At 45.4% G+C, this 71,771-nt stretch overlaps 2 protein-coding genes and 3 pseudogenes across 2 annotated transcripts; 1 reads left to right on the forward strand and 4 right to left on the reverse strand.

Moving 5' to 3' along the window:
- Positions 1-2,424, reverse strand: part of LOC144274041 (olfactory receptor 10A7-like) — a 10,250-nt pseudogene extending 7,826 nt beyond the window's left edge.
- Positions 2,425-5,621: 3,197 nt separating this feature from the next.
- On the reverse strand, positions 5,622-6,581 carry LOC144275187 (olfactory receptor 14A16-like). Its single transcript, XM_077834344.1, has one exon. It carries the CDS (start codon positions 6,579-6,581, stop codon positions 5,622-5,624), a length of 960 nt encoding a protein of 319 aa, XP_077690470.1.
- A 12,587-nt stretch (positions 6,582-19,168) lies between these two features.
- LOC144274043 (olfactory receptor 11A1-like) lies at positions 19,169-29,330 on the forward strand. The gene is made up of 2 exons (XM_077832742.1): positions 19,169-19,579; positions 28,374-29,330. Exons 1-2 carry the CDS (start codon positions 19,169-19,171, stop codon positions 29,328-29,330), a joined length of 1,368 nt encoding a protein of 455 aa, XP_077688868.1.
- Positions 29,331-35,720: 6,390 nt separating this feature from the next.
- LOC144274044 (olfactory receptor 10A7-like) lies at positions 35,721-43,548 on the reverse strand (annotated as a pseudogene).
- A 16,496-nt stretch (positions 43,549-60,044) lies between these two features.
- On the reverse strand, positions 60,045-60,763 carry LOC144274045 (olfactory receptor 14C36-like; annotated as a pseudogene).
- Positions 60,764-71,771: the final 11,008 nt, after the last annotated feature.

A 71,771-nucleotide genomic window follows, 5' to 3' on the forward strand; every position in this document is an offset into this window, starting at 1 on the left:
TACCAGAAGGGACAACCTCAGACCACACCCTACTACTGGAGGCAGCCCAAGGCCCCAACTACACACCAAGGAATACTCCAGACACCTTATCATCCTGCCACACCGCTCTCCAGCAACCCACCTCGCCCCAGTGACCCGTCAGCTGGACGATGTTTTAAATGTAACGAGCCAGGGCATGTAAAGGCCAACTGCCCCAAGAACCCCAACAGATTACAGTTCATTGCACCGGAATAACACCAGAGGTCCTCAGGCCCAGATACCTCCCAGATAACCTTGGAGGGGAGGGAAACTGTGAGTGTGGGCGGGAAGAAGGTCACCGCGTGGAGGGACACCGGAGCACAAGTGTCGGCTATCCATGCTTCCTTAGTGGACCCCAATTTAATTGACCCAGAGATCCAACTGACAATTCAACCCTTCAAGTCAAACTCATTTAATGTGCCTAAAATCAAGTTGCCTGTCCAGTACAAGGGCAGGTCAGGAACCTGGACTTTTGCAGTCTATGATGATTATCCCATCCCCGCGCTGTTGGGGGAAGACTTGGCCAATCATGTGAAACTAGCCAAGAGGGTGGGAATGGTCACCCGCAGCCAGGCTAAGCAAGCCGTCCCGCCTAGCTCTGTTACGGAAACTTCTACCAGGACCCGGTCAGAGGTGATGGACCCAGACTGCATGCCAACGTCTGCAACAGCAGTAGTGGATCCAGTCCCAGATACCCAGACAGAGCCAGTCCCAGAACCGGAACCGGCAGCACCCCATAACCCTGCACAAAAGGCTCAGCCGGAGCCTGAACCCCAACATAGTGCACCAGCGGAGAGCGGTTCACAGTCAACGGAAACAGCCCCATCCCATACATTGCTTCGAGAGGGACCAAGCCTAGGTCCACAATCCAATGAGGAACTTATGTTTCCAGCATCAAGGGAACAGTTCCAGATCGAACAGGAAGCAGATGAAAGCCTCCAGAGAGCTTGGACAGCAGCACTGAGTAACCCACCGCCTCTCAGCTCTTCTAATCGATCCAGGTTTGTTGTAGAAAGAGGACTTCTATGCAAGGAAACTCTTTCTGGTGGACACCAGGAAGACTGGCATCCTCAGAGACAGTTGGTAGTTCCAACTAAGTACTGGGTCAGGCTCTTGAGCTTGGCCCACGATCATCCTAGTCGCCATGCTGGGGTGAACAGGACCAAAGACTATTTCGGGAGGTCATTCCACTGGGAGGGAATGGGCAAGGATGTTTCTACCTATGTCCGGTCTTGTGAGGTATGCCAAAGAGTGGGAAAACCCCAAGACCAGGTCAAAGCCCCTCTCCAGCCACTCCCCATCATTGAAGTTCCATTTCAGCAAGTAGCGGTGGATATTCTGGATCCTTTTCCAAAAAAGACACCCACAGGAAAGCAGTACACACTGACTTTCAAGGATTTTGCCATCCGATGGCCGGAAGCACTAGCTGTAAGCAACACCAAGGCTAAAAGTGTGTGCCAGGCACTAGCAGACATTTTTGCCAGGGTAGGTTGGCACCCTGACGTCCTCACAGATGCAGGGACTAATTTCCTGGCAGGAACTATGATAAACCTTTGGAAAGCTCATGGGGTAAATCACTTGGTTGCCACTCCTTACCACCATCAAACAAATGGCCTAATGGAAAAATTTAATGGGACTTTGGGGGCCATGATACATAAATTCGGAAATGAGCACTCCAGTGATTGGGACCTAGTGTTGCACCAGTTGCTCTTTGCCTACAGAGCTGTACCACATCCTAGTTTAGGGTTTTCACCATTTGAACTTGTATATGACCATGGGGTGATGGACCCGGACCCCAGGCCAACATCTGCAACAACAGTAGTGGATCCAGTCCCAGAGACCCAGACAGAGCCAGTCCCAGAACCTGACTGATTTTCAGTGTCCTAAAGACAAAGGGTTTGGTCTGTGCTCACATTGCTAACCAATTGGTTGGTATATTATTCTCAAGCCTCCCCCGGAAAGGGGGGTGAAGGAGTTTGGGGGGATATTTTCTGGGAATCGGGATTCCAAGTGACCGTTCCCTGAATTTTCGTATACATGACTTGGTGGTGGCAGCAATACCGTCCAAGAACAAGGGAAGGAATTTGTGCCTTGGGGAAGTTTTAACATAAGCTGGTAGAATATAAGCTTAGGGGGTCTTTCATGTGCGTCCCCAAATCTCTACCACAGAGTTCAGAGTGGGTGGGGAAGGGAACCCTGACAAGGGTCATACTCCATGGTGGCCAGAAGGAAACACTCAGAGGCCCCAAGGAAGAGCAGGAAATCCATTTGTACAACACAGCCCATGTAGGAAATGTTCTTGTCCTCTGAGAGGAAGTTCACCAGCATCTTGGGGACAGTGACCGAGGTGTAGCAGGATAAGACCCGGAGAAAGAAATACGTGGGGGTGTGAAAGGCTGGGTCCATGGTGATGGTGATGAGAAGGATGTTCCCAGTCAGGGTAATGCTGTAAAATAACAGATAGATGGAGAACAGAGGTACCCCCAGCTCGCGGTGGTTGGACAATCCCAGTAGAGTGAATTCAGTCACCACAGTGAGGTTCCTCCTTCTTGATTCTTCTGCATATTTCCTCTGTGGGGGGACAATAAATATCTAGATAACATGTGAAGGAATGACCCATTTCAGGAACTAAGGAGGAGATGTTCAAAGGCACACATGGAAGTTATGGACTCAGTGCCCAAGGACATTCAATAGGAGTTGTGGCCCACATCCCCAAAGGTATGTGAGTGGCTAACTCCCATTGATTTCTAGGGGAGTTAGGCACCTAAATACTTTAAAGTGTCTGGGAGCCTGAATGCCACATGTGCCTTTGAAAATCTTCCCCAAAAGTCATAGGAGCAAATTCTCTCTTCATGTCACCAAGTTCAAATCTCATGGAGGGTCCTTCCAAAATCCCTGTGTGGGTTGACTGGCATTTCCATATTCTTGATGTGGCCAGAAAATGGGAATAAATGTCTCAAGAGAAAGAATCACCCCCAAAAGTTCATCATTTCTGTGTGAGCAGTCAGGACTGCCTGGAAAGGGCCCTTCAGTTAGACAGATAGACTCACAGATAGACCAACAGAAAGACAGACAGACACATAGGCAGACCAGTAAAAATACAGATACACCAATAGATAGATAGACCAGTAAACCAATGGATAGATTTCACTTGGACCCAAGTTACTTGGTTAAATTCTATCCTCTTTCACATTCCTTTAACCATCCCACCTTCCCACCCTCTCCAAGAAGGATGCACAGTTTCTGACTTGTAATTCATAAGGAACAGATTGACTACACTATATTCTAACTGACACACTATGCAGGTCCCCAAGTGGTGCAGATCAGCAAAGCTGCTTTGAAGTCAATGGAGCTATGCTGATTTACCCCTAGAATTCCATCTAATCAGCACAGAGTTTTCTGCCCTGCTCGGTGAATCTAAAGCAGGGGTGGGCAAACTTTTTTGGCCTGAGGGCCACATCTGGGTGGGGAACTTGCATGCGTGGCCATGAATGTAGGGCTGGGGCAAGGGGTTGGGGTGTGGGAGCGAGTGCGGGGTATGGGAGGGGGTGTGGTGTGAAGGAAGGGGTCTTTGTACAGAATATTCAAAGGGAGTGAGTTTTAAATTCATACTCATGATGTTTGGAACAGATCCTCAGCTGGTAAAAATTCTCAGAGATCTATTGACTTCAATGGAGCTATGACAATTTAAACCATCTGAGGATTGGCTCTTTGATTTTTAAGAAAAAAGAAAAGGAGTACTTGTGGCACCTTAGAGACTATCCAATTTATTTGAGCATGAGCTTTTGTGAGCTACAGCTCACTTCATGCTCAAATAAATTGGTTAGTCTCTAAGGTGCCACAAGTACTCCTTTTCTTTTTGCGAATATAGACTAACACGGCTGTTACTCTGAAACTTGATTTTTAAGGATTCCCAGTGTGATACTTTCATTTGTTCACAGAAGCAAAAGAGAGCATGTTAAAAATGTATCCTGTCAAAACAGCTCAAAGGTCAAACACTGAGTATTTTACGATGAACTGTTTGTAAATGACAGCTAGAGTAAGAGATAGCCATAAAAATCTTTGTTAAATAATGTTTAATAAGGAGTCCTTATGAGAAAATCATGATCTGGACATAGACAATTGTTAACAGGAAAAGAAGCACAATAATTTGCACAATAATTTCCATAGATTATTCATTATCTAGCTAGCTAACATAATTCACAATCAAATAGAAATCTATCATTATGACGAAATGAGGTTGTCTGTTCGGACAAGGAATGGTCCTGTCTGTCTGTCTCTCTATCTAATCACATACTCTGCTTTTCTCTGTCATATATGCAGTGTACACAACCATGCACAAAGATGATATCCTAATACTAATCACTGGCCAGCTTCTGAGATCCTTTCTCAGTTTGGATGTGAGCAGATCGACACGGGAAGGCGTATGGAACACCAGATCAGTGTAAGTGATGGCACTTTTCCACTTACATTAAGATTAGAACAAAATGACCCCAGACAAGAAGCTTACACCAGTGTTCATGTCATTACTGAGTGCTGCCCAGTGACTTTGGGACAGAACCTCATCAGTAGTAAACGTGTGATGTTATTGGGTCTACTCTGCATTGGTGCTGGTCTAGCTGAGTTGGGAAATCAGACCCTGACCTCTCTGTCACACTCACTTTCTTCAGGGTGCTGTCAGACAAATCTGAATCCTTGTGAATATAGGTTATTGGCCAAATCCTGATCTCCTTGAAGTGATGGGCTAAACCCTAGTGGCTTCCATGGAATACAAATCTGACCTCATTATCCTGTGTCAGGTTTTCTTTAGGAAACTCTGGAAAAAGTTTCTCTTCAAAACACCCTTTTCACCATAGCAAGAATGACACCGTTTTTACATATTCAATAGGTAAAAATAATAGAAAAGATGCCTACCTGAGATTATTATTTCTCTAACATCATTAATAATACAATAATACCCCAACAGTCGATACATAATCATTTCATGAAGAACTCAGCCAAGCAGAAACCTCTTTTGTACCCTTTTATCATTGTGGGGAGCAAACCTTCAGCTCGCTCAGAAAACCCCATCAAAGAGATGACATAGTGGCACTTCCAAGAGAGGACAAACATTGAAAATCCTGTCAAACCAAACACTCACCATCTCCCCAGGCTTTCCCACCTCCACAACTTCCTGGAACAAAGAAACAAAACAAACCACCAACCAACCAGTTAAGCCAAAAAAAAATGCTAAAAATCAGACAAACAAACAAACAAACAAACAAAAAGCACAAAGAACAAATGCATTGATACCTTAATCAGAGATTTTATTCCCACAAACAAGAAGAGCGAGAGATCTCACTATGGACTTTGCTTTGGCTACTGATTTTATGGGCAGGGCGCTCAGATAGTATGGTGATGCGTAGCAGTGTATGATAGATAGATTCTGATCTTATTTACATTGGCCTAAACCTATAGTAACTCCATTTTTCGGAGTCATGTTTGTCTGGATTTTTCCTAGTGTAAATACCCAATTCTGCATAAACAGAGTGCACAGTATTTTCTCATGCAAGCGATAATGTCATCAGTTGATTATATTTATAAAGAAACAGAGAATGAAATTGTTACTGAAGGAGAAATAAGGACATTTTATTCTTAGAGAATAACCTCCAAACTATCAGTTTACTCAAGGCACCTTTGAGCACCTTGTTCCTCATGCCGTACATGATCGGATTCATCATTGGTGGCAACACAGAATAGAGAACAGCCACCACGAGATCCAGACCTGAGGTAGAGCTGGAGGTGGGTTTCAAGTAGGCAAAGGTCGCCGTGCAAATAAACAAGGAGACCAGAATGAGGTGAGGGAGGCAGGTGGAGAAGGCTTTATGCCTACCCTGCTCAGAGGGGATTCTCAGCACTGTGGTGAAGATCTGAACATACGACACAATTATGAAAATAAAGCAGCTTGAGGCTAAGCACATACTAAAGATGAGAAACCCAACTTCACTGAGGTCTGAATCAGAGCAAGCGAGCTTGAGTAGCTGGGGGACTTCACAGAAGAATTGCTCCACCATGTTGCCTCCACAGAAGGATATTGCAAAGGTGTTTCCAGTGTGCACTGCAGAGTAGAGAAGAACACTGATCCAGGCACTGGCTGCCATTTGGACACAAGCTCTTCTGTTCATCACTGTCTCATAGTGCAGTGGTTGGCAGATGGCAGTGTATCGGTCGTACGCCATGATGGTCAGTATGGCAAAATCTGCTGAAGCGAAGAAGACGACGAGAAAGACTTGGGCAACACATCCAGCATAAGAAATCGATCTTGTGTTCATGAGGGAGTTAGCCATGGATTTGGGGATGGTGGCAGAGATGGAGCCAAGGTCTAGGATGGACAGATTCATCAGGAAGAAGTACATGGGGGTGTGAAGGTGGCGGTCAAGGGCTATTGCTGTGATGATGAGAAGGTTCCACAGTAGGCATAACAGGTAAAGCACTAGAAACACCACAAAGTGTAAAATCTGCAGTTCTGGAACATCAGAGAATCCCAGGAGAAGGAATTCGGTCATGGTTGTTTGGTTGGACATTTTCTTCCTCAGTACACTGGCTGGAATGAGTGATGGCTGCAGGGGGAATGAGAAGGACAATGGTCAGGATGAGAGCAACAGAGGGAATTGCCCTGATTCCCCTTTCTCTAATATCTCATTATATGAATGCCAAAGGTGCACAGAACTCATCACTTACAATGAGTAGGTGTTGGCAGTGCTCCTCACCTCTGACAATCAGTCAGTCATGTTATCACGCTATTGTAAATTGGGTCAGATCCTTTAAAGTCAATGAAGCTTCGTTACTTTACCCCATCTGACGATTTGGCCCAAGATGTGGCTTGTTAAACGCAGCCTGATTCCCACGTACACTCACCCAGCATCAATAGTAGCAGCTCAGCTCTGATTTTTCTACCCCAAGCTCTGTGCCTAGACGGCCAGCTGCCTGCTTCCAAATTGATTTATGGCACCAACTCCCAGCTGCACTTTGGCCTGCGTGTTACAATGGACTAGCAGCATCCCTCCATTATCACTATGTTGTATTGTTTACTCTGTGCTGTGCGGTGCAGGGGTTGCCAGGACACTTGGGCTCTACTCTTGTCTCTGCCAGCAACCTGCTGTGTGACCTTGGGCCAGTCATTTCCCCTCTTTCTGCCATGTCTACTAGGACTGTAAGGGCCTTCAGAGAGGGGCTGTGGGGCAGATTTTTAAAGGTATTGATGCACCTAGTGGGATTCTCAAAAGCATCAGGGCCCTCAACACCCCTTGAAATCAACGAGTTATAAGCTCCTAGGTGCTTCTGAAAGTCCCACTAGGTGCCGAAATACCTTTGGAAACATAGCCCCATGTCTTGTTATGTGTAAGTTCTGCACACCCATTGACACCGACTATACTCAGCCAGCAGCAGTGTGAAGCTAGGACAGGAGCTCTGACTTCTATTCGCAGTGAGCTCCCGTCTGTCCTTGAACGGGTCAGGATAGACAGGGGTTGTCTGCTTGGATCAGCTCTAACCCAGGGTTGAAAGGGGCTAGTCTGTATAAAACAGAGTCTGTGAGCTGTCAGCTTTACCGGTTATTCAGTTGTTACCTCCTCTCAGCTATCCCTTTGAAAGAGTAATCACACAGATGCAATAGAATAAATGGTTTGAAATTAAGGGTTTATCAGGCAATATTAATGTTCTCCAATTTATTTGAAGTTTAAGGCTGGTTGGAAATTTTCAGCTGTGTTCTTTTAATCAAGACTGGGTTTTTAGCTAAACAACAACAAATCTCAGAATCTGTCTGCTTTTCTCTAAACATTTTTGGATTGTTCACTAAAGAAACTGAAAACTCAAAACCCAAACATTTTTGGTTTTTTCGATTAAAAAAATCCACTTTTCAGCAGAAAGTTTTCATTTGCCAAAAACTGAGAGGGGAAAAAATGGATTTTGGGTTTTCAGTGAAAAGTCAAAATTTTCCTGAAAGGTGGAAAAATTCCAATCAGCAGTAGGCATCTGATTAATTTGAGAGTAAAAGTCTTAACGAGTTCAGATTGTAATTCATATTTATCCTCTTAATTTTACCTCTATGTTCATCCCCAAACCCAGTTAATTAAAAAAGCAAACTTACTGTGCTGATCTTTGTGGATTTTTTCCCCAATGTATGATCCAATCAGTCATCCAGCACTACGATTCTTTGGTCAATATCTATCTATGTACAAGAATCTAGAAGCGAAAAGCACATGCATCTGAGAATTCTTTCCCCCTTCATTTTGAGACTGCACTGCCAGAACTAGACTCAAACCTGTTGCTCTCTGCAGATGAGCTGTGTGTAGCTGGCATTGAGCATCACTGGCATTAAAGGACTGATGCTGCAGGAAGGTAATTTATTCATGTCTATTTCCTAAGGGCGGGTGGGACTCACTCCCTGGAGCCCTGCACAGCTCAGCAGCAGAGGCCCAGAGGCAAGTGCAGAGATGCCTAGCTGATGAAGGCAAAAGAGCCATTCTGTCCCTCCAGTCTGACCCTCACATAGCATGGGGCCTATAATCTCCCCCAGCATTCCCTGATTCCAGCCCAGCTTCTGTGTTATCTGTGGGCCAGGATCACAAAGATGGAGACAAGCACCTATGGGGATTTATCAATGCTCCGAAATGAGCTCAGTGCCTAAGTCCCATGGTCATTAAGTGGGAGTGAGGAGCGTAACCTGCTTAGATGCTATTGTAAATCCCAATAGGCAGCTATCTCCTTCTTTAGGTACCTAAACCCCTTTGTAATCCTGGCCCTGTCTCTCTCATTAACTTCCAAGGCCTGGGCTTCTCTTGAATTTCAGAAAATCATTCCTGGGATTGGCAAAGGAGCAGTGTCATGGAAAAATTAACCGCGCGGTGTGTTTGGATCAGAACAAAGTCTGAGGTCCGTTTATTTAAGCGTGCGCATACAGGGAGAGTCAGCCGGAGCTCCTCTGCCGCAAATGGAAAATACAGGAGCTGATAAAGCTGAAAACCACAATCTGTTAAGCACACTTCCTTCAACAGCATTTTTCCTTATTTGGCCTACAGTGCAAGCTTCAACGGTAGCTTTACCTGATTTGGAATATAGCAAAACAAGCTTTACCTGTTATTGACAGGTGCTTCCTTTGCGGTTAACGGTCTTTTCTAACTTCTAGTGGTTGTGGTTACATTTTTAAGCTGAGCTGTTGCTATTTGCCTCTTAATGGAATTTTCCTCACCCTTTTCTTATGCTTCATACACACAGTTAGCTTGACCAAAGTTTTAGGCCTATAAGTTTAGGCCTACTAGATTTTTCCTCCACAGCAGTAAGGCATGTATATCTTGGGCTCCTAACTCCCTTAGAGGCCCTTGAGAATCCCAGCATGTAATGATAACTAGTACAGCCAGCAGGGGTGAAACTAACTTACAGGACTTACCGGTACGCCAGAGTCCTGAGCAGGGGGGTGGGGCCTGAACCGGAAGAGGTGGGGCCTTGAAATCCCTAAGAACTTTAAATCGAGATTTAAAGGGCCCAGGGCTCCGGCTGTGGCAGCAGCATCTGGAAGTACTGGGCCCTTTAAATCACGGCCAGAGCTACCAGATACGGAGGCACCTGGGAGCCCCCGGGCTTGGGGTGATTTAAAGGGCCCGGGGCTCCCCGCAGGGGCAGGAGCCCCAGGCCCTTTAAATCACCACCCTAGCCCTGCTGCTGGAATCCCCGGGGTAGCGGTGGTGGCCGGGAGCTCGGGCGGTGATTTAAAGGGCCCGGTGCTCCCAGCCGCTGCTACCACAGAGGCGCCCCGTGCCCTTTAAATCGCCACCCGACCCCAGGGGTTCCCAGCCACCTCCACTACCAGGGGGCTCCAGCAGCAGGGCTCTGGCAGCAATTTAAAGGGCCTGGGGTTTTTTGTTCCATTCAGCACAGCTTATTTGATCATCCATTTAAACAAAAAAGAATCTAACGCATATCTAGCTAGATTCCTTACTAAGTTCTAAGACTCCATTCCTTTTCTGTTCCCGGCAAAAGCATCACACAGACAGAGAGAATCTTTATTTCTCCCCCCCTCCAGCTTTGAAAGTATCTTGTCTCCTCATTGGTCATTTTGGTCAGGTGCCAGCGAGGTTATCCTAGCTTCTTAACCCTTTGCAGGTGAAAGGGTTTTTCCTCTGGCCAGGAGGGATTTTATAGGTGTTTACCCTTTCCTTTATATTTATGACACACACCCCCAAATCACAGATAGGGTGAAATGCTCGCTGTGATTTCTTCCTGGAGCTCTAGGAGAAAACAGAGTTAATAAGACACATGCACCTCTAAATATACTAACAAGTATATAAAGACTAACAATATTTTCCACATCTCAAGGACGATTTTAACCAGTTGATTCTGGGAAACTTTCACGGGACAGTGCATCAGCCACTTTGTTAGAAGCTCCTGAGATGTGTTGGATGTCGAAATCAAAATCTTGGAGAGCTAAACTCCACCAAAGAAGTTTTTTGTTATTTCCCGTGGCGGTATGAAGCCACCGTAGCGCAGCATGGTCGGTTTGCAGGTGGAAACGCCTATCCCCAAACATATGGGCGTAGCTTTCCCAGAGCTTAGACAATGGCGTAACATTCTTTTACACTGACTGACCAGTTGCTTTCCCTCTCAGACAACTTCTTGCTGAGAAACACGACAGGGTGGAATTCTTGATCCAGTCCTTCCTGCAATAAACTGCTCCCACACCACTCTCGGACGCATCTGTGGTTACTAGGAATGGTTTGTCAAAGTCTGGGGCCTTTAGTACAGGGTCAGACATGAGTGTCGCTTTAAGCTGGTTAAAGGCCTTCTGGCACTCTTCGGTCCACTGAACAGCATTTGGCTGTTTCTCTTTGGTTAGGTCTGTCAGGGGGGGCGGCGATTTGGCTGTATTGCGGTACAAATCACCTGTAATAACCGGCCAAGCCTAAGAAGGATTGAACCTCTTTCTTTGACTTTGGGACAGGCCACTTTTGGATAGCATCCACTTTGGCCTGTAGGGGGTTGATAGTTCCTTGACCCACCTGATGTCCAAGGTAAGTCACTCTGTTTAGGCCTATTTGACACTTCTTAGCCTTAACAGTTAGTCCTGCCTCCCTTATGCGCTCAAAGACTTTTTGTAGATGTTCCAGGTGTTCTGCCCAGAAATCCGAAAATATGGCCACATTGTCAGGGTAGGTGACTGCATATTCTCCTAATCCCTCTAGGAGACCATCTACAAGTCTTTGGAAGGTGGCGGGTGTATTCCGCAGCCCGAAAGGGAGTACATTAAATTCATACAGCCCGACATGAGTGGTGAAGGCTGACCTTTCCTTGGCGGATTCATCTGGCGGTACCTGCCAGTACCCCTTGGTTAAGTCTAAGGTAGAGATGAACTGGGCCCGTCCCAGTTTCTCTAATAGTTCATCTGTGCGTGGCATTGGACAGTTATCTGGGCGAGTTACAGCATTTAGCTTACGGTAGTCCACGCAAAAACATATCTCCCCATCTGGTTTGGGAACTAGAACCACTGGAGATGCCTATGCACTGCCAGAGGGGCGGATTACACCCATCTGTAACATATCCTGAATCTCCCGTTCTATAGCAGTTTTAGCTTGAGGAGACACCCGGTAAGGTTGGACTCTAATTGGGTGAGCATTACCTGTATCAATGGAGTGGTATGCCCGTTCAGTCAGTCCTGGGGTGGCTGAGAATGTTGGCGCGTAGCTAGTGCACAGCTCCTGGATCTGCTGTCGCTGCATACGCCCAAGGGTCATGGAGAGGTTCACATCTTACACACCACCAGCACTTTTCCCTTCGTAGTGGACACCTTCAGGCCACACAGGGTCATCTCCTCCCTGGGCTGTAAACTGACAAACCTTTAATTCTCTGGAATAAAAGGGCTTTAGAGAATTAATATGGTACACCTTAGGCTTTCGGTTGGAGGTGGGGAATGCTATGAGATAATTAACAGCTCCCAGGTGATCCTGGACCGTGAATGGCCCTTCCCATGATGATTCCATTTTATGGGCCTGGAGTGCCTTTAAGACCAGGACCTGGTCCCCTACTTTGAAGGAACGCTCTCTGGCATGTGTATCATACCAAGCTTTTTGCTCTTTTTGAGCATCCTTTAGGTTTTCTTTAGCAAAGGCTAGAGATGTTTGGAGGGTGTTTTGTAGGTTGGTTACAAAGTCCAGAATGTTAGTTCCTGGAGAAGGTGTAAATCCCTCCCATTGCTGCTTCACCAACTGTAATGGCCCCTTAACCTCGCGGCCATATACAAGTTCAAATGGGGAAACCTTAAACCGGGATGTGGTACAGCTCTGTAGGCAAAGAGCAACTGCTTCAACACTAGGTCCCAATCATTGGAGTGCTCATTTACGAATTTATATATCATGGCCCCCAAAGTTCCATTAAATTTCTCCACCAGGCCATTTGTTTGATGATGGTAAGGGGTGGCAACCAAGTGATTCACCCTATGAGCTTCCCAAAGGCTTTCCATAGTTCCTGCCAGGAAATTCATTCCTGCATCTGTGAGGATGTTGGAGGGCTAACCTCCCCTGGCAAAAATGTCTGCTAGTGCCTTGCACACACTTTTAGCCCTGGTGTTGCTTAGAGCTACTGCTTCTGGCCATCGAGTTGCAAAATCCATGAAAGTCAGTATGTACTGCTTTCCTCTGGGTGTCTTTTTTGGAAAAGGACCAGAATATCCATAGCTACTCGCTGAAATGGAACTTCAATGATGGGGAGTGGCTGGAGAGGGGCTTTGACCTGGTCTTGGGGTTTTCCCACTCTTTGGCATACCTCACAAGACCGGACATAGGTAGAAGCATCTTTGCCCATCCCCTCCCAGTGGAATGACCTCCCCAAATGGTCTCTGGTCCTGTTCACCCTAGCATGGCCACTAGGATGATTGTGGGCTAAGCTCAAGAGTTTGACCCAGTACTTAGTTGGAACTACCAACTGTCTCTGAAGATGCCAATCTTCCTGGTGTCCACCAGAAAGAGTTTCCTTGTATAAAAGTCCTCTTTCTACAACAAACCTGGATTGATTAGAAGAGCTGAGAGGTGGTGGGTTGCTCCATGCCGCTGTCCAAGCTCTCTGGAGGCTTCCATCTGCTTCCTGTTCAGTCTGGAACTGTTCCCTTCATGCTGGAGACATCAGTTCCTCATTGGATTGTGAACCTAGGCTTGGTCCCTCTGGAAGCGATGTAGGGGATGGGGCTGTTTCTGTTGACTGTGAACCGCTCTCAGCTGGTGCACTATGTTGGGGTTCAGGATCCGGCTGAGCCTCTGGTGTAGGGTTATCGGCTGCTGCCAGTTCAGGTTTGCTAGGTCCCTCTGGTCTTGGGGTTGCAAGTACTGGATTCAGTGCTGGCAATGGGTCTGGTGCTGGTTGTTCCTCTGGTTCTGGTTCTGGGACTGGCTCTGTCTGGGTCTCTGGGACTGGATCCACTACTGCTATTGGAGACATTGGCCTGGGGTCCGGGTCCATCACCTCTGACCAGCTCCTTGTAGAAGTTTCTGGAACAGAGCTAGGTGGGATGGCTTCCTTAGCCTGGCTGCAGTTGACCATTCCCACCCTCTTGGCTTGCTTAACAGGATTGGCCAAGACTTCCCCCAACAGCATGGGGATGGGATAATCATCATAGACTGCAAAAGTCCACGTTCCTGACCAGACCTTGTACTGGACAGGCAACTTGGCTGTAGGCAAATTGAAAGAGTTGGACTTGAAGGGTTGAATTGTCACTTGGATCTCTGGGTCGATTAAATTGGGGTCCACTAAGGAAACATGGATAGCCGACACTTGTGCTCCGGTGTCCCTCCATGCAGTGACCTTCTTCCCGCCCACACTCACAGTTTCCCTCCGCTCCAAGGTTATCTGGGAGGTATCTGGGCCTGAGGACCTCTGGTGTTATTCTGGTGCAATGAACTGTAATCTGTTGGGGTTCTTGGGGCAGTTGGCCTTTACATGCCCCTGCTCATTACATTTAAAACATCGTCCAGCTGATGGGTCACTGGGGCAAGGTGGGTTGCTGGAGAATGGTGTGGCGGGACAATAAGGTGTCTGGAGGGTTCCTTGGGGGCTAGTTGGGGCCTTGGGCTGCCCCCGGTAGTAGGGTGTGGTCTGAGGTTGTCCCTTCTGGTATCCGCTCCAACTACAACCACTTTTGTTCTTTTCTGCCACCTCCATCCATTTGGCTCCAATCTCCCCAACCTCGATTACAGTTATGGGCTTCCCATCTAGGATGTATCTTTTTATTTCCTCAGGAACACCCTCTAAGAACTGCTCCATTTGCATTAGGAAGGGCAAATCTTCTGGAGATTCAACACTTGCTCCCGATATCCAGGCATCCCAATGTTTCACAATGTGGTAGGCATGTCAGGTAAATGACACATCTGGTTTCCACCTTAGGGCTCTGAACCACCGACGGGAATGCTCGGGTTCATACTTGTTCATGTGTTCCTTAGGTATTTCAGCTGCCACCTCAGCTAAGGGTCCACTGAGCTGCGGCCTGAGCTCTACCATGTACTGGCCTGTAAAGATGCTGTACCCAAGGCAGGCCCTTGCGAAGTTTTCTAAGAAGGCCTCGGTATCATCGCCTGCCTTGTAGGTGGGGAACTTTCTGGGATGGGAAATGGTACCTGGAGAAGGATTGCTAGGGTTTGTTGGTTTATTCTGCTGAGCCTTTGCCTTCTCCATCTCCAGTGCATGCTTCCTCTCTTTTTCCTTTTCCTCCTCTTCATGCTTCCTCTCTTTTTCCTTCTCCTCCAGTTCTTTGTCCCTTGCCTCGATAGCTCTCCTGTGGGTAGCCTCCCTTTCCTCCTCAGCATGCTTCCATTCTTTTTCCTTTGTCTCCATAGCTCTCCTGTGGGCAGCCTCTTTGGCTGTTTCTGTTTTGGGCTCTGTCATGTTTGCCTCTCTGTTTTTAACTAACTTTACACCCGAGAGTTAGAAATAAAACAAACAAAAAGACTTGGCTTGTAAAATTTTGCTGTGCTGTCCAGATACCCATGTTCTCTGATAGTGATTGTCAGCCTACAGAAAAATCCTTTAAAAAAACCCTAACATCTTTGTCTCCAGGCAAATAGGCAGAAAACCCCTCTAATTGCTCTTAGGTAAAAAAAAAACTTCTTCAGGTCTGTGAAGACTTGTGAATTTCCCTGCAGGAGGTTAACTACCCTGCTTTTAGGTAGAGAAAACTCCAGCTCACAAAAGACAATTCCCTTTTGCCTCTGCTCTGGCTCCAAAGCAGAGGGGAAAAAAACTCTAACTGCTTTCAGCCAAAAACCTGCTTTTCAGCAGCCCAAAGGAAAAAAAAATATTTCCTTTTAAAATTTGTGCTTCTGGTTCAAAAAATCTCAAATTGATCTTGAAATAATTTCAAGTTAATCCCACTGCTCTGTCACCATGTCAAGGTTCCTTCCCCACTCTGAACTCTAGGGTACAGATCTCCTCAGCTTACTTTTACCATCTTAGGTGAAATCTTCCCCAAGGTACAAACTATTTTACCTTTTGCCATTGGACTTTTTTGCTGCCACCACCAAGCGTCTAACAAATATATAATTGGGAAAGAGCCCACTTGGAAATGTCTTTCCCTCCAAAATCCTCCCCAAACCCTACACCCCGTTTCCTGGGGAAGGCTTGATAAAAATCCTCACCAATGTGCATAGGTGAACACAGACCCAAACCCTTGGATCTTAAGAACAATGAAAAAAGCAATCAGGTTCTTCAAAGGAGAATTTTAATAGAAGAAAAAGTAAAAGAATCACCTCTGTAAAATCAGGATGGTAAATACCTTACAGGGTAATCAGATTCAAAACACAGAGAATCCCTCTAGGCAAAAACCTTAAGTTCCAAAAAGACACAAAAACAGGAATATACATTCCATTCAGCACAGCTTATTTTCTCAGCCATTTAAACAAAACAGACTCTAATGCATATCTAGCTAGATTCCTTACTAAGTTCTAAGATTCCATTCCTTTTCTGTTCCTGTCAAAAGCATCACACACATAGAGAGAACCTTTGCTTCTCTGCAACCCCTCCAGCTTTGAAAGTAGCTTGTCTCCTCATTGGTCATTTTGTTCAGGTGTCAGCAAGGTTATCCTAGCTTCTTAACCCTTTACAGGTGAAAGGGTTTTTCCTCTGGCCAGGAGGGATTTTAAAGGTGTTTACCCTTCCCTTTATATTTATGACACACCACAACCACTAGCCCAAAGTAGGTCTAATGCTGAAACCTTAGCATCACTGATTTCAGCTGTAGAACATTTAACAAGACTCCTAATTGAGTCTACATTAACTCTGTTATTACACAGTGGTGAGACAAAGTAACAAATTGGTGTTTAGGGCAACAGGCAAACAATGTTAGTGCCACTTCTTTCTCTTAACTCATTGGGCTTTGGAACCCATGTCCATCACCTAGTGAATGCTACTTAGTTGAGGGTGAGTCCCTCAGTCATAAGGTGCCAAGTACAGTACTACTGTCCTTGATTCACATAACTAGGATAACAACCCTTTATTACTCCTGCCCCAATAACAAAGAGACTCGGGATCCCACAGCAGCCAAAGTGGCCATCTGAGCAAGCAGTCCCGTCATGCTAGGCAGGATGGGGGTGCCCATGCAAATGAGAACAGCCCTAAAGTCCTTTTCCACAGCTCACCACCAGATGTCAGGGGAGAGCTCATTCTGACTCTGCGTACAAAATAATGCCAAATAGTCAGAACCCTGCTTCAGAAGGAATGAACAGAACAGGACAATTATCGAATGATCCATCCACCGTTGTCCAGTCCCAGCTTCTGGCAGTCAGAGGTTTAGGAACATCCAAAACATGGGGTTGTGTCCCTGACCATCTTGGCTAATAGCCATTGGTGGACCTATCCTCCATGGACTTATCTAATTCTTTTTTTAAGCCAGTTATACTTTTGGCCTTCACAAAATCCCCTGGCGAGTTCAACAACTTGACTGTGCATTGTGAGAAGAAGTACTTCCTTTTGTTTGTTTTGAATCTGTTGCCTATTAATTTCATTGGGTGACCCCTGGTCCTTCTGTTCTGTGAAGGGGTAAATAACACTTCCCTGTTCACTCTCTCCACAGCATTCATGATTTTATGGATGTTTATCATATCCCGCCTTAGTCCTCTCTTTTCTAATCTGAACAATATCAGTCTTTTTCTCTCTCCTCATATGGAAGCTGTTCCATACCCCCTAATCTCTATCCCTTTTCCAGTTCTGATGTGTCTTTTTTTGTGTGTGGGGCAACCAGAACAGCACACAGTTTTCAAGGTGTTTGCACATACCATGGATTTATATAGTGGCATTGTGATATTTTCTGTTTTATTATCTATCCCTTTACTAAAGGTTCCTAACATCCTGTTCGCTTTTTCACTGCTACTGCACATTCAACAGATGTTTTCAGAGAACTATCCATGATGACACCAAGATCTCTTTCTTGAGTAGTAATAGCTAACTTAGACCCCATCATTTTGTATGTATCATTGGAATTATGTTTTCCAATGTGCATTACTATGCATTTATCAATATTGAATTCCATCTGCCATTTTGTTGCCCATTCACCTAGTTTTGTGAGATCCCTTTTTGACTCTTCACTGTCAGCTTTGGACTTAACAGTCCTGAGTCATTTTGGATTGTCTGCAAATTGTGCCACTTCACTGGTCCCTCCAAGATCATTTATGAATATGTTGAACAGCACAGGTCTCAGTACAGATCCCCGGAGAATGCAGCTATTTCCCTCTCTCCATTGTGAAAACTGACTATTTATTCCTACCCTTTGTTCCCTGTCTTTTAACAAGATACTAATCCATGAGAGAACATTCCCACTTTTCCCATGACTTCTTACTTTGCTTAAGAGCAGTTGGTGTGGGACTTTGTCAAAAGCTTTCTGAAAGTCCAAGTTCCCTGTATCACCCTTGTCCACATGCTTGTTGACTCCCTGAAAGCATTCTGATAGATTGGTGAGGCACGATTTCCTTTTACAAAAGCCACACTGACTCTTCCTCAACCTATCTTGTTTATCTATGTGTCTGACGAGTCTCTTCTTTAAAAGAGCTTCAACCAATCTGCATGGTACTGAGGTTAGGCTCACCAGCCTGTAATTGTCAGGATTGCCTCTAAAGCCTTTTTAAAAAAATCAGCATTACTTTAGCTACCCTGCAGTCATTTGTCCAGAGTTTTTCTGCAGTTTCCTATTTGAGTTCTTTCAGAACTCTTGAGTGAATACCATTTATTACTGTTTAATTGATCAATTTGTTCCCAAACCTCCCCTATTGATGCCTCAATCTGGGACAGTTCCTCAGCTTTGTCACCTAAAAAAATGGCTCCTGTGTGGAAATCTCCCTCACATCCTCTGCAATGAAGACTGATGCAAAGAATTCATTTAGTTTCTTTTCAACAGCCTTGCCTTCCCTGAGTGCTCTTTTAGCATTTTGACCATCCAGTGATACCACTTGTTGTTTGGCAAGCTTCCTGCTTCTGAAGTACTTAAGAAAAATTGCTCTTAGTTTTTTTGTGTTTTGTTAGTTGTTTTTCATATTCTTTTCTGGCCCACCTAATTATACTTTTACACTTGTCTTGTCACAAATCATTGTGGAAATAGGTAGCTGGCCATTTAAGTGGTGTTGGGATTGAATCATTACAGACGAGCTGCCACGTAGGAGACTGGGTGAGCCAATGTTGAATTTCTCTGGAAAGTGGGAATCAATATTTTAATGTTACCATCAGTGTTAGCCATCTTAGTAATGAAATTTCATGCCCAAATTTACAGCCTGCTCTTTGTCACAATTGCTACTATATTGGCTAGAATAGTTGGCTTTGGGTTACACTTTGTTCCAGCCTTCATCCTGAATTTTATCAACCTACCTCATGGGCCAGATCCTCAAATGGTATAAACTGACCCAGCTCCCTTAACTTTAAAGGAGATAATCAAATATTCATTGATGTGATAATGCATTTCATTAGTGCTCTGACTGACGGGGTGTGGACCATTGGCCTTCTCCTTCCATCCACAGGCAGGACACAACGTATGAAGAAGGAAATGTCCAACTGAACAACTGTGACCAAGTTCCTTATCCTGGGATTCTCTGGTGTTCAAGAGCCGCAGGTTTTGCACTTTTTGGTGTTTCTAGTGATTTATCTGGCAGCCTCGATGGGGAATCTTCTCATCATCACAGTTGTTGCCTTTGACCACCATCTTCACACCCCCATATACTTCTTCCTGATGAATTTGTCCATGTTAGACGTCGGCTCCATCTCTGTCACCATCCCCAAATCCGTGGCCAATTCCCTTATGAGTACCAGGTCAATTTCCTATTCTGGATGTATTGCCCAAGTCTTTTTCTGTATGTTCTTTGCTGTAACCGAGTTCTACATACTCACCATCATGGCATCTGACCGATACATCGCCATCTGCCAACCTTTGCACTATGAGAGAGTGATGAGTGGGAAACCTTGTGTCCAAATGGCAGCCGGTGCCTGGATGATTGTTCTTGTCTGCACTGGACTGCACACTGTGAACATGTTTGCAATATCCTTCTGTGGCGGCAACATGGTGGATCAGGTTTTTTTGTGAAATCCCCCAGCTACTCAAGCTCACCTGTTCTGACTCTTACCTCACTGAAACTGGAGCTCTTGTCTTTAGTGTCTGCTTAGCCTCCAGCTGCTTTGTTTTCATAATTGTGTTCTATGTTCAGATCTTCACCACAATGCTGAGAATCCCCTCTGAGCAGGGCTGGCGTAAAGCCTTCTCCACCTCCCTCCCTCGCCTCATTGTGGTCTCCTTGTTCTTTTTCACTGTAGACTTTGCCTACCTGAAACCCACCTCCAGCTCAACATCAGGTCTGGATCTCATAGCTGCTGTCCTCTCTTCTTTGGTGACTCCAGTGATGAATCCCATCATCTACAGCATGAGGAACAAGGAGATCAAAGCTTCATTGAAGAAACTGATAGGGTGGAGGTTATTCACCTAAAATATAGTGTCCATCTTTCATCTTTGATCACAATTTCTTGTTGTGTTTTTCTTTATAAATATAATCAGCTGACGGCATTATTGTCTCCTTGATAACATAATTTGAAATCTGTTTATGCAGAAAGGGGTATTTACACGGGTAAAAATGCAGACTCAAGTCAATGGACTTCCTGTATGTTTACACCAGTAAAAATAAGAACAGAACCTTTCTTTCTTTCTTTCTTTCTTTCTTTCTTTCTTTCTTTCTTTCTTTCTTTCTTTCTTTCTTTCTTTCTTTCTTTCTTTCTTTCTTATATTTTCTGTACTGCTGCCCACCATCACACTATCTGAGCACCTTCCCCCTAAAATGAATAGCCATAATCAAGTCCCCAGTGTACTTCATGAGGTCTTTTCCTTTTGGGGGGTATGAACTCTGCTGGGGGTACCATGGCTTTTGGTTAATTCTCTGCTTGTGTGACAGAGTGGGGTATGATGGTGTCACTTTGTGAACTTTGTGTGCAATATTTGTGGAAATATTGGCATGGTGATTGCACAAGTCTGGTCTGGCTCAATGGCAGCCTATTGTGTTGTATTCCAGACAGCTGACCTGCCTGGGAAAGGTGTTTGACATGTCATTGAAGGATCATCATTCAGAACCCATCAAGACTAGAGTCTGGGGCTATCGGTTTTTATAATGTCTCAACAATTCGGCCACCCCCAGAGAAAAATGATTTTTCTATACAGGGGGCCCACAGGCATGAATGTCGGAGATGGAGCTTCACAGTTTGAACCCATGGCCCAGAGACTGGGGCCTACTTAACAGTGCAATTCCATTCTTGGGGCCAACCATGGCCATGTGTAGAAAAGACTTTCAGGAGCAAGATGGCAGGAAGGACTCTGCACAGCTTGAAACACTGGTGAACCTTGGACTCACAGAAACAGTGAGATCAGACCAGGAGAAGCGGGTGTCTCATAACTGTCTTGTTTTACAGATCTGTATCTGTCGAGGGCTTACTGCATACAGTTTCCTCTTGCTAAACCCTTTGCTAAAGCCGTGTTCCTTGCTTCTCTGCCGTATTCTTCTTAAAGGGGTTCAGCTAGAAGCCCAGAGTGAGCACAGCCGAGGTGAAGCTCTGGCCGAGTTCTAAAGCAGCTGGACAATGGCCTCCCATGGCCAAAGGAAGGGTGTCAGAAAAGGGGTCTGAGCTGGAGAGTGTTTCCTACAGCCCCAGAGCTAGAAACAATGATGAGACTCTACCCAGATGCACTTATCTTTGAAGTACATGGCTCCCATTGATTGGGCCCTCTTGCAAGAGACAGGTGACTGTACTGCTGGATAAAGGGCCAGCTTGTAACACCTTGTTTATCTGGCTTTTCTTTTATTTGATCAGTTTGTCAATTTGGTTTTAATTCTTTTTTCTATTTTGGGGAGGGGAGGGGAATGTTTGTTACATGGGAGGTATCGATATTCTGTCTTGCCTTTGGGAAGCCAACGTGCCATCACTTTGATGTTGTTTTCTGAGTGAGCTGAAGGTTTGCTTTCCATGATGATCAAGGGGTGGAAAAGATTTGCTGTAGCTCTCTGGGTGGCTGAGTTCCTGTTGAAAGGATTCTTCTGATGGCGCTGGGATTTTATTGTATTAGTTATGACATGTTAGGGGCTCTCGAGCCTTGGACGGGTGTCGTCATCATTTCAAACCTAAAATAAAACTACAGCCACACTCTCCTGTATTCTCTTAGATCGAATAAATGGGCTAAAGGTGTCAACATAATCCAGTCACTGTCCAACATTAAACAGTGTTAAAGAAGGTCTGGAACTTGGTGTACAGAGACCTCAGCTTGCTTCGCACCATGGCAAACACACCATGAAAAATCTGCTATTAAGCCATGTCCTCAGCTGATGCAAAGCAACATAGTTGAAGTCAATGGAGCTATGTTGATTTACAAGAACCAAGGAGGCAGCTCACTGACTTCATCAGCTCCCATAAACTTCAGACCATGCACCGTAACCTGAACTCCACCTTCCCAACCTCCCTTTCTTCACACACTCTGTCACTGGGTGAGCCGGGCCTTTAGGAGGGAATGGATCCAACCCATCTGTGCCTTATTAATGCCTCTCAATAGGGCCTGAGAGAGAGCAGCTGGACTTTCTAAAGAGACAGAGAAGAATAGGAAATAGGAGAGGAAGCTGTGGCAGAGGCTGCAGAGCTGAGGAGGCACCTACACAGACCTTTGACTGAGGGGAGAAGCAGAAGCAGATCCTGGGAAGGGATGAAAAGCTGTTCCCAACTTGGAAACTTGAAGATAGACAGAGAGCCCAAGGGAGGGGAGGCTGGGTCCAGCTTGAGACCGGGCTGGAAGACTCTTTTGTGCTTACTTTGAATTTTATGTTGTCATAACCATAGGGGTATGTTAGGATATAGATATTCAGGCCTCTCTGTAAAGGCCTATACTCTAAGAATGTAGGTGTATTCTTATCACTTAGCTAGTTCTTGAGGTATAAAAGAAAGAATCAAAATCACTTCTGCTGCTGTAAGGCCCTTCTCTTACTGTGGGAGCGTGAGGCCCTGTTCTTAGGCTAAGGCCTTTGGCTAAGCAGCAGAGGCAGCGATAAACTGGGAAGCGAACAGTCACATCCTCACATCCCAACCTAGTCACATTGAAATAAGATGCTTGTCATAAATATAAAGGGAAGGGTAATCACCTTTAAAATCCCTCCTGGCCAGAGGAAAAATCCTTTCACCTGTCAAGGGTTAAGAAGCTAAAGGTAACCTCGCTGGCCCCTGACCAAAATGACCAATGAGGAGACGAGATACTTCCAAAAGCTGGGAGGAGGGAAAAAAACAAAGGGTCTCTGTCTGCCTGTGTGATGTGTTTGCCGGGGACAGAACAGGAATGGAGTCTTAGAACTTCGTAAGTAATCTAGCTAGGTGTGTGTTAGATTATGATTTCTTAAATGGCTGAGAAAATAGCTGTGCTGAATAGAATGAATATTCCTGTCTGTGTGTCTTTTTTGTAACTTAAGGTTTTGCCTAGAGGGATTCTCTATGTTTTGAATCTGATTACCCTGTAAGGTATTTACCATCCGGATTTTACAGAGGTGATTCTTTTTACTGTTTCTTCTATTAAAATGTTTCTTTTCAAGAACTGAATGCTTTTTTCATTGTTCTAAGATCCAAGGGTTTGGGTGTGTGGTCACCTATGCAAATTGGTGAGGATTTTTACCAAACCTTCCCCAGGAAGTGGGGTGCAAGGGTTGGGAGGATTTTGGGGAGAAAGACGTTTCCAAACTACGCTTTCCTAATAAAAATAAACCCAGATATATGTTTGGTGGTGGCAGTGGAAGTCCAAGGGCAAAAGGTAAAATAGTTTGTACCTTGGGGAAGTTTTAACCTAAGCTGGTAAAAGTAAGCTTAGGAGGTTTTCATGCAGATCCCCACATCTGTACCCTAGAGTTCAGAGTGGGGAAGGAACCTTGTCAATGCTATTGGGCTGCTAGGCATTATCAGGACAGGATTGTATTCCTATCACCTCCAGAGAAAGGGAAGTGCCTAGAAGGTGTAAAAGGAAACTTAGTTTGATAGCATCCTGTCTGGCAAGAACTCACTTCTCAGTAGCTGAGATGTCAAATCCTCATTTCTGTGTTGTTCTGTCATTGTAGTTCCCATTTCCCTATTGTTTGTCTGTATAATCTCTGTCTGGTTCTGTGATTGTTTCTGTCTCCTGTATAATTAATTTTGCTGGGTGTAAACTAATTAAGGTGCTGGGATATAATTGGTTAAATAATCGTGTTACAATATGTTAGGTTTAGTTAACCAATCATTTTACTGAAATTAAACTAAAGTATAGCTAAGCAGAACTCAAGTTTTACTATACAGTCTGCAGTCAGTCAGGAAGTAAGGGGGGAATGGGAACAGGGAATGGGGATGGGGAAATTGGAATCATATTTTGCCAGGAGGAAGAACGGGAACAGGGACACAGGTAACCCTCTGTGGTGTCAGAGCTGGGAGTGGGGGACACTAAGGAAGGAAAGTGGAATCATGCTTGCTGGAAGTTCAACCCAATAAACATCAAATTATTTGCACCTTTGGACTTTGGGTATTGTTGCTCTCTGTTCATGTGAGAAGGCCCAGGGAAGTAAGCGGGTGAAGGAATAAGCCCCCTAACACCAGGCAAGGTGTATTGGTTTACCTTTGTAAAGGTAAAGATACAAAGATACCTTTGTAAAGGTATCTGTGCCTTGGGCAAGTTTTAACCTCAGCTGGTAAAAATAAGCTTTGGGGGTCTTTCCTGCGGGTCCCCACATCTGTACCCCAGAGTTCAGAGTGGGGAAGGAAGCCTGACGTATGTTAATAAGCCAGACCACAAGAAGGGACACATGAGCCTTTGTGGAGTTATTGAGGAGCAACAAGGAAGGAAATGGAGGCCAGGCACTGCAGAGTCATCCCAAGTCACGACGTGGCACTCCAGAGGTGGCCACATTATTTATACATCCCTTTACCAAACTACCCTTTCCTATCCTATCCACATAATTTGTGGACATTGATGTAGTGGAGTTGTGTGCAGGGAGGGCTTAGTTTGATCCATGGTGGAGACAGAAGACTGGCATTCCCAGCAGAGTAGAGTTAAGGTTGCTCAAGGAAATCTGCCTTTAGTTTTTCCCTTAACTTCTTTCAAGGGATGTTTGGGATTTTTCACTTGAGAGATTTTTCCCTTGAAAAATGTGATTTCATCAAAATTTACGTTTCCTGCTGGACACCTGGAAAGCCAGACAGCATAGGTATCTGGGCAGCCGAGGAATTAGGCAGCAGTCAAGCTGAAAGTCAACCAGGAGCCTGCCTGGTTTCCACTAAAAGTTTCAATGGATTCAACACACTCCCATGAAAAGTATTTATCCACTGTTGGGGGTGATGTGCAAGTTATTATCAAGGTCACTCGAGAGAAGAAAGGGGAATCTGATTCAGAGATCCTCAGCTTCTCTGCTCAGCCCATTATGTGAGTAAGATTTTCGGTGCAACATTGCGTACCAAACTATAGTGCCCAGTTTCTTGTCCGCAAGGATCAGTGGGAAATTTGGGTAAGCAAGGAAAGCAGGGTTACGACTCCAGGACGTTACTGCTTGTAGTGATAAATTATTTATTGCTTCAGATTTACCAGATCACTTATCCCGTATTAAGCCAACCGCTAACTGATTAGGATACGTGGAGACTTTTCATGGGGTCATAGTGTTCCACCTCTCAGTCTTATCAAAAAGAAGACTGAGAGGTGACTTGATTAAAACCTATATGTTCCTTCATGGGGAGAAAGTACCTGGTACTGAAGGGCACTTTCAAATTAGCAGTATAAAAACCAATGGCTGGAAGCTGAAGCCAGACAACTGCAAATTAGAAATAGGGCACAAATGTCTAACAGTGAGGGTTTGAAGGGGTACAATGACCCCACAGTGGCTGGAAAGAAGCTAATGAGGGCCCAGGTGCTCAGTCAGCCCTACCTTGTTACACCTATGAGAGGGGTCAAAGCCTGGAGGGAGCAGTTGAAAAAGGAAAAGCCCAATACAGTAAGGGCTGAGCAGGAGAAGGAGTGGACCTCTTGTGCTAACACCTTGAAGGAAGGTGTCAGAGAAAACCTATAGATTGTGTGGAGGCAGGCTGGTCTGGGGCCGGATGCTGTCCTGAGCCTGCTGGGTGCCAGATCCTCTTTGGGGCAGATAGACCCCACCTTGGACCTGTACATTTCCTTCGTTCACCATAACGAATCCTCTTTCCCTCTGGGATCTGTGGAGGAGTGAGCCTGAGAAGGAGCTGTGAGAAAGGCTAAAGGCCAGGCTCGTTGGTCAAGGGGTATGAGTCTCACTCGCTCTGGGTGCAAGAGGTCCCGGGTTCAAATCCCAGGTGAGCCCTCTTGAGTTTCCCTGCAGGAAAGGACCTGGGGATTGCAGTGGACAAGAAACTAGATGTAAGTCAGCAGTGTGCCCTTGTTGCCCGGAAGGCCAACGGCATATTGGACTGTATTAGTAGAAGTATTGCCAGTCGATTGAGGGAAGTGATTATTCCCCTCTTTTCTGCACTGGTGAGGCCACACCTTGAGTATTGTGTCCAGTTTTGGTCCCCCCACTACAGAAGGGATGTGGACAAATTGGAGAGAGTCCAGCAGAGCTCAACAGAAATGATTAGGGGGCTGGGGCACATGACTTACAAGGAGAGGCTGAGGGAACTGGGGTTATTTAGTCTGCAGAAGAGAAGAGTGAGGGGGGATTTGATAGCAGCCTTCAACTACCTGAAGGGGGGTTCCAAAGAGGATGGAGCTAGGCTGTTCTCAGTGGTGGCAGATGGCACAACAAGAAGCCGTGGTCTCGAGTTACAGTGGGGGAGGTCTAGGTTGGATATTAGGAAACACTATTTCACTAGGAGGGTGGTGAAGCACTGGAATGGGTTACCTCGGGATGTGGTGGAATCTCCATTCTTAGAGGCTTTTAAGGCCCGGCTTGACAAAGCCCTGGCTGGGAAGATTTAGTTGGTGTTGGTCCTGCTTTGAGCAGGGGATTGGACTAGATGACCTCCTGAGGTCTCTTCCAACCCTAATATTCTATGATTCTATGACAGGCTGAGTTAGAAAGTAGCCCAGGAGGAGGCAAAGGGTGTGAATAGACAGAGCTGAACTGCTTACTACAGGGTATCCAGAGTAGATAGTAAGCCTGGGTTCCCCTCCCAGCCCCCCCGACGATGGTGGCACAAAGACCCCCAGAGATGAGCTGGAAGGCCAATAAAGCCTGAAATCAGCCTGAAGACCTGGCATGAAGCCACTGGACTACTGAGGAGCTAGACTGGGTTTACCTCAGATTGGATGGGAATACATGTGACTTGGCCGGAGCACAGCACAGCCAGAGTGACAATCAGCAAAGAGTGCCGAAGAAGAAGATGACCTTGCTATGAATCATAGAATAATAGACTATCAGGGTTGGAAGGGACCTCAGGAGGTCATCTAGTCCAACCCCCTGATCAACGCAGGACCAATCCCCAACTAAAACTATGCCATGTCCAACCATGAGGAGGCACGCCAGCCAGGGAGTCACAATTCTGGAGAAGTCGATTAACCATTGGAACAAGCTGTCATAAATATAAAGGGAAGGGTAAACCCCTTTGAAATCCCTCCTGGCCAGGGGAAAGCTCCTCTCACCTGTAAAGGGTTAAGAAGCTAAAGGTAACCTCGCTGGCACCTGACCAAAATGACCAATGAGGAGACAAGATACTTTAAAAAGCTGGGAGGAGGGAGAGAAACAAAGGGTCTGTGTCTGTCTGTATGCTGGTCTTTGCCAGGGATAGACCAGGAATGGAGTCTTAGAACTTTTAGTAAGTAATCTAGCTAGGTATGTGTTAGATTATGATTTCTTTAAATGGCTGAGAAAAGAATTGTGCTGAATAGAATAACTATTTCTGTCTGTGTATCTTTTTTGTAACTTAAGGTTTTCCCTAGAGGGGTTCTCTATGTTTTTTGAATCTATTTACCCTGTAAGATATCTACCATCCTGATTTTACAGGGGGGATTTCTTTATTTCTATTTACTTCTATTTTCTATTAAAAGTCTTCTTGTAAAAAACTGAATGCTTTTTCATTGTTCTCAGATCCAAGGGTTTGGGTCTGTGGTCACCTATGCAAATTGGTGAGGCTTTTTATCCAACATTTCCCAGGAAAGGGGGGGTGCAAGTGTTGGGAGGATTGTTCATTGTTCTTAAGATCCAAGGGTCTGGGTTTGTAGTCACCTAGGCAAATTGGTGAGGCTTTTTTACCAAACCTTGTCCAGGAAGTGGGGTGCAAGGTTTTGGGAAGTATTCTGGGGGGAAAGACGCGTCCAAACAGCTCTTCCCCAGTAACCAGTATTAGTTTGGTGGTGGTAGCGGCCATTCCAAGGACCACGGGTGGAATACTTTGTACCTTGGGGAAGTTTTGACCTAAGCTGGTAAAGATAAGCTTAGGAGGTTTTTCATGCAGGTCCCCACATCTGTACCCTACAGTTCAGAGTGGGGGAGGAACCTTGACACAAGCTACCAAGAGAAGTGGTGAATTCTCCATCTCTTGATATCTAAACATCAAGAGCAGATGCTTTTCTGAAAGTTGCTTTAACCAAACACATGGTATTGGGCTAAATACAGGGGCAACTGGGTGAAATGTAATGTTCTGCAATGTACAGGGAAGGTGATTCAATGTCCCTGCTCTCCTAAGATGGTTGAATCTATGAACCCTCTTCTAAAGCAGTTGGTATAGCTAATTCAGGGACTGGAGAGTGGACAAGGTGGATGACTGGCCTCCTCCAGATCGGCATTTCCTATGTCCCTTAGAATTGGTAAAGAGAAACACCTCCTTTGATGTTAGACATTTTCCTGTCACCATAACTATTCCTTTGAAGCTAGAAGTTGTCCTATTTCCACCACTTTCTCCTGGACTTTGGGAATCTCCATGAACTGAAAATTCTTCTCTTCCTGCTGTTTCTACTGATCTACATTGTGACAGTGGCTGGGAACATCCTCATTGTTGCACTAGTTGTGTCTGATCAGCACCTTCACACCCCCATGTACTTCTTCCTGGGGAACTTGTCCTGCTTGGAGACCTGCTACACCTCCACCATCCTGCCCAGGATGCTGGCCAGTCTCCTGACTGGGGACAGATCCATTTCTGTTCATGGCTGCCTGGTACAATTTGATATCTTTGGTTCTCTGTTAGCTGCAGAATGTTGTCTCTTATCAGTGATGTCTTACGATCGGTATTTAGCCATATGCAAACCACTGCATTATGCAGCCCGCATGAATAGTAGATTTTCCTTCCAGCTAGCAGCTGGGTCTTGGCTAAGTGGGTCTGTAGTCAGCAGCATCACAGCATGTTGCCCATCACAATTGATTTTCTGTGGCCCCAATGAAATTGACCGTTTCCTTTGTGATTACACCCCATTGATAAAACTGTCCTGCAGTGACACCAGCTTGATGGTTCTTGTGATTTCCCCTATCTGCTTCATATTCATTCTTCCCCCTTTTCTATTAACCCTGGCATCTTACGTGGCTATCATCAGCACTGTCCTGAGAATCTCTTCCAGCGCTGGGAGGCAAAAGGCTTTTTCCACCTGCTCCTCTCACCTCATCGTGGTGACAATTTTCTATGGAACCCTGTTTCTTGTTTACATGCTCCCAGACACTGCTGCACTGCGAGACCTGAACAAAGTGTTCTCCGTCTTCTACACCATCCTGACTCCCGTGGTCAATCCCCTCATCTACAGCCTGAGAAACAAGGAAGTCAAGGAGGCCCTGAGAAAAGCTCTAAGTAAGACTATGGCTTTTATAACCAATCACAAACTTTCTTCTCAACATTTATTGTAAGTTGCAATAAAATGGATATAATGGGAGCTCATCAAGTGGTGTAATATAGCAAACCACAGCGCACGTGGGAGCCCTGAATTATTCGAGCTGTTCTATTACCTACAGTGAGACCCCTGGTGTGCGGAAGGGCCAGTTTCTAAGTAATGATTGCAGCGCCAGATATTCGCTGACTCATAAGGCGCGGTCTGGATGGACCTGGATCTGCCTGGGGTAAAGTGAGCTGAAGGAGCTGCACTGCGAGATGGGCAGAGCATGTCCAGCCCACCCTGAACTGAACTCCACTGATGTCAGTGGGGACTTAAGGGGTTTATTCCTGATGAAGTTCCCTACCGTGCAGCAGGTCTACGCGAGGTATACGATGTTTGCAGTGTTGTTTTAGCTGTGTTTTTCCCCAGGATATTAGAGAGACAAGGTAGGTGAGGTAATATCGTTTATTGGTCCAGCTTATGCTGGTGAAAGAGACAAGCTTTTGAATTTACACAGAGGTCTTCTTGAGATCCGGGACAGGTACTCGGCATGTCACAGCTGCATTCAAATGTGGAACAGATAAGGCCTTAACACGTTGCAAGAGGCTATTCAAGGTGAAGTGGGCAGTTAACACCTCTCCAGTCACAGGACAAAAAGGGTTGGGGTATGTCTACACTTACTATTTAAAGGGCAAAAAGTCCCTTTTTTGCGCTAAAACTGCTGGACTGTCTACTCTTGTTAATGACTTTTTGCAGTGAAACTTACAGCTCTGGGATAGCTGCCCTACAGCGCTGCTCTCATCGGGGATGGAAGTGCTGGTAGTGTAAACTCTCTCTGACGCCTGAGGAATTGAGTGAGTACACAAACCAGCGCTTTACTTTCACCGGTCCCCTATCACCAGTGAAACTTACAGCATGACAACTTACAGGTTACAACTTAATAATTAAGGCCATGATTTGTGCTGTGTAGCGGATTTATGAATTTAAGTATCATGAAACAATTACAACCCATACTCACTGGGGACCACATCCTGAATGATATCTTTCCGGAACCCCCTCCCCTGGCCTTCAAACACACCCCTGCAACCTCTCCAACCTCATTATCAGAAGCAAGCTCCCCACACACCAGGAGCCACCAACTCAAAGCGGCACCAACCTCTGCCATAACAACAGATGCAAAACCTGCCAACACATCTTCACTGCCACAGTAGTCAAACCCCCCCACAACACACATTTCCAGATCCAGGGGCTCTACACATGCCTATCACAACATGTGGCATACCTCAACTGGTAAGCCTTCTCAGAGCAAGCCCAACCACATACCAAATGGCAGGGAGAGGAGAAGGCCTCTCTTATAAACTTTAGCCCACTGCTTAGGGCACTCACCAAGAATGTGGGAGACCCACAGTTCAATTTCCCCCTCTGCCTGAGAGGAAGAAGGGAATTGAACAATGGTTTTCTACATTTTAGATACATGCTCTAACCATTGGGGAAAAGATGGGCTTGAAGGATTAGATTTTTATCTGTATATGTCCCGTGCACCTCAATTTTACAGTACACACACAAAATAATGAAAAAAATATTTCCGTTGCTAAGAATAGAAATTTACAGATAGGCAAAGTAAGAAAAATGCTGCTTGAGAATTTATTAGAGTTTGATTTAAGGATATTTGCCTTGTATATTTTGACATGTGATGTTGTCAGCGTGTGTTGTAATGGTTGTAAAGCTTTAACTTTTAAAAACCAACATCTCCTGTCATTAAAGAATTATTGTCTGACCAGCTCTGTTGTGTGACTCACCCTCACAATTTCCCACACCTCTGATTGTTTAAATCAATAAAAATCTGGAAAAAACAATACTTAAAACTCAAATGCAAAAATTGATAAAAATAGAAAAAATGCTTAAAAGTACACACTGATATTATACGCTGAAATTATAAAAAAATAAAAATTGAATTCTGCCAAGCCTAACTAAAGGATATCCAAATGTGGTGCTCTTCCAGTCTCTCCTGTTGAAGCTGTTGTACTGTATATAAACAATTAAATATGCACTGGGCCTCAGAGTGAGCAAAAGTGACTCTGTATCCCAGTGGTCAGGTCAGTCATTGGAGAGATGAAAGATCCTTCTGCTAATTCCTTCTCCTGATCAACCAGAGGCCCTGCCCCTACAACGCCTCTTCCCCAAGGCCCTGCCCCCACACTGCCTCTTCTCTGAGGCCCCGGCCCCACACCTCCTCTTCCCCCAAGGCTCCGCCTCCACACCACCCCTTCCCTCGAGGCTCCACCCTCTTCCTGCACCTTCCCCCGAGGCCCTACTCTGGCGCCACCTCTTCTCCCGAAGGCCCTGCACCTTGATTGCTCTACTCTTCCATCTCCCGCCTCTCACTTGCCCTTAAGGCCAGTAAAAAGTGATGGGGCCATGGCCCCCTGGCTCCCCCTATTCCAGCACCCCTGTGTCCCTCTGGCCATTTTGTGTAGAGTTACATGTGTTCAGAGCCTGCATACTGGACAAGGTTTCGCAGGTGAGATAAGCTGGGTGAAACCCATCTTCACAGGTTTGTGGATCATGCTGGGGCTTCCACGGACACATGCCCAGAGACACAAAGTAAGATACTTTGGGAATGTTTACAGTGCAAATTTAGGTGCCTAGGTCCATATTTTTAAAGGTATTTTTAAAGGTAGGGATTTCAATGGGTGTTAGGTGCTTAGAGGCTTTGAAAATCCCACTAGGCACCGAAATACCTTTAAGAATCTGGCCAGAAGTAAGTTTAGGTGCCTATAGAGTTAAGTGGAAGCAGACCGAGTATTTGTGGATTGCAGTGGTGCCTAAAAGTGCCTAAATCTAGTCTTGAGGTGCCTAAGTCCCTTTGTGGATCTGAGCCTGGGTAACTAGAGGTCACCGGAGTCTTCTTCATTCATTGAAGCAGGAAGCCACTCATATACTATGAATTTTAGTTCCTTTTCCCCTGATCTGCTACTACCAGACCTATTGATTGAGACCTTTACAGAATGGCTCTGAGATATTTGTGTGTTACTCCAGTTTCACATTGATCGAAACTCCTGAAATCAAAGCTATTGTGCTGACATAAAGCAGGGTGCTGAATCATGGCTAGTATGTTGAAAGTTCAGTCAGAATAGCAAAGTGTTAATCTTCACATGGCTAGATAGTTATCATTTTCCCCATTTTGTAATCAGGAAGATCAAACCGAAAATTATTCTTATTTCGCATTTCTAGAACACCACAAATGGTTGCGAGGGAATTTAACGTACAAATAAAGAAAAAAATATTTTGCCCCCAAATCACGTTGTGCTAACTAATCTGATTTTGTTATGATTAATTATTATTATTATTATTATCATTGTTGTTACTGTTGTTTCTTTTTATTTTAAATTCAAATAAGAACATTTTATTAAATGTTAAAAACATGCTTAAAAACATGACAATACATCAAATTACCAGCCAGCCATATAGATAGATAGACCCCAGTCTCAGTGTCACCCACTGACTGGCACACAGCTCCCAGTGTCCATTGGGCACCCAGCCCCCTGCGTCTCCTGGGAAATTCCCAGCCCAGGAGCCACCCCCAGCAGGATATTTTGCAAATGGCAAAATTTGGAAAATGGTAAGAAAGTGCAGGGGAAAAGGCCCTACTTCTTGACCTTCCTCTAACTTTTGCCATTTGGAAAATAAAAATTAAGGGTTGAAAATATTACTGTCAGACATAAAGCATACTTTCACTGTTAAAGAAAATGCTTTCAACACTTAACAATAGTCAGTGTTTGGTGAAAATAGTTTGGAAACAGGAAGAAAGTGTGAAAAAACCCAGTGTTTTCCTATAATATTTTCCTATGGTTTCAAAATTTCTTTCAGGAAAATTGGAATTTCCAGACAGGAATCTTTCTAATGGGGATATTTCCCATACAATTTTCCACAGGAAAAATCCTCATTTTCCCACCAGCTCTACTCAACATCAAGAGTTTTCACATTATCCCCAGAAAGAACAGGGAACCTCTATCCATTCACAGAACAGGTCAAGTGTTCACTTCAGCAATGCTCCGTCCACCTCAGATCCGCATCATCTCAGTTAAACATGACCCATGTGCAGTGACAATCAAAGAGTTGTTTGTGAGCCACGTGTTCTACACCGAGCTCTCAGTGTGCTTCAGAATGCATCATTTGGGGTGAAATATTACCCTCCCCAGAGTGCCAGCATTAGGCCTACACAACACTTCAGACATATTTTGAGGACTTAACTGGGAGTCAGGTGGTGCACAGGTCTTGTATTGATCTTCTGAACAGCAGTGAGTTTCACCCTTTAAGAATTTGGGCCTGGTCCAAAGCTCACTGACTTCAATGGGAGTCTCCCCATTGACTTCATTGGGTTTTGGCTCCTTCCCTAATAGGATTGAGAGACTCAGGAGTTGGCCAAAGGTTCCCTGAGAAAAAGTCTTTTTTGTAGTGTACCTAGAATGGAGAAATTGGAGAACAACCAGCCACCTGGCCTACTTTATATGAGCCAGTTCGAGGAAGGAGAGGGAAGTATGAATGTCCACTTCCTTGCAACTTGTGCAATCATTCACACCTCTGAATGAGAATATAAATGCTCAGGACCTATTTCCTCATAGACTCATAGATATTAAGGTCAGAAGAGACCAATATGATCATCTAGCCTTACCTCCTGCACAATGCAGGCCACCAAATCTCACCCACTCGCTCCTGCAATAAACCTCTTACCTATGTCTGAGCTATTGAAGTCCTCAGATCATGGTTTAAAGACTTCAAAGTACAGAGAATCCTCCAGCAAGCGACCCGTGCCCCATGCTGCAGAGGAAGGTGAAAAACCCCCGGGGCCTCTACCAATCTGCCCTGGAGGAAAATTCCTTCCTGACCCCAAATACGGCAATCAGCTGTACCCTGAGCATGTGGGTAAGACTCACCAGCCAGATACCCAGGAAAGAATTCTCGGTAGTAACTCAGATCCCACCCCATCTAACATCCCATCACAGGCCATTGGGCCTATTTACCATGAGTAGTTCATGATCAATTAATTGCCAACATCATGTTATCCCATCATACCCTCTCCTCCATAAACTTATTCAGTTTAATCTTGAAGCCAGATAGGTCTTTTGCCCCCACTGCTTCCCTTGGAAGGCTGTTCCAGAACTTCACTCTTCTGATGGTTAGAAACCTTCGTCTAATTTCAAGTCTAAACTTCCTGATGGCTAGTTTATATCCATTTGTTCTTGTGTCCGCATTGGTACTGAGCTTATGCCTCTGATGGCCGTGCAGTCCCTTCTGATTGACACTGGTGTCAGTCAGAGAAGAATCAGGCACTATCATTCTGCTCTGCTAGCATTTTACATCAGCTCTGAAATTGCTTTCTGCAAGTGTAATCGACCAGAGAAGCTGCAAGGCCATGGAGATTCATGCCATCATACTCCATGGTTTCTTTCAGACCTTGGCCGAACAGGGCAGGGATGAATGAAAATTTGGAGGAACTTTCCTCAGATATAGACACCTGTCCCATGAAGGAATGACTGAACCACCAGCTTACCTTGCCACAGTCAACCAGACATTCATGATTAAATGAATAGCATTTGGACAACATTAACCCTAAAGGGGCAATGAATCAAGACGTGATGCTGTCCACATGCCCTTCCCAGATCCATGCAAGCCCTTCCCAGTAAATACAAGTATCTAGAAGACAATCATATACACGTGATTTTTTCAGTGTTTCAATCAGCTACAGAGATGATCATTATTTCTGAAACTTTGATGGCTTTTTTTGCCCAAACTTTCTAATTCCAATGCACACAAAAAGTTGACAGAAGGGTAACATTTTATGTGTTTCTTTTTGCAGTTTTTGGACACTAGTTCAACCATAGCATTGAATGCCATTGACTTCAAAGGAGCTACTCCAGATTTGCACAGTTGTGTAACTGACATCAGAAAAAAGATGTGTACCCAAATTACTTTCTATGAGAAAATATTTTTCTCTTCATCATGTCCCGCAATATTCTCCTCAGAGCCTCTTTCACCTCTGTGGCGGTTCAGTGATGAGACAGAACACAGCTTTATGCAAGCAAGCAGGCTGGTCAGCGGAGATGGGCTGTTCTGCCCCCCCCCCGCCTTCCACCTTCTCCTTTTATTATATTTCTCCCCCTAAGCATTACACACTGCTACACAAAGGAATGTATGACATTGATTCATATACTTAGTTACCATCCTTTAGCTACTACAATCCTGGTTCTCAGGCCTTGAGCCCAGGCTAAGAAAGCCTCCCACAGTTGCTGTCCAAACAATCAAGTTCTCATGGTTCATATCTAGCCCTTGTCCTTGGATAGAGCAATGTCTGCATTGCTTCTACGAAACAGTCAGGGTGTGCCCCGCCTGCTTCCAGGTGGAATAGCTAAACATTAACCCTTCACACCTCCTTCTTCCTCAGGCTGTAAATAAAGCGGTTCAAGGTGGGTGTGACGGTTGTGTAGATCAGAGATAGCACTTTGTTGCTGTCTGGTAAGTTAATGGGTCTTAAAAGATCAGGCTGCTGCTCCCATAATACAGTGTCAGCACAATGAGGTGTGAGAAACAGATGGAGAAGGCTTTGTGTCTGCCTTCAGCCAATGCCATCTTTAAGATGGTGGAGATAATAAAGATGTAGGACACAAGGATGAGAGTAAATAGCATGAAGATGACCAGTATAGCAGCTGTAAACAACTGCATTTCATACTGAGAGGTGTCAATGCAAGAAAGCTTAATCAATGGGGGAATGTCACAGAAGAAATAGTTAATCTTATTGGAGACACAAAATGGCAAGTTGAAACCCCGGACTGTCTGTTCTAGGGACACCACATTACCACTGAACTATGAGAGAACTGCCAATGAAAGGCAGACCGTCCTGTTCATGATGAGCCTGTACCTCAGTAGGTTGCATATGGCCACGTAGCAGTGTCATAAATATAAAGAAAAGAGTAGCACAAAATCCCTCCTTGGTGGCTGTACTGAATCGCTTTACCTGTAAGGGGTTAAGCAGCTCAAATCACCGAGTTGGCACCTGACCAGAAGGACCAATGAGAAAAGAAGATACTTTCAAATCTGGGGTGGGGGGAGAGAGGGCTTGTTTGTGGCTCTCTTTGTTTTGTTCCCTCTCCGGATGGAGGGAGAGACCAAGCAGGTACAATATCTCCTGAAAACATACCTGGAAGAATCCATCTAAAATTACAGAAATTGTAGGTAAGGCAAGGAATTGCATTTGGTTCTCTTTTGTTTTGGCTTGTGAATTTTCCTCTGCTAGAAAGGTAGTTTTATTCCTGTTTTTGTAACTTTCAAGCTCAGCCCAGTGGGGAATCCTCTGTGTTTTAAATCTTTGTATTATCCTGTAAAGTTACCTTCCATCCTGATTTTGCAGGTGTGATTCTTTTACTTTTTTCTTTATCAATAAAGTTCTTCTTTGAAGAACCTGATTGATTGTCTGTGTCCTAAAGACAAGGGTAGCTGGGGGACTTCACAGAAGAACTGATGCACCACGTTGCCTCCACAGAAGGATATTGCAAAGGTTTTTCCAGTGTGCACTGCAGAGTAGAGAAGAACACTGATCAAGGCACTGGCTGCCATTTGGACACAAGCTCTTCTGTTAATAACTGTCTCATAGTGCAGTGGTAAACAGATGGCGACATATCGATCGTACGCCATGATGGTCAGTATGGCAAAATCTGCTGAAGCGAAGAAGACGACGAGAAAGACTTGGGCAACGCATCCAGAATAAGAAATAGATCTTGTGTTCATGAGGGAGTTGGCCATGCATTTGGGGATGGTGACAGAGATGGAGCTGAGGTCTAGGATGGACAGATTCATCAGGAAGAAGTACAGGGGGGTGTGAAGGTGGTGGTCAAGGGCTATGGCTGTGATGATGAGAAGGTTCCACAGTAGGGATATCAGGTAAAGCACTAGAAACACCACAAAGTATAAAATCTGCAGTTCTGGAACATCAGAGAACCCCAGGGGAAGGAATTCGGTCATGGTGTTTTGGTTGGACATTTTCTTCCTCAGTACACTGTGTGATAGCTGTACGGGGAATGAGACGGACAATGGTCAGGATTAGCGCAACAGAGGGAATTGCCCTGATTCCCCTTTCTCTAATATCTCATTATATGAATGTCAAAGGTGCACAGAACTCGTCACTTACAATGAGTAGGTGTTGGCAGTGCTCCTCACCTCTGACAATCAGTCAGTCATGTTATCACACTATTGTAAATTGGGTCAGATCCTTTAAAGTCAATAGAGCTTCGTTACTTTACCCCATCTGACGATTTGACCCACGATGTTGCTTGTTAAACACAGCCTGATTCCCACGTAGACACACACAGCCTTGTAAGTAGCGGCTCATCTGTGATTTTTCTACCCCAAGCTCTGTGCCTAGAGGGCCAGCTGCCTGCTTCCAAACTGATTTATGGCACCAACTCCCAGCTGCAGTTCGGCCGGCATGTAACAATGGACAAACAGCATCCCTCCATCATCACTGTGTTGTATTGTTTACTCTGTGCGTGAGGTGCACGGTTTGCCAGGACACTTGGGCTCTACTCTTGTCTCTGCCAGTGACCTGCTGTGTGACCTTGGGCCAGTCATTTCCCCTCTTTCTGCCTCAGTTTCCCCTCCCTCCATTTCTCTGCTGTGTCTACTAGGACTGTAAGGGCTTTCGGAGAGGGGACGGGGGGAAGATTTTTAAAGGTATTGATGCACCTAGTGAGATTCTCAAAAGCATCAGGGCCCTCAACACTCCTTGAAATCAACGAGTTATAAGCTCCTAGGTGCTTCTGAAAGTCCCACTAGGTGCCGAAATTCCTGTGGAAACATAGCCCCATGTCTTGTTATGTGTAAGTTCTGCACACCCATTGACACCGAGTATACTCAGCCAGCAGCAGTGTGAAGCTAGGACAGGAGCTCTGACTTCTATTTGCAGTGAGCTCCCGTCTGTCCTTGAACGGGTCAGGATAGACAGGGGTTGTCTGCTTGGCTCAGCTCTAACCCAGGGTTGAAAGGGGCTAGTCTGTACAAAACAGAGTCTGTGAGCTGTCAACTTTACTGGTTATTCAGTTGTTACCTACTTGCAGCTATCCATTTGAAAGAGTAATCACGCAGATGCAACAGAATAAATGGTTTGAAATTAAGGTTTTATCAGGCAATATTAATGTTCTCTAATTTATTTGAGGTTTAAGGCTGGTTAGAAATTTTCAGCTGTGTTCTTTTTAATCGAGACTGGGTTTTCAGCTAAACAACAACAAATCTCAGAATCTGTCTGCTTTTCTCCAAACATTTTTGGATTGTTCACTAAAGAAACTGAAAACTCAAAACGCAAACATTTTTGTTTTTTTGATTAAAAAAATCCACATTTCAGCAGAAAGTTGTCATTTGCCAAAAACTGAGGGGGGAATGTTGCAGTTCAATGACAAGACAGCACAGAGCTTTAAGCAAGCAAGCAAGCTGGTCTGCTAACGGGCTTCTGCCTGTCAGCTTTCCACCCTCTCCTTTATTCTTTTCTCTCTCCCCGCGCATTACATTCTCCAACAGATAAAAGGAATACATTGGCTTTGTTTTACATTCTTATTTACCAATTTCTGTCTACCACATTCCTTGCTCTCGGGCCTTGAGCCCAGTCCTGGGAGGCTTCCCACGGTTCATGTCATCTGGGCGAGATTCCAAGGTTCATGCCCTTGAGAGGAGCTGTGTGTGCACAGCTCCTACACAACACTCCGGGTGTGCCCTGAATGTTGCCAAGCGCATAAAACTTGTATGAATCCTACAGGCGAAAGAAATGGATTTGGGGTTTTCAGTGAAAAGTCAAAATTTTCCTGAAGGGTGGAAAAATTCCAATCAGCAGCAGGCATCTGATTAATTTGGGAGTAAAAGTCTTAACGAGTTCAGATTGTAATTCATATTTATCCTCTTAAATTTACCTCTATGTTCATCCCCAAACCTAGCTAATTGAAAAAGCAAACTTACTGTGCCGATCTTTGTGGATTTTTTCCCCAATGCATGATCCAATCAGTCATCCAGCACTACGATTCTTTGGTCAATATCTATCTTTGTACCAGAATCTAGAAGCGAAAAGCACATGCATCTGAGAATTCTTTCCCCCTTTCATTTTGAGACTGCACTGCCAGAACTAGACTCAAACCTGTTGCTCTCTGCAGATCAGCTGTGTGTAGCTGGTGTTGAGCATCACTGGCATTAAAGGACTGATGCTGCAGCAAGGTAATTTATGAATGTCTGGTTTCAGAGTAACAGCCGTGTTAGTCTGTATTCGCAAAAAGAAAAGGAGGACTTGTGGCACCTTAGAGACTAACCAATTTATCTGAGCATGAGCTTTCATGAGCTACAGCTCACTTCATCGGATGCATACCGTGGAAACTGCAGCAGACTTTATATACACACAGAGATCATGAAACAATACCTCCTCCCACCCCACTGTCCTGCTGGTAATAGCTTATCTAAAGTGATCATCAAGTTGGGCCATTTCCAGCACAAATCCAGGTTTTCTCACCCTCCACCCCCCAACACACAAACTCACTCTCCTGTTGGTAATAGCCCAACCAAAGTGACAACTCTCTAAACAATGTGCATGGTAATCAAGGTGGGCCATTTCCTCCACAAATCCAGGTTCTCTCACCCCCTCACCCCCCTCCAAAAACCACACACACAAACTCACTATCCTGCTGGTAATAGCTTATCCAGAGTGACCGCTCTCCCTACAATGAGCATCATAAAGCTCATGCTCAAATAAATTGGTTAGTCTCTAAGGTGCCACAAGTACTCCTTTTCTTTATTCATGTCTATTTCCTAAGGGTGGGTGGGACTCACTCCCTGGAGCCCTGCACAGCTCAGCAGCAGAGGCCAGGGGCAAGTGCAGTGTTGCCTAGCTGATGAAGACAAAGAGCCATTCTGTCCCTCCAGTCCGACCCTCACATAGCATGGGGCCTATGATCTCCACCAGCATTCCCTGATTCCAACCCAGTTTCTGTGTTATCTGTGAGCCAGGATCACAAAGATGGAGACACCTATGGGGATTTATCAATGCTCCTAAATGAGCTCGGTGGCTAAGTCCCGTGGTCATTCAGTGGGAGTGAGTAGCTTAACCTGCTTAGATGCTATTGTGCATCCCAATAGGCAGCTGTCATAAATATAAAGGGAAGGGTCAGCACCTTTAAAATCCCACCTGGCCAGAGGAAAAACCCTTTCACCTGTAAAGGGTTAAGAAGCTAAGATAACCTCGCTGGCACCTGACCAAAATGACCAATGAGGAGACAAGATACTTTCAAAGCTGGAGGGGGGAGAAACATAGGTTCTCTCGGTCTGTGTTGTTTTTGCCGGGACCAGAGCAGGAATGCAGGTCAGATCTCCTGTAAAGGGCTAATAAGCAATCTAGTTAGATATGCGTTAGATTCTGTTTTGTTTAAATGGCGGAGAAAATAAGTTGTGCTGAATGGAATGTATATTCCTCTTTTTTGTGTGTCTGTGTGTGTGTCTTTTTGTCACTTAAGGTTTTGCCTAGAGGGATTCTCTATGTTTTGAATCTGATTACCCTGTAAGGTATTTACCATCCTGATTTTACAGAGGTGATTCTTTTACTTTTTCTTCTATTAAAATTCTTCTTTTACGAACCTGATTGCTTTTTCATTGTTCTTAAGATCCAAGGGTTTGTGTCTGTGTTCACCTATGCAAATTGGTGAGGATTTTTATCAAGCCTTCCCCAGGAAAGGGGGTGTAGGGTTTGGGAGGATTTTGGCAGAAAAGACGTTTCCAAGTGGGCTCTTTCCCTATTATATATTTGTTAGACGCTTGGTGGTGGCAGCAAAAAAAGTCCCAGGGCAAAAGGTAAAATAGTTTGTACCTTGGGGAAGTTTTAACCTAAGCTGGTAAAAATAAGCTTAGGGGGGTTTTCATGCAGGTCCCCACATCTGTACCCGAGAGTTCAGAGTGGGGAAGGAACCTTGACACGGTGGCAGAGCGGTGGGATTAACTTAAAATCATTTTGAGATTTTTTGAACCAGAAGCACAGATATTTTAAAAGGAAATATTTTTTTTCCTTTGGGCTGCTGGAAAGCAGGTTTTAAGCTCAACGCAGTTAGGTTTTTTTTTTTCTCTCTGCTTGGGGGCCAGAGCAGAGACAAAAGGGAATTGTCTTTTGTGAGCTGGAGTTTTCTTTACCTAAAGGCAGGGTAGTTAACCTCCTGCAGGGAAATTCACAAGTCTTCACGGACCTAAAGTTGTTTTTTACCTAAGAGCAACTAGAGGGGTTTTCTGTCTATTTGCCTGGAGACAAAGGTGTTAGGGTTTTTTTAAGGATTTTTCTGTAGGCTGACAATCACTATCAGACAACATAGGTATCCGGTTACAACACAACCTATATATATATATTTTTTTCGACAAGCCAAGTTTTTTGTTTGTTTGTTTGTTTGTTTTATTTCTAACTCTCTCTCTAACACTCTCCTTAAAATTCCTGAAGCTCACAAGATGACCACATTGGTCGCAAAATTAACTGGATGAGCTCTGGACATATTCAATAAGATGCCTATTGATGAGGCTTCTGACTATAATAAGATCAAGGATTTGTTTTAAAGCAATTTCAAATTACATCTGAAACGTACAGAGTAAAATTTCGAACCCTTAAGAGAGGGCCTGGACTAAATAATGTGGCTTATCTAAACCAGATGAAGGATCTGTTAGAGAAATGGGTGCAAGGAAGGGGTGTCACTAGCTTTGACGGAATGTGTGATTTGATAGCTCAGGAGCAATTCCTGAATATGTCCAAGGAAGAAATAAAACAGTGTTTATGGGATAAGGAAATGGACTCAGCAGAAAGTCTTAATTCTTATGCTGATCGATACGAGCTGTCCCAGACCACCAGAGAGGCGGGGCAAGCCAGAACAAAACGGGTGGAGGGAGGAGAGAGCAACAACCCTGGTTGTAGTTGGAGCAGATACCAGAAGGAACAACCTCAGACCACACCCTACTACTGGAGGCAGCCCAAGGCCCCAACTATACACCAAGGAATACTCCAGACACCTTATCATCCGGCCACACCATTCTCCAGCAACCCACCTCGCCCCAGTGACCCGTCAGCTGGACGATGTTTTAAGTGTAACGAGCCAGGGCATGTAAAGGCCAACTGCCCCATGAACCGCAACAGATTACAGTTCATTGCACCGGAATAACACCAGAGGTCCTTAGGCCCAGATACCTCCCAGATAGCTTTGGAGCGGAGGGAAACTGTGAGTGTGGGCGGGAAGAAGGTCACCGCTTGGAGGGACACCGGAGCACAAGTGTTGGCTATCCATGCTTCCTCAGTGGACCCCAGTTGAATTGACCCAGAGATCCAAGTGACAATTCAACCCCTCAAGTCGAACTCTTTCAATGTGCCTACAGCCAAGTTGCCTGTCCAGTACAAGGGCTGGTCAGGAACGTGGACTTTTGCAGTCTATGATGATTATACCATCTCCGCGCTGTTGGGGGAAGACTTGGCCAATCATGTGAAACTAGCCAAGAGGGTGGGAATGGTCACCGGCAGCCAGGCTAAACAAGCCGTCCTGCCTAGCTCTGTTACGGAAACTTCTACCAGGACCCAGTCAGAGGTGATGGACCCACACCGCATGCCAGTGTCTGCAACAGCAGTAGTGGATGCACTCCCAGAGACCCAGACAGAGCCAGTCCAAAACCTGATTGATTTTCAGTGTCCTAAAGACAAAGGGTCTGGTCTGTGCTCACATTGCTAACCAATTGGTTCGTATTTTATTCTCAAGCCTCCCCAGAAAAGGGGGTGAAGGAGTTTGGGAGGATATTTTCTGAGGATCGGGATTCCAAGTGACCCTTCCCTGAATTTTTCTATAAATCACTTGGTGGTGGCAGCAATTCTGTCCAAGGACAAAGAAAGAATTTGTGCCTTGGGGAAGTTTTAACCTAAGCTAGTAGAATATAAGCTTAGGGGGTCTTCAATGTGGGTCCCCAAATCTGTACCACAGAGTTCAGAGAGGGTGGGGGGGGGACCCTGACAAGTGGTCGTACTCCATGGCGGCCAGAAGGAATCACTCAGAGGCCCCAAGGAAGAGCAGGAAATCCATTTGTACAACACAGCCCATTTAGGAAATGTTCTTGTCCTCTGAGAGGAAGTTCACCAGCATCTTGGGGACAGTGACTGAGGTGTAGCAGGGTAAGACCCGGAGAAAGAAATACATGGGGGTGTGAAAGGCTGGGTCCATGGTGATGGTGATGAGAAGGATGTTTCCAGTCAGGGTAATGGTGTAAAATAACGGATAGATGGACAACAAAGGTACCCCCAGCTCATGGTGGTTGGACAATCCCAGTAGAGTGAATTCAGTCACCACAGTGAGGTACCCCCTTCTTGATTCTTCTGCATATCTCATCTGTGGTGGGACAATAAATATCTAGATAACATGTGAAGGAATGACCCATTTCAGGAACTAAGGAGGAGATGTTCAAAGGCACACATGGAAGTTATGGACTCAATTCCCGAGGACATTCAATAGGAGTTGTAGCCCACATCCCCAAAGGTATGTGAGTGGCTAACTCCCATTGATTTCTAGGGGGGTTAGGCACCTAAATATTTTAAAGTGTCTGGGAGCCTGAATGCCACATGTGCCTTTGAAAATCTTCCCCAAAAGTCACAGGAGCAAATTCTCTCTTCATGTCACCAAGTTCAAATCTCAGGGAGGGTCCGTCCAAAATCCCTGTGTGGGTTGACTGGCATTTCCATATTCTCGATGTGGCCAGAAAATGGGAAAAAATGTCTCAAGAGAAAGAATCACCCCAAAAAGTTCATAATTTCTGTGTGAGCAGTCAGGACTGCCTCGAAAGGGCCCCTCAGTTAGACAGATAGACCAACAGAAAGACAGACAGACACGTAGGCAGACCAGTAGAAATACAGATAGACCAATAGATAGATAGACCAGTAGATCAATGGATAGATTTCACCTAGACACAAGTTACTTGTTTAAATTCTATCCTCTTTCACATTCCTTTAACCATCCCACCTTCCCTCCCACTCCAATAAGGATGCACAGTTTCTGACTTGGTAATTCATAAGGAACAGATTGACTACACTATGTTCTAACTGACACACTATGCAGGTCCCCAAGTGGTGCAGATCAGCAAAACTGCTTTGAAGTCAATGGAGCTATGCTGATTTACCCCTAGAATTCCATCTAATCAGCACAGAGTTTTCTGCCCTGCTTGGTGAATCTAAAGCAGGGGTGGGCAAACATTTTTGGCCCGAGGGCCACATCTGGGTGGGGAACTTGCATGCATGGCCATGAATGTAGGGCTGGGGCAGGAGGTTGGGGTGTGGGAGGGAGTGTGGGGTGTGGGAGGGAGTGCGGTGTGCAGGAAGGGGCTCATGGCAGGGGGTTGGGGTGCAGGAGTGGGTGCAGAGTGTGGAAGGGGGTCAGGGCAGGGGTTGGGGTGAGGGGTGCAGGAGGGGTTTGGGGTGTGGCTTCCAGCCCTGCACCATTTAACTTGAGCGGCTCCGGGGTGGCAGCGGCGCGCAGTGGGGCTAAGGAAGGCTCCCTGCCTGCCCTGGCCCCGCGCTACTCCTGGAAGTGGACGGCACCACGTCCCTGCGGCCCCGGGGGAGGGGCGCAGAGGGCTTCACGCGCTGCCCTTCCCGGCGGGTACCTCCCACGAAGCTCCCATTGGCCGTGGTTCCCCGTTCCCAACCAATGGGAGCTGCGGCACGCGGGGTGTGCAGGGATGTGGTGCCGGCCGCTTCCAGGAGCGGCGCGGGGCCAGGGCAGGCAGGGAACCTGCCTTAGCCCCACTGCGCCAGAGACTGGCAATCCCGCGGGCCGCCTCCAAAGCCCTGACTGGCCGGATTTGGCCCGCGGGCCATAGTTTGACCACACCTGATCTAAAGTATGAAGACATTACCAGAGACCAGGAGGATGTGACTACAGGTCTACAAGAAAATGTAACAACTGTAAATAGCTATGAAGAGAGATGTAACAAAAAGTAGAGCTGGTTGAAAATTTTGAGGTAAATGTTTTCCCCATAACAAAATGCTAATTCAACAAAATCTAAATGTTTAGCTGGAATGCATTGATTTTATCAAAATTTTCCAGGGGAAACTGATAAGGTTGAAACATTTTGTTTTCTCTATATCATTTCATCTATCATATAATATAACGTAATATTATATAATATGATATAATGATAAAGTCCAAATGAAATGTTTCAACCTTATTTAAAAAAAACATTTTTCCTTATTGATATGCAATATTTCAGAATATTTTCTTTCATGACCAGCTCTGAAAAAGAGGTAAGGCATTGCTCTTATTCTAATTTGTAATAAATACATAATAATAATAATAATAATAATAATTAATAATTAATTAATTAATTAATAACAAGGCAATTCATTGAGCCCTTTATGCTAGACTTACTGATTGTCATTTCAATTGTTCCATGAGCAATTCCACAGAAACCATTGTGATAATTTACAGAACAAGGTCCCGTTCAATATGAAGGTATCACAATCTGTCACCTCTGAACTACTAACATCAGTTGTGTCAGCCTCACTGACTCTGGCTGAGGCAGGTCAGTATTTAACCCATTTCTACAGATGGGGAAACTGAGGCACAGAGCAGCAAGACATGATTCTCTTCTAAGGTTGCACAGTTAATGTGTGGCAGGGGCAGAAAGAGATTCCAGATCTCGTAAATCACCCTGGTCTAAGCACAGAACTGCCCCTGAATATTCCCTATAGATGTGAGAGTATACACCTCTGCAGAAAACCAAATATGATTAATCAAACGACTGAGTTGGGGGTCATATATCTATACAGAGAGATAGACAAATAGTTCATTTCGTGCACCCACCAGCCATCAACACAGTCCCATTGTTTGCAGTCTCAAGCTGCTCCATTCTAAAGACACCAGTAAAGGCTGCATGAATACAGCGGCTGCAGAGACCAGAGCCTTGACAGCTTGGATTTGGTGAATAATAATTGTTAGTTTATGTTAATAATTCAGACCCCAGAAGGGGAGAGTAATTCCAATGCACCAATTGTAAGGCTTTCTTTGACTGGGAAAGGAGAGAAATAGAGACAGTGTCAGGGTCTGACATCAGTTTGTTGTTAGCCTTCACCCCTAGGCATAACCCTAACTGGTATTCAACAGGGACTTCAGCATGAGTTTACCTTTCAACCTTCAATGGGGCCACTCATACGATTAAAGTTAAGAATGTGCTGAAGTGGCTGTGGAATCAGGGTCTTTGTACAGAATATTCAAAGGGAGTGAGTTTTAAATTCATACTCATGAGTGTTTGGAACAGATCCTCAGCTGGTGAAAATTCTCAGAGATCTATTGACTTCAATGGAGCTATGACAATTTAAACCATCTGAGGACTGGCTCCTTGATTTTTAAGGATCCCCAGTGTGATACTTTCATTTGTTCACAGAAGCAAAAGAGAGCATGTTAAAAATGTATCCTGTCAAAACAGCTCAAAGGTCAAACACCGAGTATTTTAGGACGAACTGTTTGTAAATAACAGCTAGAGTAAGAGAGAGCCATAAAAATCTTTGTTAAATAAGGAGTCCTTATGAGAAAATCATGATCTGGACATAGACAATCTTTAACAGGAAAAGAAGCACAATAATTTGCACAATAATTTCCATAGATTATTCATTATCTAGCAGGCTAACATAATTCACAATCAAATAGAAATCTATCATGATGACAAAATGAGGTTGTGTGTTAGGACAAGGAATGGTCCTGTCTGTCTGTCTCTCTATCTGATCACATACTCTGCTTTTCTCTGTCATATATGCAGTGTACACAACCATGCACAAAGATGATATCCTGATACTAATAACTGGCCAGCTTCTGAGATCCTTTCTCAGTTTGGATGTGAGTAGATCGACACGGGAAGGCGTATGGAACACCAGATCAGTGCAAGTGATGGCCCTTTTCCGCTTACACCAAGGTTAGAACAAAATGACCCCAGACAAGAAGCTTACACCCGTGTTCATGTCACTACAGAGTGCTGCCCAGTGACTTTGAGCCAGAACCGCATCAGTAGTAAACGTGTGATGTCATTGGGTCTACTCTGCATTGGTGCTGGTCTAGCTGAGTTGGGAAATCAGACCCTGACCTCTCTGTCACACTCACTTTCTTCAGGGTGCTGTCAGCCAAATCTGAATCCTTGTGTATATAGGCTATTGGCCTTGTGTATATAGGCCAAATCCTGATCTCCTTGAAGTGATGGGCTAAACCCTAGTGGCTTCCATGGAATACAAATTTGACCTCATTATCCTGTGTCAGGTTTTCTTTAGGAAACACTGGAAAAAGTTTCTCTTCAAAACACCCTTTTCACCATAGCAAGAGTGACACCGTTTTTACATATTCAATAGGTAAAAATAATAGAAAAGATGCCTACCTGAGATTGTTATTTCTCTAACATCATTAATAATACAATAATACCCCAACAGTCGATACATAATCATTTCATCAGGAACTCAGCCAAGCAGAAACCTCTTTTGCACTGTGGGGAGCAAACCTTCAGCTCGCTCAGAAAACCCCATCAAAGAGATGACATAGTGGCACTTCCAAGAGAGGACAAACATTGAAAATCCTGTCAAACCAAACACTCACCATCTCCCCAGGCTTTCCCACCTCCACAATTTCCTGGAACAAAGAAACAAAACAAACCACCAACCAACCAGTTAAGTCAAAAAAACAATGCTAAAAATCTGACAAACAAACAAACAAACAAACAAACAAACAAAAAGCACAAAGAACAAATGCATTGATAGCTCAATCATTGATTTTATCCCCCAAAACAAGAAGAGCCAGAGATCTCACTATGGACTTTGCTTTAGCTACTGATTTTATGGGCAAGGTGCTCAGATAGTATGGTGATGGGTAGCAGTATATGATAGATTCCAAACTTATTTACATTAGTCTAAACCTATAGTAACTCCATTTTTCGGAGTCATGTTTGTCTGGATTTTTCCTAGTGTAAATACCAAATTCTGCATAAACAGAGTGCGCAGTATTTTCTCATGCAGGCGATAATGTCATCAGCTGATTATATTTATAAAGAAACACAGAATGAAATTGTTACTGAAGGAGAAATAAGGACATTTTATTCTTAGAGAATAACCTCCAAACTATCAGTTTACTCAATGCACCTTTGAGCTCCTTGTTCCTCATGCCGTACATGATCGGATTCATCATTGGTGGCAACACAGAATAGAGAACAGCCACCACGAGATCCAGACCTGAGGTAGAGCTGGAGGTGGGTTTCAAGTAGGCAAAGGTCCCCGTGCAAATAAACAAGGAGACCACAATGAGGTGAGGGAGGCAGGTGGAGAAGGCTTTACGCCTGCCCTGCTCAGGGGGGATTCTCAGCACTGTGGTGAAGATCTGAACATATGATACAATTATGAAAATAAAGCAGCTTGAGGCTAAGCACACACTAAAGATGAGAAACCCAACTTCACTGATTTCTGAATCAGAGCAAGCGAGCTTGAGTAGCTGGGGGACTTCACAGAAGAACTGCTCCACAATGTTGCCTCCACAGAAGGATATTGCAAAGGTGTTTCTAGTGTGCACTGTAGAGTAGAGAAGAACACTGATCCAGGCACTGGCTGCCATTTGGACACAAGCTCTTCTGTTCATCACTGTCTCATAGTTCAGTGGTTGGCAGATGGCAGTGTATCGGTCGTACGCCATGATGGTCAGTATGGCAAAATCTGCTGAAGCGAAGAAGACAATGAGATGATGAGAAGGTTCTCCAGCAGGGATATCAGGTAAAGCCCTAGAAACACCACAAAGTATAAAATCTGCAGTTCTGGAACATCAGAGAATCCCAGGAGAAGGAATTCGGTCATGGTGGTTTGGTTGGACATTTTCTTTCTCAGTACACTGTGTGATAGCTGAAGAGGGAATGAGAAGGACAATGGTCAGGATTAGAGCAACAGAGGGAATTGCCCTGATTCCTCTCTCTCTAATATCTCATTATATGAATGTCAAAGGTGCACAGAACTCGTCACTTACAATGAGTAGGTGTTGGCAGTGCTCCTCACCTCTGACAATCAGTCAGTCATGTTATCACACTATTGTAAATTGAGTCAGATCCTTTAAAGTCAATGGAGCTTCTTTACTTTACCCCATATGAGGATTTGGCCCACATTTTTGCTTGTTAAACACAGCCTGATTCCCACATAGACACACACAGCATTGTAAGTAGAAGCTCATCTCTGATTTTTCTACCCCAAGCTCTGTGCCTAAAGGGCCAGCTGCCTATTTCCTAACTGATTTATGGCACCAACTCCCAGCTGCAGTTCGGCTGGTGTATAACAATGGACTAGCAGCATCCCTCCATCATCACTGTGTTGTATTGTTTACTCTGTGCTTGAGGTGCACGGGTTGCCAGGACACTTGGACTCTACTCTTGTCTCTGCCAGTGACCTGCTGTGTGACACTGGGCCAGTCATTTCCCCTCTTTCTGCCTCAGTCTCCCTTCCCTCCATTTCTCTCCTGTCTCTACTAGGACTGTAAGGGCTTTCGGAGAGGGGCTGTGGGGCAGATTTTTAAAGGTATTGATGCACCTAGTGGGATTCTCAAAAGCATCAGGGCCCTCAACATCCCTTGAAATCAACGAGTTATAAGCTCCTAGGTGCTTCTGAAAGTCCCACTAGGTGCCAAAATACCTTTGGAAACATAGCACCATGTCTTGTTATGTGTAAGTCTGCACACCCATTGACACCGAGTATACTCAGCCAGCAGCAGTGTGAAGCTAGGACAGGAGCTCTGACTTCTATTCGCAGTGAGCTCCCATATGTCCTTGAACGGGTCAGGATAGACAGGGGTTGTCTGCTTGGCTCATCTCTAACTCAGGGTTTAAAGGGGCTAGTCTGTATAAAACAGAGTCTGTGAGCTGTCAGCTTTACTGGTTATTCAGTTGTTACCTCCTCGCAACTATCCCTTTGAAAGAGTAATCACACAGATGCAATAGAATAAATGGTTTGAAATTAAGGGTTTATCAGGCAATATTAATGTTCTCCAATTTATTTGAAGTTTAAGGCTGGTTGGAAATTTTCAGCTGTGTTCTTTTTAATCAAGACTGGGTTTTCAGCTAAACAACAACAAATCTCAGAATCTGTCTGCTTTTCTCTAAACATTTTGGATTGTTCACTAAAGAAACTGAAAACTCAAAACCCAAACATTTTTGTTTTTTCGATTAAAAAAATCCACTTTTCAGCAGAAAGTTTTCATTTGCCAAAAACTAAAGTGGGGGGGGGGATGGATTTTGGGTTTTCAGTGAAAAGTCAAAATTTTCCTGAAAGGTGGAAAAATTCCAATCAGCAGTAGGCATCTGATTAATTTGAGAGTAAAAGTCTTAACGAGTTCAGATTGTAATTCATATTTATCCTCTTAATTTTCCCTCTATGTTCATCCCCAAACCCAGTTAATTGAAAAAGCAAACTTACTGTGCTGATCTTTGTGGATTTTTTCCCCAATGTATGATCCGATCAGTCATCCAGCACTACGATTCTTTGGTCAATATCTATCTATGTACCAGAATCTAGAAGCAAAAAGCACATGCATCTGAGATTTCTTTCCCCCTTCATTTTGAGACTGCACTGCCAGAACTAGACTCAAACCTGTTGCTCTCTGCAGATGAGCTGTGTGTAGCTGGCTTTGAGTATCACTGGCATTAAAGGACTGATGCTGCAGGAAGGTAATTTATTCATGTCTATTTCCTAAGGGCGGGTGGGACTCACTCCCTGGAGCCCTGCACAGCTCAGCAGCAGAGGCCCAGAGGCAAGTGCAGAGATGCCTAGCTGATGAAGGCAAAAGAGCCATTCTGTCCCTCCAGTCTGACCCTCACATAGCATGGGGCCTATGATCTCCCCCAACATTCCCTGATTCCAGCCCAGCTTCTGTGTTATCTGTGGGCCAGGATCACAAAGATGGAGACAGGCACCTATGGGGATTTATCAATGCTCCAAAATGAGCTCAGTGCCTAAGTCCCATGGTCATTCAGTGGGAGTGAGGAGCGTAACCTGCTTAGATGCTATTGTAAATCCCAATAGGCAGCTATCTCCTTCTTTAGGGACCTAAACCCCTTTGTAATTCTGGCCCTGTCTCTCTCATTAACTTCCAAGGCCTGGGCTTCTCCTGAATTTCAGAAAATCGTGCCTGGGATTGGCAAAGGAGCAGTGTCATGGAAAAATTAACCGCGCGGTGTGTTTGGATCAGAACAAAGCCTGAGGTCCGTTTATTCAAGCATGCACATACAGGGAGAGTCAGCCGGAGCTCCTCTGCCTCAAACAGAAAATACAGGAGCTGATAAAGCTGAAAACCACAATCTGTTAAGCACACTTCCTTCAACAGCATTTTTCCTTATTTGGCCTACAGTGCAAGCTTCAACGGTAGCTTTACCTGATTTGGAATATAGCAAAACAAGCTTTACCGGTTACTGACAGGTGCTTCCTTTGCGGTTAACGGTCTTTTCTAACTTCTAGTGGTTGTGGTTACATTTTTAAGCTGAGCTGTTGCTATTTGCCTCTTAATGGAATTTTCCTCACCCTTTTCTTATGCTTCATACACACAGTTAGCTTGACCAAAGTTTTAGGCCTATTAGTTTAGGCCTACTAGATTTTTCCTCCACAGCAGTAAGGCATGTACATCTTGGGCTCCTAACTCCCTTAGATGCCCTATCAGCATGTAATGATAACTAGTACAGCCAGTAGAGGTGAAATTAACTTACAGGACGTACCGGTACGCCGGAGTCCTGAGCAGGGGGGCGCGGCCTGAACCGGAAGAGGTGGGGCTTGATATCCCTGGGAACTTTAAATCGAGATTTAAAGGGCCCGGGGCTCTGGCTGCAGCAGCAGTGTCTGGAAGTCCTGGGCCCTTTAAATTACGGCCAGAGCTACCAGATACGGAGGCACCTGGGAGCCCCGGGGTTTGGGGGCAATTTAAAGGTCCCGGGACTCCCCACAGGGACAGGAGCCCCAGGCCCTTTAAATCACCACCCGAGCCCTGCTGCTGGAATCCCCGGGGTAGCGGTGGTGGCCGGGGGCTCAGGCGGTGATTTAAAGGGCCCGGTGCTCCTGGCTGCCGCTACCGCAGGGGCACCCTGTGCCCTTTAAATCGCCACCCGACCCCCGGGCTTCCCGGCCACCTCCACTACCCGGGGGCTCCAGCAGCATGGCTCTGGCAGCAATTTAAAGGGCCCGGGGCTCCGGCCGCTGCTGGGAGCCCCAGGCCCTTTAAATCGCCAGCCTGGGGAAGCCGGTCCAGTCCGGTGTACGGGCTTTTGCTGGTATGCCAGACCGGACCAGCTTACTTTCACCTCTGCCAGCCACGCATCTAGAGAAAGGAGCTCAAGATGCTAAGAATTCCTGTGATCTAAGCCCAGCTATGCAGCTATGTTACCTCAACTCTCTGTGCCTCTCTTTACCAAAACCTGGGGGATAATAATTGAGACTGGATCAAAAATTCATTAAGAAACTTTTGTTTAGAGATGATCCATGATTCACCCAATGAACCCATTTTACCCGAGACTAGTGGTTCTCAAACTTTTGTACTGGTGACCTCTTTCAACTAGCAAGTCTCTGAGTATGACCCCCACCCCCTTAGAAATTAAAAACACTTTTTTATATATTTAACACCATTATAAATGCTGGATGCAAAGCAGGGTTTGGGGTGCAGGCTGACAGCTCACGACCCTGCATGTAATAACCTCGTGACCCCCTGAGGGGTCCTGACCCCCAGTTTGACAACCCCTGCTCTAGACTCTGAGTGTTTCCTTCCCTCTCCCTCACTCAGCCCGCACCCCCAAGCAAACTCCCACAGCCCTTAATCTTCTCCCACCCCTCTCACAACCCCCACCCCACAGACCCTCTCAGCCCTTCTTCTTTGAGATTTCCCCCTTCTATGGCCAAGAGCCAATTCCCCACCCAGAGTTCCTGACTCAGCTTCCTCAGAGATCCCTGTTCAACCCCTCTACCCACCAGTCCCCTCTTCTACCACCAGTCCTCTCCTCTGCTCAGCCCCACTCCCATGACATGGCGCCAGCCCCAGGGAACAGCCACTCACCCCGGCTCCAAATACTTGCCCATTCTCTCCTCCTCCTCCCCATTGGCCAGCCCTGGACACCACTTCCTTCCTTCCCCACTCTCCTCCTTCGTCTTCCTGGCCCAGCCCCTTTTCTGAACAGTATTTTCAGGGTGGCCTCTGCCCAGCACACAGCTAAGCTGGGGAACTCACTGCCACAAGGGATTGCTGAGACAAAATGACCAGCAGGGTGAGACATTGGCATGGATCACCAGAGCCTTCATGGTTACATTAGATCAGAGAATGAATTAAACTGCCATGGTGTAGCCAGCCAGCCAGCCCCCTCCCCTCCCCCCCTCAGACCAGCATTGCTGGAAACACAGAAGGAAGCCGGAACAGGGCACTTAACATATATTCCAGCACAGCCTTTGAAGCTGTGAAAAGCTCAGGTGTGCTGCTACAATGTGCCTCTGGGAACAGATACGACGATTAAGCTCACAGCAGGCAGAGGCCCTGTGACAGACATGGCTCTTAGGCCCTACTAAATAGCGTGATGCACACACACCAACATCCTAGGTGGGAAAATATTTACCCTGATAAAAGAAATGTCCAGTAGTCGAAACTTATTGTTTCTCTCCCTTGCAAGTGTAAACTACTCTTGCGAAAGCTGGCGTCACCCAGACAGACCAGCCTCAATTTGGCATAAGAAAGGAGAAAGAGAATAAAGGAGTACAGAGGTATAAGTAGGGGACCTACAGCACCATGATTTTTGAGTGCTTTTCACTATCTATCTGCTGGTCAGATAAGTGACAGCCTCCCAAGGCTTGTGCAGCTAAGAGGGTCCCTAAGCCTTGTCCCTTATTCGTCTTTCCGCGGAATTGAGTGACCGATCCTGGCTTGGCACCGCTGGAATCGAGAGATGCAAGGAGGGTAAGAAGCACCCACACCTGATCTCCTATCTTTAGTGTACACATATTTTGAAATAGAGCTCTATACTTTGTTTTCTTTCTTTGGGATTGTGGCTTCAGTTTTGTAACTTGTTTGTGTGTGTAACATCTCTACATTTAAATAAGTAGGCACTAGCAATTTTGTAACCACGTGATTAGAATCTAGCTTAATAAATTTTGGTAACCATTTGTGCATAAGCCTGACTTGTTTTCTCTGGTTTACTGTAAAGCAGCCAACACAATTAAAGTACCTCAGCCGTTTTGGCTCTAAAGCCTGGCCATTAGGTGAGAGTACTAAGAGCCTAGCGTTGAGTTGTGCCGCCTCCACGGGGCAAACTCTTGGGGCACCTGTCAGTCAATCCTGGCTGCCCGCTGCGAAGGAGCTCTGAGCTCTAGCAGTTAAAGTCACGGGTGTGGAGAGGCTCTTAGTGCTGCCATTGGGGCACCTGTCAGTCAGTATTGACTGCCCGCTGCGAAGGAGCTCTGAGCTCTAGCAGTTAAAGTCACGGGTGGTTAGGACCTTGGGGCATCCGTCAGCCTAGCCCGGGCTGCCCGCCGCGAAGGGACAGTGCGTCCTAGCGGTTAAAGTCACGGATGGTATAAACGGGCATAGCTGGCACCTCACCAAACATCCTTGGCCGTCGGCTAACACATGGTGTAGGTCTCCAGCCAGCCATTAACTCACAGGGAACATCCCTGACACGGAGGTTAGTGCAGAACTGTCCACTGAGGGGGTTCCTCTCCCTCCCTATTCAGCAGCTGGTGCTGGTCCCTCCAAGTGTCACAGCTCTGAGCCGAGCTGTTCCCAGGAGCCTGTGGAAAGAGGCACAGTTAATCCCATAAAGCTCTGCTGACTCTCAGGGCTGGATTCAGACACTCCAGGGGCATGCATGGGGTGGGGGAAGGCTTCAAAGAGAGGCTGGGCCAATGGCATGGAACCCTGCTCTGTCCCAGAAGAGGAGCAGGTGAGTCTCCCCCAATCCCTTGGGATCGGCTAGGTGCCCACAGACAGGCAGGGGGCAGTCATGGACCCCCAGTCCTTACCTGGGGCAGTTCCCCTCTCCCAGAGCCATTATCTCAGGCTTTTTTCAGACTCAGGCAGACAATGCTGCAACTGCTGCAGTGGGGGCAGATCTCCTCATCCCACCCCAGTTGTTCCAGGCTGTGGGTGACGCAGCATCCGTTGCTGGCCCCAGTCAGACCCAGGGCACTGGACACCCCCACCCCAGCATGCCCGGCTCCTGGTACCGAGTCATGCCGTACTTGGCATGGTACAGCAGGCACTGTGGTATCAGGGGGTCTCCTTGAGATTCACCAGGTGCGGGGTTTGCAGCAGGGGGCAGAGGGATAGAAAAGTGGGGAAGGAGACACTATGGTCAGTGGGGAGCTGGAGGGCAGAGGACCCCATAAAGAAGGGCCATGCCCCAGGGGATTCTGGGATTGAGGGTCCCAACATCTCATAGAGAAGGGCTGTGCCCCAGGGGATTTGGGATTGAAGGGCCCAGGACCACACAGAAAAGGGCCACACCTCAGCAGGGGCTGGAGTCAAAGGACTTGAATCTCTTCTTCCTGAGACCAGACATACTCCATTGGAACACCATGGACTTACCCTGGGGTGAGGGAGGGAGAAATCAGCCCCACTGAGTCCAATGGAGTTACTCCTGATTTACATCAGGGTGAGTGAGAGGGAATCAGCCCCATCGACTGGAAAGAAGTGACTTCTAACTTTTCTTAACGTTGATGTGTTTTGGTGCTCATTTATTGTGCCCAGACAGAGATCAAACCAGGGCTCAGATCCTCATAGCAGGGAGCATTTCTGATGCTCAAGGGCCAGTCACCAGCTCTTTGGAGGAAATAAAGTCATAGTGTTATTAGCCAAAAGGTTTAGCTCTCAGTTAGGCCTGTCAGCCTTGGAAGTGCTTGGAATCGCGCCAAATGGATTACGCTGTGCATGTGTATGGAGAGAGGATGAGCTGGTTGACAGCTACCTCTGGCTCACCGGCTGTGAGTCCTTGAAGGGGGAATGTCCAGTAGTGGCTGACAAACCCGCATGCCATCTGGGCACTTTGAGTTCAGATCTAACCCTGAGCTGAAATCTGAACCTAAGAATAAGGAGGTACCTGGCACTCCCTGAGGGTTTTGAATTGTGGGGAAATGTCACCTGGGCACCACAGGATATTTAGAAGGTGATGAACCAATTTTTGAAATGCCCTTACCTGCTGGGAGGGGAGGTTGATGGGGGTGGGAATTGGGGAGAAGGCTTTTCGGGGCAGCGAGGGGAGGGGTGATTATGGAGTGGGGGACAGAAAGGGTGGGTGGGTAGGAGATGAGTTGGGGGTCAGGAGATGAGGAGGGGTGGGACACTGGGAAGAGGGGACATGAGGGTGAGTGACAGGGGGCCTGGGAGAACAGAGGGGTGTGATGTCCTGTCTCTTTCAATGTTCAGCGGGCTCTGTGCTCTAAGAACATAAGACAATAAGAACGGCCATACTGGGTCAGGCCAAAGGTCCATCAAGTGCAGTATCCTGTCCTCTGACAGTGACCAATGGCAGGTCCCCCAAAGGGAATAAACAGACAGGTTATCGTCAAGTGATCCATGCCCTGTCACCCAGTCCCAGCTTCTGGCAAACAGAGGCTAGGGACACCATTCCTGTCCATCCTGGCTAATAGCCATTGATGGACCTATCTTCCATGAATCTATCTAGCTCCCTTTTGAACCCTGTTATAGTATTGGCCTTCACAACACCCTCTGGCAAGGAGTTCCAGAGGTTGACAGTATGTTACATAAAAAATACTTTCTTGTGTTTGTTTTAAACCTGCTACCTATTAATTTCATTTGGTGGCCCCTTGTTCTTGTATTATGAGACAGAGTAAATAACACTTCCTTATTTACTTTCTCTATACCACGCACGATTTTATAGACCTCTATCATATCCCCCCTTATTTGCCTCTTTTCCAAGATGAAAAGTCCCAGTCTTATTCATCTCACCTCACACGGAAGTCGTTCTTCACCCCTAATAATTTTGGTTGCCCCTTTCTGAACCTTTTCCAGTTCCAATATATCTTTTTTTGAGATGGGGTGACCACATCAGCACGCAGGATTCAAGGTGTAGTCATACCATGGATTTACATAGACGCAATATGACATTTTCTGTCTTATTATCTATCCCTTTCTTGATGATTCCCAACATTCTGTTTGCTTTTTTGACTGCCGCTGCACATTGAGTGGATGATTTCAGAGAACTATCCACAATGACTCCAAGATCTCTTTTTTGAGCGGTAAAAGCTAATTTAGACCCCATCATTGTATATGTATAGTTAGGATTATGTTTTCCAATGTGCATTACTTTGCATGTATCAACATCAAATTTCATTGGTCATTTTGTTGCCCAGTCACCCAGTTTTGAGAGATCCTTTTGTAGCTCTTCGCAGTCTGCCTGGGACTTAACTCTCTTCAGTAGTTTTGTATCATCTGCAAATTTCGCCACCTCACTGTTTACCCCCTTTTCCAGATCATTTATGAATATGTAAAATAGGACTGGGCCCAGAACAGATCCCGGGGAGACACCACTATTTACCTCTCTCCATTCTGAAAACTAACCATTTATTCCTACCCTTTGTTTCCTATCTTCTAACTAGTTAACAATCCATGAGAGAGCTTTCCCTCTTATCCCATAACTGCTTATTTTGCTTAATAACCTTTGGTGAGGGACCTTGTCAAAGGCTTTCTCAAAATCTAAATACACTATATCCACTGGATCTCCTTTGTCCGCATGCTTGTTGACCCCCTCAAAGAATTCTAGTAGATTGGTGAGGCGTTATTTCCCATTATAAAACCATGTTGACTATTTCCCAACAAATTATGTTCATCTATGTGTCTCACAATTTTGTTCTTTAAGATAGTTTCAACCAATTTGTCCAGTACTGAAGTGAGGCTTACCAGCCTGTAATTGCCAGGGTCATCTCTGGAGCCCTTTTTAAAAATTGGTGTCACATTAGCTTATTACTGTTTAGTTTATCAATTTGTTGCAAAACCTCCTCTAATGACACCTCAATTTGGGACAGTTCCTCAGATCTGTCATCCAGAAAGAATGGCTCAGGTTTGGGAATCTCCCTCACATCCTCAACAGTGAAGACCGATGCAAAGAATTCATTTAATTTCTCCGCAATGGCTTTATCATCTTTGAGTGCTCCCTTAGCATCTCGATTATCCAGTGGACCCACTGGTTGTTTAGCAGGTTTTCTGCTTCTGATGTATTTAAAAAAAAATGCTATTACTTTTGGAGTCTTTGGCTAGCTGTTCTTCGCATTCTTTGTTGGTCTTTCTAGTTAGATTTTTACACTTCCTTTGCCAATTTTTGCTCCTTTCTATTTTCCTCATTAGGATTTATCTTCCACTTTTTAAAGGATGCCTTTTTGCCTCTCACTCTCTCTCCCCTCCCCAGCACAAAGCTTCACTTTCCTGTTAGGTTCAGTTTTGCGGTGGGAACAATAAAGCAAGCACAGCACCCAGCTGTGTTTCCGTTAGCGATATCTGCGCCTGTGTGACTATCTCCTTCTCTGCTGGATACAGAACTAGAACAAGGGGCAGGGCGCCTGACAACCCCACATTCCCCTACCTTGTGTGTGTCAATATCAGAGGGCTCTCGATGCATCTATGGGTGTCCGATATGCCTCCTTCTCCCCCTTTTGTGATCTTGGGGGCTTTCTCCTTGCCTTTTGGCACGAGGGGGACTGAGTCTGTCTCCCTAATCACCACTCCCGATGTGTGCCAGGGTCTAGGGAATTGCCGCCCCTTGAGGTGTGAAGCTGAGAAGAGGCAAAGGGGGACATGAACCCACAACACACTGAACAGCCTGCTGGCACCTGGGTGACTGATATGAGTGGAGCAATTCACACCTCTCCAAGCGTTTGTTTCAGGCTGTACCATCTCCTGCAGGTGTTTCTCACTCCACTAAGAATAGCTCATTGAGATGAACAGGCCACTTCATCCCTCTCTGAGCCTGCATTACTGCAGATGGCTGTGTCCAGCTTTGCGCTGCGCTTACTGACAGATTTGGGCGTGAGGAGACGATGTGACGGGAACCCAGATTGTCCAAGCAATGCACAGAATACAGCTCCTTTCCAGTAAAATGTGATCATTCTTAAAAGCACCTTTTGCTTCACTCATCATCCGTATCCATGGCCACCTATAGCTGCCACAATGACCACTGACTCCAACCAACAAGCTTGCTTTCTCTTAAAAAACTAGGAAATAAAATGGTAACAAACTTCATTAACACAGAGTTAAGGTTTCCCAATGACAGCTCATGCCTGTTCAGAAGGTCAAGTTCATAGAATCCCAGGAGATCATCTCATCCAACTGCTGCTCAAAGCAGGACCAAGCCCCAGTTTTTCCCCCGGATCCCTAAATGGCCCCCTCAAGGATTGAACTCACAACCCCGGGTTTAGCGGGCCAATGCTCAAACCACTGAGCTATCCCTCCCTTAAACTCATGCATCTCACAAAGAAATGCAGAATTGAATTAAATGCCCTCATAATTTAGATAGATAGATTCTTATCTAATTCCCAGTAGAGTAACCCCACAGACTTCAGCGAACTTAGTCTGGATTATTACTACTGTGAACACAACATTTTTGCATAAAAAGCCTGCACATCACATTCCCATGGAGACAATCATGTCATCAGTTGATTATATCGGTAAAGAAGCACAGAATGAAAACGTGGTCATGGGAGAAATCTGGAAATTTTATTCTTTTTGAATAACTTCCCCTCAGTCAGTTTCTTCAGGGCACCTTTGAGCTCCTTGTTCCTCATGCTGTAGATGGCTGGATTCAGCACTGGCGGCACCACGGAATAGAGAACAGCCACCATGAGCTCCAGAGCTGAGGCTGAGCTGGAGGTGGGTTTCAGGTAGGCAAAGGTGGCAATGCAAATGAAGAAGGAGACCACAATGAGGTGAGGGAGGCAGGTGGAGAAAGCTTTATGCCGGCCCTGCCCAGAGGGGATTCTCAGCACTGTTTTGAAGATGTGAACATATGACACAATTATAAAAGCAAAGCATCTTAAGCCTAAGAACAAGAGAAAAGAAGTAACAACAACTTCACCGAGCTATGAGTCAGAGCAGGTGATCTTGAGCAGCTGGGGGATTTCACAGAAGAACTGATCCACCTGTTGCCGTCACAAAAGGGTAATGCAAATATGTTCCCAGTCTGCATAGTAGCAACGGGAATTCCACTGATCCATGCAATGGCTGCCATTTGGACACAAGCTCCCCTGTTCATTATAGTCTCATAGTTCAGTGGTTGGCAGATGGCGACATATCGGTCGTACGCCATGATGGTGAGAAAAGCAAAGTCAACCGAGGTGAAGAAAATGAAGAGAAAGACTTGGGCAATGCACCCAGAATAAGAAATCGACCTGGTGTTCAATAGGGAATTGGCCATGGACTTGGGGACGGAGACCGAGACAGATCCGAGATCTAGTATGGATCTAGTAAATTCATCAGGAAGAACTACATGGGGGTGTGAAGGTGGTGGTCGAGCACCACAAGGATGATAACAAGGAGATTTCCCACCAGGGCTGCCAGGTAAATCCCTAGAAACAGCAGAGTGTCAAATCTGCAGCTCCCGAACCTCAGACAATCCCAGGAGAAGGAACTCTGTCACGGTGGTTCGGTTAGACATTTGCTTTCTCAGTACATCATGGACTGCCTGTGGAAGGAAGGGCAAGGGCAATGGTCAGGCTAGAGTCCTCCTGCCTCCTCACCTCTGACAATCACACCACTAATGAAGAGCATTGTCACACCAGTGTAAATTTCCACAGCTCCCTTACAGTCCAAGGATGGCATCCGTTTCCTCCATCTGAGGATCTGGTCCAAGATGAGGCTTGATAAAATGCAGTGTAAATATGGAACAAGTTACAACCCAAGCCCAACAATCTTAGGAATTATGGACATCCTATTGCTACAATGGAGAGCGAGTTTAGGAAAGAAGAGTAAGTCTACCTCTATGCCACGAGCTAGGGGAGTGATTCCCAGATCACATGCACTACTTGCAATAGCTCGAGGATGGCTAGCACAAGTCTGAAACATAGTATAGCCATGGCAGAAGGGGAAACTGTGCTGAATACAAAGCCCCAGGGCTCAGGTGGGCTTCTACTCAGCATGGCTACCTCAGCCACCCTGCTATTTATGCTCCCCAAGCTAGCCCACGAGTACAAGTATGCAAGCTGGTGAACCACAGCCCTAGCTTGCTGAGTAGACATAGCCTAAAAGAGTTTGGCTAATTTAACCTAGCACAATGCTGGCTGAGAGAGGTTATGATCACTCTCTATAAATACATCGAGAGGGTAAACCCCAGGGAGGGAGAAGAGCTATTGATGCTAAAGGACAATGTCGGCACAAGGAGGAGCGGGGATAAATTGGCCAGGAGTAAATTCAGCTTGACAATGAGAAGAAAGTTTGTCCCCATCGGAGGAGGGACAATCTAGAGCAGCGTCCCAATAGGAGCCGTTGGGGACAGACAACTTAACTGGTGTTAACACGGAGCTGTGTCAGTTTAGGATGGAGGTTATATGACTGGGTTGCCAGTGAGAGCAGGGGATTGGACTCGGTGACCCAGGTCCCTTCCAGGCATTTCTTCTTCGGACAAACAGCAGGCTAACAACTTGGACAGGAAACTAGACTTCTAAACCAGCAGCACAGCCTGATCCCCTCTTCCAAGGGAAACAAAACACGGACATACCCCGCACCCCGAGCGACACCTCCTCTGTGATGATTCCACACGAAGTTCTGTGCAGAGACAGCCTGCTCCCTGCTGACAGATTGATTCATGGTCCCTGATACCTACAACACTTGTGTCTCTGTGTAAGGATGGGCTAGGAGCACCCCTCGGTTACTGCTGTGGTTTATCATTTCCCTCTCTATCTTCATGTGTGTGCTAGGCAGGACAGTGGTAATTAGGAGACTTGGGTTATGTTCTTGTCTCTGCCACTGACCTTCTGCGTGACCTTGAGCAAGTTGCTTCCCCTTTTTGTGCCTCTCTTTCCTCTTCCCCCCTTTCTCTGCCTTGTCTACTAGGACTGTGACCTCGGGTAGGGAGGGGCTGTGTTTTGCTATGTGTATGTTCTGTGCACCGGTTTGCAACATTGCTGTTCAGCTGGAGCAGTGTGGGACAGAGGATATGGGGCTGGAGAGGGAGATCTTGCTTCTGTCCCCCTTCATGTCCTCTGTGTGCTTGGGCAGGGTTGAGATAGACAGACTTCAGGTGGCTGGTGCAACGCTGACTCTGAGTTTACAGGTGCTAGTGTGTACAAAACACAGTCTGCAGGCTTTGCTGCTAACCTGTTTTTTTACCTTCCCATAACTATTTCTTTGAAACAGGAATAAACACGGTTGCAATAGAACAAACAGGTTTGAAATGGCTGTATTATTAAATATAAGAATAATGTTTCCCATCTTTGTTTAAAGCTCAATTTCCAACTAAAACTAAACAAAAATGTCCAGGGAAAGTTGCTGCTATACTTGAAACAATTTTTTAAAAAAACCACAAAACCTGAAAACCTCAATTTTCCTTTCTTGGCAATGTGACATTTTCACTTAACACTAGTATTTTGCTAAAAACAAACACGTCTGGTTGCCAAATCCTGAATCTTTTTCTGATTTTGGGGTATCTGATGCCAAGTCAAAGTTTTGCGCTGATTTTTTTTTTCCTGACTGGCTCTAGTTCTCTGACTTAATTGACAGCTAAAGCCTTAAAGGGTTCAAATGATCATTTATGTTTAAGGTCTTACATTTGTTCTGTATATTAATCCATGACTGTATTTAATTGAAATAGTGAATTTACTGTGCTAGTCTCTGTGGATTTTTCCCCAAACTTGTGATTTATCTCGGATCGACTGAGCATGGTAGTGTAGACCAGCCCTAAAAAAGTTCAGATTGTAATTTCACATTTATGGTCTTAAATATTAATAGCCCATATTATGGAACTGAAATAGCAATCTTACTGTGCTGGTGTTTGTGGAATTTGTCTCAGCTTGTGATGCAGTCGATTCTCAGGCATCAGAATTGTTTGGACATTAGCTAGCTAGCACCTGTCACTGTGTTATCCAGCACTCCTTTGCTGTCCTCTTGCTGGATGTCCTGAGTTGCTTACAGTCTCTGCAGTTGCTAGCAGACCAGGATCTACTCCACAGATGGGCGCTTCCTGCTCCCCTCCTAGGGCAGGCTTGGCTGAGAGGCGATGGACTAAATGGGATCAGGGACTGAAAGCCTCTCCCAGCTCTAGAGCTGATCCCAGCTTGTTCAGGCTTCAGACACGGCCACAGCCCAGGATGTCCCTGCTCTGGGGCTAAAGAGCCGAATCTGGTCTCCAGGGCTGTGAGCCCAGCTCTGATCTCACCACAGGAACAAACTATCCTGACAACCTGCCCTAGTTGATCCTAACCCCACAAAGGTGAAACAGCACCCGCCCTGGATCTCTCATGATGGCAGCATCCCTGGAGAATCCCTGTGTTGGAGACCCCAGGGCATGGCCACTTGTTAAGTCGAGGGGATGGAAGGCCGTAAGGGTTGAGGAAGTCTCCATGCTGAAGGCCTAAGGGCTTCTTCTTAACCCCCCTTAATAGAATTCAGGCCTGGCTGGTTTGAGTAAGCTCTTTTGCTTTTAAAACAATGTTGCAGCCGCAGATAATGCCTCATAGTGTAAGGTTTGCTGACGCCAAGCTAAAGATAATAGGAGATAGTTACAAGGCCAGACAGAATGTGCTGGTTGTTTAAGTTGCTAGGAATTCTTGTTAGAGGTTGCAGGAAATAAACATTGTTGTAATCCATATAAGGAAGGCAGAGTATTTGTGCAAAGTTTTAATTGGCTGATGTGTAGCGCAGTAGCATTAAGGAATATAAAAGTGTGTGTAATAACCTGCTCTGGTGTGCAGGATTTGAGATTCTCTTCTCCCTGTACCTTGTTTGCAGCTGCAAATAAACTTTTCTGCTTCTCCACCCCGTTGTGATTATTGAGTGAAACACACCAGGTAACGAAGTCCTGCTATTGTTTTGCCTCTCGGCACTGGGTGCCGGCAACAGATTTTGGCGTCCCTGGGTGGGCAACGAGGCTGCAATTTAGCCTTGCCCGGATCCCTTCCGGAGGTCAAGGATTGCAGTGACAACCGACGCGCAGCTCGCACCGGTGAGTTCATCGGGGCCATCGGAGGCGATGCAGTTTGATCGACCCCGCAGGGCACAATGGTGCAACGCACTGACATATTCGAAAAGCAGCTGTGGGCGACGGTGGCGGAACCGGTCCCTTGGATAAAGTAGGAATCCTTTAAAATCTGGATTATATGCTCTGTTGGAACCTGGGGATGCCCAGAATTACCCTATAGGTATGGGACAGGAACAGAGCACGGGAGGTAGGGTACGGTGCACGCCCCTAAAGTGTATTTTAATAAATTGAAAGGTATTTGAATCAGATCTAATAACTAAGGGTAAATTGAAGCGATTTTGTACAGTTAACTGGCCTCAGTACCAATTAGAGGACCAGGAACAGTGGCCTCCCGGAGGATCACTAAATCATAATACAATCCTCCAGTTACTCCTGTTCTGTCAGCAAAGAGGGAAGTGGAATGAGCATTCGTATGCTTATTTGTTTATGACCTTGTGGTCTCGTATTGATATTTTACGATGCTGTAATTTAACCCCGATTGGCCCGGTAGCAATTAATGTCAGTCCCCAGACCTCCACCCCAAATGTAATGGCAGATCCGGTGTCTCCTTCGGCCCTTACACCCGCACAGAGTGAGTCCCCTTCACCCCCTACACCCACACAGAGCGTGTCCCCTTCGGCCCCTACACCCACACAGAGCAAGGCTCAAGGTAAGATTCCTAATGAAGCTCATAGTGAGGTTCGAGCTCCATCTGCTGGACTATACCCGTTACTTACCGAGACTAAAATCACCCGTAATGCAAGAGAAAGAACAAGCTGCTGTTACTATGCAGGTCTATACTCATGCACCTTTTAATCCTATGGACCTGGCCGCTTTCAAAGCACAGGCTGGAAAATTTTCTATCAACCCAAGCAAGTTTGTATCAGCAGCTACAAGCCAGACTGCGATAATTGTAATGTCCTTCTGCGAACATTATTGACTGAGGTTGAACGAGAACAGGTCATAGCTAAAGCAAGGGAGGAAGCAAAGAGGCAATATGACCAGGACCGTAACAATATCCCGACCCCAGATGATCAGGTTCCTATAAAGGATCCTAGGTGGGACCCAAATGACAATCAGGCTATGACCCACCTCACCTCCTATAAGGAGCTGCTACTGTATGGACTCCGTCATGCAGCTGTCAGACAGAATAATTGAATGTTTAAATTGTATGTAATGATCAGTGGGTCAGAGAAGTGCCCAGTGCAGAGAGAGTACCCCAGAGTGGGGACACCCTAGCCCCTGTGCACAGCAGGGTTGGGGGTCGAGCCCCCCCAAGAATCCTGGGCCCAGCCTTGTTGGGGTTATGAGGACTCTGCCAGACAGGAGAGTGGAAGGGGAGTCCTCAAGAGCAGGGAGGCCTCTGGGTAAAGGAAGTGGGAGCGAAGACTCGGATCCTTTCGCTAGCCCACTTCACCAGGGTAGTGCAGAAGCCAGGGAAGTTCCCCACAATAGCGGGACTATTCCCCCACTTACAAATATAGTAGTCTAGTATCATATGGCTCAGTCTTTTTACTCATCCACTTTTTCTTGTTAGTTGCATTTCTCATAGGATTAGTTAGCAAGATAGGTTAATTAATTCAGTCTTTATGTTTCTATTTCTAATGTCACAAGTTACACTTAAATTCTTTTTGGTTGCATTTTCTCAGAAGCCTGACATAAAAGTGAACTTTTAAACTGAGCTGCTCTACCTTTTTTATCATTGTCACAGGGTCCGCACAGGTTTCCCCTTTCTCTCCCCTGTGCCCTGTGCTGAGGCTGGCAAAATAAGAGTCCTCACACCTTCTTCTGGTGTTTCACCCTTGTGCTTTTATTTACAGTGCAGTCCTGTCATAAATCTAAAGGGAAGGGTAACCACCTTTCTGTAAACAGTGCTATAAAATCCATCCTGGCCAGAGGCAAAATCCTTTCACCTGTAAAGGGTTAAGAAGCTAAGGTAACCGCACTGGCACCTGACCCAAAATGACCAAGAAGGGGACAAGATACTTTCAAATCTGGAGGAGGGGGGAAAGGCTTTTGTCTGTCTGTGTGATACCTTTGCTGGGAACAGATCAAGGATGCAAGCCCTCCAAGTCCTGTAAAGTTAGTAAGTAATCTAGCTAGAAAATGCATTAGGTTTTCTTTGTTTTGGCTTGTAAATTCGCTGTGCTGGAGGGAATGTGTATTCCTGGTTTTGTGTCTTTTTGTAACTTAAGGTTTTGCCTAGAGGGAGTCTCTATGTTTTGTATCTGACTGCTGTGAGATTATCTTCCATTCTAATCTTACAGAGTGTTTCTTTTACCTTTGTTTTCTTCTTCTAATAAAGTTTTTTTTTTTTTTTTTAAGAATCTGATGGGATTTTTAGGGTCCTAAGAAACCCAAGCTGGTCTGTGCTCAACTTGTTTATTCTCAAGCCTCCCCAGCAAAGGAGGTATAAGGGCTTGGTGGGATAGCTGGGGGAAGAGGAACTCCAAGTGGTCCTTTTCACTGGTTCTTTGTTTGGTGGTGGCAGCATACCCTAGTCCAAGGGCAAAGATTTTGTCTCTTGGGAAAGTTTTAACCAAAGCTGGTAGAAATAAGCTTAGGGTTTTTTTTCATGCAGGTCCCCACATCTGTACCCCAGAGTTCAGAGTGGGGAAGGAACCTTGACAAGTCCCCTTTATCCCCCAACAGTTATCCCCTTTCTAACCCATTCCAGGGTCTCCTGGCCTATGAGGCACCCTTCCTCTGGTGAGGAGACAGAGCTGTAGCCTCCTGTCCCCTCCCAGGCTAGCCTCCTGACTGAGCTTTCTCTAGGGCTTTTATAGCCCTTCCCTTCCCTTCCTCAGCCCAGCTGCCGCTACTTACCTACCAGAAAGCAGGGCTTAGCCACCATTTTGGCAGGGCATTCAAGGGGTTTTACCCCTGCCCTGCCACAATCATGAAAGGTATCTTTTTTTATTGAAATTAGAATATAAAGTGAAAAATATTATCATACATTTTCCAGTACTTTGCAGAGATAAAAATAAAAAGTATAAAATAAAAATAGAATTAAATTAGTCTTTTGGCTTTCCTTTTCTTCCCCCTGTTCTCCTTCTCTCTTTCTTTTTTCATTAGAAAAAGGAGAGAAGTAAAAAAAGAGAAAAATGGGACAGAAGTAGTAAAAAACAATGAAAGGAAACAAATGTGTTCCACCGTGAAAACTAATTTGTCAAGAAAAATAGATAGAGAGCCGGGTAAAAAAAATAGATAGAGAGCCTGGTAAAAAAGCATAGGTGATGTCAAGTCCACAAGGTCAACCAATTTAGAAATGTGGTAGGCAATTCTAAAGTGAAGGGTTTTTTCTAGAATTGGCAAGCCCGCAGCCTTGCAAGTTACAACTGTATTTTTCTCTATTCTATCTACTCTAAGTTGTACAGATGGATCTATTCTACTAGTAGAGTTGGGTCTATTCTATTGTATTTTGAACTAGTACAGGATGGTCTATTCTAATCTAAACTAGTACAGGTGGGTCTATTGTATTCTGTTCAAAGTTGATATTGAACTACCCAGTGAAATTAGGAAATAGACTATTTTAATTGAGATGTTTATACCACTGCCATAATCAATTACCATGTTTCTGTTGAGCTAGAATGCTGAAATGTGAGGGCATTAATTGGCTGCTGAGGCCAAAATGAGATCAAATTTAAAGTTGACTTTTCAATCAGAGGTCATCTAAAGCTCATCAGTATTTTCTTCTCCCCCTTCTTCTTTCCACTACATCCAAGTCACTTCCTGGACCTGGCATAACCCCAAGAAGTCTTGACTACCCCTCTCCAGCTCTAACCCTAGAGTCAGGTTTATGTCTCAGAGTCAAGAAGAGAAGCCAGGGGTCAGGAAGCAGGGCCTGCAGCAGAGCGAGTCTCCAGGCAGCCCCATCAGTACAGCTGGCCTGCAGCGGGGTGCCTGATTAGCTACGCCACCTGATTGGCTGCAGAGGCCACCTGATTGGCTGCAGAGGCCAGCAGCTGGAGCAACTCACTAGCCTTGCCATGCTCATGCTCACCACTGAGCCTGCTTATGTGTTACCCTGTTCCTGCTGCTCCTGCCTCACACCCAGACTTGCCTCTGTCCTACCCCAGCCTTGAACCCCTTGTTGCCTGCTACCCGGCTCACTCCAGTTCCTGCCCTCTGTGTTGAGCCCTGGCTTTGGCACGAACTACTGATGCTTGCCCCGATCTACTGATGCTTGCCCCGATCACTAGATGTCGTGCCTGCTCAGACCACTAGGCTAGAACACCCTCCTCCGGGTGGGCTGACACCAGGAGACTTGGGATTTCCTTTCTTTGGAGGCTAGACAACTACCCAAGTCATCCCATTTCCCAAGTATCCTCCTCATGTCCACCCAATAAGTCTTGGAGCACTGGGGAAATTCCAGAAGACTGGAAGAAAGCTAATGTTGTGCCAAGGGTAAATGGGATGATCTGGGAAATTATAGGCCTGTCAGCCTGCCATTGATCCTGGGCAAAATAATGGAGTGGCTGATACTGGACTCAATTACTAAAGAATTCAAGGAGGATAATGTAATTAATGCAAATCAACATGGGTTTATGCAAAAGAGATCCCATCAAACTAACTTGATCTCTTTTTCTAAAGTGATTACAAGTTTGGCTGATACAGGTAATAATCTTGACCTAATATACTTAGTCTTCTCTCAGGCATTTGACTTGGTACCTCACAACATTTTGATTCAAAAACAAGTAGGATATAAAATTAGCATGGCCCATGGTAAATGGATTAAAAACTGGCTAAGTGAAAGGCCTCAAAATGTAACTATAAATGGGGAACTGTCATTGGGCAAGTGTGTTTCCATTGGACTCCCACAGGGAACAATTCTGGGGTCAACAGGATTTAATATTTTTATTAATGCCCTGAAAGGAAAGATAAAATCATCACTGGTAAAGACAGGTTTCAGAGTAACAGCCGTGTTAGTCTGTATTCGCAAAAAGAAAAGGAGTACTTGTGGCACCTTAGAGACTAACCAATTTATTTGAGCATGAGCTTTCGTGAGCTACAGCTCACTTCATCGGATGCATACTGTGGAAACTGCAGAAGACATTATATACACAGAGACCATGAAACAATACCTCCTCCCACCCCACTCTCCTGCTGGTAATAGCTTATCTAAAGTGATCATCAAGTTGGGCCATTTCCAGCACAAATCCAGGTTTTCTCACCCCCCCCCCCACCCCCATACACACACAAACTCACTCTCCTGCTGGTAATAGCTCATCCAAAGTGACCACTCTCCCTACAATGTGCATGATAATCAAGGTGGGCCATTTCCAGAAGGAGAGTGAGTTTGTGTGTTGGGGGGGGAGGTGAGAAAACCTGGATTTGTGCTGGAAATGGCCCACCTTGATTATCATGCACATGGTAGGGAGAGTGGTCGCTTTGGATAAGCTATTACTAGCAGGAGAGTGAGTTTTTGTGTGTGTGTTTTTTTGAAAAAAGGGGGTAGGGGGGTGAGAAAACCTGTATTTGTGCTGGAAATGGCCCACCTTGATTTTCATACACATTGTGAGGAGAGTGGTCACTTTGGATAAGCTATTACCAGCAGGAGAGTGAGTTTGTGTGTGTGGTTTTTGGAGGGGGTGGGGGGATGAGAAAACCTGGATTTGTGCTGGAAATGGCCCACCTTGATTATCATACACATTTTAAAGAGAGTGGTCACTTTGGATGGGCTATTACCAGCAGGATAGTGAGTTTGGGGGGGGGGGGAGGGGGGAGGGTGAGAAAACTTGGATTTGTGCTGGAAATGGCCCAACTTGATGATCACTTTAGATAAGCTATTACCAGCAGGAGAGTGGGTTGGGAGGAGGTATTGTTTCATGGTCTCTGTATATAATATCTTCTGCAGTTTCCACAGTATGCATCCGATGAAGTGAGCTGTAGCTCACGAAAGCTCATGCTCAAATAAATTGGTTAGTCTCTAAGGTGCCACAAGTACTCCATCACTGGTAAAGTTTGCAGATGACCCAGAATTTTGGGGAGTGGTAAATAATGAAAAGGAAAGGTCACTGATTCAGAGCAATCTGGATTGCTAGGTAAATTGGGCACAAGCAAATAATATTCATTTTAGCACAGGCAAAACGTAAATGTATACATCAAGGAATAAAGAATATAGGCTGCACTTAAAGGATGGGGAAATCTATTCTGGGAAGCAGGGACTCTGAAAAGGATTTGGGGGTCATGGTGGATAATGAGCAGAATATAAGAGCCTAGTGTGACACTCTGGCCAAAACAGCTAATGCGATCCTGGGATGAATAAACAGGGGAATCTAAAGCACTTATTCAACCACTGCTAGACTACAGAGTCCAGTTTTAATGCCGCAATTGAGGAAAGATGTTAAAAAATTTGGAGAGGATTCAGAGAAGGGCCATTAGAATGATTAAAGGATTAGAAAACGTGTCTCTTAGTGATGAAGCCAAAAAGCTCAGTCCATTTAGTTTAAGAAAGAGAAGGATAAGGGGTGACTTGATTACAGGCTACGTAAGTATCTACACAGGGAACAAATATTTAATAATGGGCTCTTCAATGTAGCTGAAAAAGTTCTTACATCATTAAATATCTGAAAGTTGAAGCTAGACAAATTGAGACTGAAAATAAGGTGTAAATTTTTAACTGTGAGAGTCATTAACCTTTGGGATAAAATACATGCTGTAAGAACTATTTTGGGGAAATTGTCTGGGCTCTGTTATACAGGAGGTCAGGCTAGATGATCACAATGGTCTCCTATGCCCTTGCAATCTATGAGTCTCTGAACTCCAGTAAACTCTGTAAATTTCCAAAGACTATTGAGTTTGGGTGGCTAATGATAAACATGAAGCAAATGAAAGACTCCATGAACTTATTAATGATTGCCCTTGTGACAGAATGCCCAAAGCTGTGAAGTAGCATCTTCTTGGTCAGGCCCGGATCAAGCTCAGGGGGATTTCAGAGAGTCTTTGCTGTTAGTTCCAGTCTTAGCACATGGGTCAGATATGGTATAAGGGGGAGATTTCTGGGGCTTTCTCCTCTTTTGAATAAGATTCCCTTCCCCTGCCTGTTCAAAGAGCAAAGATCAGCCTTGAAATGTGACTTCCCCTGGCCATCCTCAATTGTTAGGATATAGATATTCAGGCCTGTCTGTAAAGGCCTATACTCTAAGAATTTAGGTGTATTCTTATCACTTAGCTAGTTATAGAGGTATGAAAGAAAGAAAGAAAGAAAGAAAGAAAGAAAGAAAGAAAGAAAGAAAGAAAGAAAGAAAGA

The sequence above is a fragment of the Eretmochelys imbricata genome, chromosome 14 (assembly GCF_965152235.1).
Source record: "Eretmochelys imbricata isolate rEreImb1 chromosome 14, rEreImb1.hap1, whole genome shotgun sequence".
In the NCBI taxonomy this organism is placed as follows: domain Eukaryota; kingdom Metazoa; phylum Chordata; order Testudines; family Cheloniidae; genus Eretmochelys; species Eretmochelys imbricata.

Excerpts from the sequence above, each read along its gene's own strand:
- LOC144275187 (XM_077834344.1), bottom strand. The coding sequence starts at position 6,581 with ATGTCCAACCAAACAACCATGACCGAATTCCTTCTCCTGGGATTCTCT.
- LOC144274043 (XM_077832742.1), top strand. The coding sequence starts at position 19,169 with ATGGGGAATCTTCTCATCATCACAGTTGTTGCCTTTGACCACCATCTT. Across the intron at positions 19,580-28,373 it reads GCGGCAACATGGTGGATCAG|AAGTTGTCCTATTTCCACCA; the intron begins GTTTTTTTGTGA and ends CTTTGAAGCTAG.